Below are 72,089 nucleotides of genomic sequence, written 5' to 3'. Positions count from 1 at the left end.
ATCGTACAATCAAAGGCCCATGCTGAATCCTGGCCCCATGTGATGTCAAGAAACCACTCTCAGACCAGAGTCGGCCAAAGTTATGAAACACGCCAAAGGCGTACTGGCTGTCAGTATAAATATTCACGTGCAAATTCTCAGAGAGTTCACAGGCTCGGGTCAGTGCTATTATTTCTGCGGCTTGTGCCGAATTATAGGGGATTCTTCTGCTTTCTACAACACTCTCTAGGGTAGTAATTACATATGCGGCCGTGGATGTGCCATCAGGTAATTTAAAACCAGAGCCGTCACAAAACAACTCCCCATCTGGCCCTTTCTGTGGGATGTCGCTCAAGTCAATTCTTCCCTTTGTTTCTTCTTCAGTGACCATTAAACAATCATGGGGTGGTGATTCGTTGTCACCAATTTCTGCTATGGGCAGTGGCATTAATTCTGCAGGATTCAATGCGCTACACCTCATAATTTGGATGTGGGGCGCAAACAAGATGAGCTCATATCTTGTTAGTCTAGCAGAGGTGAGGTGTTGAGTCTGTGTTCTGTTTAATAGAACGTCTATGGCATGTGGCACCATCAGAATTAAAGTATTCCCCAATACCATTCCTTCCGTTTGTTTCACTGACGCAGCCGCCGCTGCAACAGATCGCAAACATCGTGGTAGTGCGCACGCTACAGGGTCCAGCGCGGGAGAATAATAGCCGCACAGCCTATTTCTTCCACCTTGTTCCTGTGTCAAAACCGCCAATGTACATCCTTCACTCTCGCTCACAAATAGTCTCAAGATCTTTTTATAGTTAGGAGTGCCTAAAACTGGCGCAGCACACAATGCAGCTTTCAATTGCTCAAACGCTTTCTGACATTCCTCATCCCACTGTAAAGGCATCACTGCTTCCTTTTTAGTTACTTTTATCATCGGCTTCACAATCAACGCAAAATTACTGATCCGCTGCCGACAATAAGAGGCCATGCCTTTTTGGAATAGGCATACTAGAAATACTTTCTATGCGTTCTGGTGTTAATCTTCTCCCTTCTTTCGAAAGTAGGTAACCCAAATAAGACACCTCCTTTTGATTATACTGGAATTTCTTCAAACTCGCCTTGTGACCATGGGTCGCTAGGTGTGTCGATAGTAATATAGTACTTTCTTTGCAGATCTCTTGTGTCAGCAGCTAGTAATAAGTCATCTATGTACTGCAAGAGTATGCAACCTTCGGGTAATTCTAACATGTCTAGCTGCTCTTTTAGCGCTCTGCTGTAAATACTCGGCCTTTCTGTGTATCCTTGTGGAATGCGTGTGAATGTGAATGATCGACCTCCTAGAGTGAACGCGAACAGATATCTACTGCTTTTATCCACTGGAATGCTAAAGAACGCGTTCTTCAAATCAACTACACTAAAGTATTCTGCAGTGGCCGGTATCATTGTCAGTATTGTCGTGACATCTGGGACCAAAGGGAATTGTGGGTCTACCACTTTGTTCAATGCACGCAGATCAATTATGAAATGATATGGTACTTCATTGCCTCCTTTCTTGTAAACTGGAAGAATCGGGCTGTTGCACGTGCTACCTGCAATTTCTTCAACCACCCCCAATCTCACCAGGTCAGTAACAATACTCTTTAATCTCTTCTCACCTTCAACAGAAATTTTATACTGGGGAATTCGTGGTAATGTAACACCTTCTTTCAAAGTTATTTTTGCTGGCTCTATTTTCAAGCATCCTACATCGTTATCATGCATTGCCCACAGACAGGTTGGTACTCTACTTAGTTCTTCTGGTAACGCTTTTGACATAAATTCCGTCACCGGTGCATCGTGAGGCCAAATCGTGAGGGACACCCCATCTGCCGTACAATGTATAACTGCCGCCAATTTCCTCAACAAATTTAATCCTAGCAAGTTCTCCCCACAATTTTATGTCAGAACAAATGGACACTGTTCCGTAAATGGTCCTATTGTAATTGGGACAGCTTCGGACATGGGGTTAATTACTGATGTACCTGCGAACCCTACAGAAACATTCTTTTGCCCCGACAGTGGGATCTCTGGAACCAAGTGGTGGTCTATCGAACACTTCTGTGCACCTGTATCTACAAGGAAACGGTGCTCCTTATTCCCGACTCTCATTTCTACGTAGGGTGCTCTTTGATTCATGGGAATAGACACTGGTTCCGACCCCTGCCGTGGGCTGTACTATTGCGAAAATAACACATCGTCCGACGTGTAGTCACCGCTGCTGCTATAATACGTGTTTGGCTGTGTATCAAAAATATTCCCATTTCCCCCTCGGTGTCCTCCACTCTGATCATTTCTCTGTTGGCCCTGCAGCCCTGATTTTGGTTCGGAACACTTTGGTTGAATGCCTGGTTCTGTTGAGCTTGGTTTTGACCATATGATTGGTTTTGATTACCTCCATCGGTATATCCCTGTTGCTGCTGCATGCTATTTCTGCTTGGGCCATTTGACCCCTGATGTCCTCTATGAGGCCTTCTCTGACCAAACCCACCTCTATTCTGTAGGTGCGGGCATTGCGTTCGCCAGTGTCCTTCCTCTTTACAGTACGCACATTGATTTAATCCCAATGACACCCTGTGCATATTATTAAAATTTCCTCTGCCTTGTGCATTTCCTCTACCTCTATTGTATCCAATTACCTGCTGCAGTAACACTCCTACTATCGTTCGCATCGCTTCTTTTCTCATACCCATTACATATCTCACTTCCTTCCTTCACTGACTTTCTTTTGTTTGACATCCATCGCATTGTTTCCCCCACCAATCTTTGTTTATCACCCATTTGTCCCGGTGCCGGCAAATGCTTTGCACCACTTGGAAAAACTGTCGGCCACGATTTTTGCATATACAACCTCAACGCCTCCTTTCTACCTTTCTTAATACACTCCTGACTATATTCAGGTGTAGCAAACATTTCAGCATATCTATCTTCCATTTCATTTTTTAGTTCAATGAGTTTGTACAAATGTTTTCTTACATCCTCATCTCTTTGCTCACTGCGTGCTAACTTATTCAAATCTAACAATCGTTGTGGCGGTAAATTCCCAAGTATCTTTTTCCATTCTCCCACCAAAAATTTACCCACGCATTCCAACACTACCTGTCTCTCGTTGCTTCTTCAGTACCCATACAATGAGGCCAATGCTGCTGTCCAATCATTTCCTTCTATGTACCTTTCTGCCTCTTGCTGTAATTCAATCTTTCTTTCTTTGCTGATCGCGCTGCGAGTTACCCGTCCAAATCCTGTTCCTTCAGCCCCGCCTCTCGCCTCCCCGGTCTCAATTTCGACTTCGGGAGGGGCGGATGGTGCTGAATCTGTTTCTGGAGCGGGAGGTGCGGATGGGACAAGTGAAGGGCCTTCCTGGGTGCTGGGAAATAGTGCATCTGCGGTCTTCGCTTGTGGGAGGGCTCGAGCTGTGGTTGGGGCGTGGGTTAATGCTTGCGTGAGGGGAAGTGCTTGGGCTTTGGGAGGGGATATGAGAGCTACTGGTTGGGCCTGCGCAGTCACTACTGGCCTGTTTGGTTTCGTTTCCTGGTTTTGGGAATCGACTCGTATTAGTTCGCAAATGTTCCATTAATTCGTCTGCTATGTGTAGTTCCTGCTGCGGGTATATTCCTTCTATGTTCATTTGCTCACGTCTCCCTTCCCGTCTTAGACTTGCCGTCCACTCCTCCTCCTCCTTTTCTTCTGCTACCTCAAGCTTCGAATTGTGCCTACGCGCATGATTCTCTCTACTCCTAAGTCGGATCATTCCTTCCCTCCTCCAATCTTTGATAGTCTCAAAAGCTGCGGGTCGCGCTTTTTTCCTTATCAACACCCTTGCTAGGTTATCTATCCTCGCAATCTGAAAACTACCATTAATCGACCACTGATGGTCCTGTTGCTTTCTAGTTTGCCTATGCCAAATTTCACAAAATATTATCGCACCCACACTATATTTTGCATACATGTCATAAGCCGGCGTTCCCTCAGGCGGTGAACTTTGGCCATATTCCAAGGACTGTCTACCACAGCGGAAAAGCCCCGCTAAAGTGGACAGTACTCCAGGCATGTTTTTTAACCTTCCCCTTTGGTTAACTAAACTTTACCTGGACGTTTGAATTTGCAAAATCAACACTCTACCAAAAATCAGGTTTTCGTTTGAATCGGGGAATGACTCACCTGATAAAACAAGTCGCCTGTCCTGACGCAATCACTCCCAACATTGTGTCTGCGCTTCTCTGGTCTCTGCCTCGTTTCGGGACCCTCGCCTCCTTTGCCCTCTGGCCCGGTACGTCGATCAGGGATCAGATGTGTGCAGATCTGCAAAGGAATCTCTCCTCACTTCTACAGGGCGCCCCGTACACCTCTTGTTCCCGGCTCGATCGTCCCGTCCTCGCCGTTCTTCCGCCTTTACTCCGTTACAACGTATACGATGGGGCAAGTGGGGGAGGGTCCCTATTCGGGCACCATCTTGATATGGAAACAAGGCAATAACCATACACGAAAGGATGCGCCAGACACAAGGTTCAAATTCCCAATGCTAGGGTTTATTGCAAGCAAAAATAGTCCCAAATGGCCAACTGTGGTCTCATGCCCCTTGACGTGAGTTTCCTAGACCTCGAGGGATGCAAGAGAGCGAATTACGTACATCAGTTACATATATACAAAATGCATATCATACAATCAGCTATGTCATGTTTAACACCCCCCTTTATTAAGTTTCTTTGAACTCGGGATGACGATGGACATTTCCGACGGGTATGACAATTATGACACTTTCGATGTCTATTCTAGTAACAATATGCAATTAGAAAGTGCGGAGGCATCTTCTAGCTGTTGAACAGAACACAGTGGTTCTGTTCTTGGAAGCAAGCTGCACACGGGGGAAGAGTCACATTCCAAGCTTTGCTATCTATGAGGTACTATTCGTGTCCTGGGAGCCGACACGCTCTAAAGGGTTTTGCGAAGGGAGGCCGTAAGAAGAGCATAATTCAAGCCTTTTGCTGCTTTATTCTAACATATTCTACCACAGTACGAGACTGGCTGGCAGCTGTGAAATGATTAAATGCCCTTCAGCTCTCCCTCAAGGCTACAGAGAGGGAGCATGGGCATTCCTTTCTGGGCTACTCATGAGGAGTTTCAACAAACTCCTCAGTCCCGCGACCTTGCCCTTTTCATATTCAGACAACAATGTTAACAGTTGAGCAGAGTAGGCAGAATTCGTAAGAATTGCAAGCTCAAAGCAGTTTTAGACAGAAATCAATGAGCAATGGTTAACGAGCAAAATGGCGATTCTTGCTACGTTTAAAATGGCCGCTTGTTCGTCAAGCATAGCAGTCTGTATTTCTATAATTCTGTGGATAAGACGGTTGGCCTTCGGCCATCAAGTTACGTCTGTCATCCAAATGAAAAGGGTATTCACTTTTCCAGATTGACATGGTGGGCAACTGCCGCCTGTTCATGAGGCCAGTGCAACAGTTTCTGGCAGTCCGATGGACGCAGGCTCAAGGCCTCTGGTCAGACAAACTAACCTTCGACAAGCTCCTACTAGCTCTTCAGTGGTGGAAAAGCGTCCAGAATCTATGCAAAGGAGTACCCCTACAGGAGCCGGAGTTTTGGTTAACCATAGTGACAGACGCGTCCCTAACTGGCTGGGGGGCACACATGGGCACTCTGCAAACACAAGGCCGTTGATGTGCAGAAGAGATTCCCTCTGAGACCAACGTTCTGGAACTGAGAGCAGTGCGCTGGGCCCTCAGGGCGTTCCTGCCTCACATCAGAGGGTCCACAGTGAGAGTTTTGACGGACAACACCACGGCGATGTTTTACTTGAGGAAGCAAGGTGGCACACGATCCAGAACCCTTTCCATCGAGGCTCAGAAGGTGTGGCACTGGGCTCTGAAACACGATATATCCATCGTAGCTCATCACCTTCCAGGAGTAAGGAACGAACAGGCTGACTCGCTCAGCAGAAATATGGACCAGATTCACGAGTGGGAAATAGACACCGGTCAATTGTCGAAGGTCTTCGAGAAATGGGGGCGGCCTCCGCTGGATCTCTTCGCCACGAAGAGTAACAAGAAGTGCGAGATGTATGCCAGCAGTTGGCCACAGGAAGGTTCGCTGGGGGAAGCGTTCTCCTTCCCGTGGATGGACAAGTTCCTCTACGCCTTCCCTCCGTTTCCTCTGATACGGAGAACTCTGCAGTGGATACGCAGGTACAGGTGCCGAGTCATCCTGGTGGCACAGTGTAGGCCGAGGCAGCCGTGGTTTTCCGACCTGCTTCACCGGTCAGCGGATCATCTGATAACGTTCCCGAAGGTTCCCAACCTCCTGTCCCGGGACGAGGGAACAGTGTGGCATCACAATCCAGACAGTCTCAATCTCACAGCTTGGCTCCTGACTTTTCAGAATTTAGTGCCTTGAACATTTCCTCGGACTGTCGGAGGATCTTACAAGCTGCGCGAGCCCCTTCCACCAATAAGTCCTACAGGTGTAAGTGGAGAAGATTATGTGCGCGGTGTCAAGGACAGACAGGAGTGCAACCTCTGAGGGTTACTCCGGAAAAGCTTCTTCCGTATCTGCTACACCTAGCAAAAAGCGGATTGTCCTTTTCATCACTAAAGGGTCACCTGGCGGCCATCTCTTGGTTCACAAGAAGAAGGAAGTCATCTCCCTTGTTTAGCAACAGGTTAGTGAAACACTTCAGGAGAGGTTTGTTCCGGACATTCCCTCCGGTTAAACGTTTTCCACCAACGTGGAGCCTGAATATAGTGCTAGCAGGGTTAATGAAACCACCCTTTGAGCCAATGGCCACATCGTCGAAGTTCTTGTCATGGATAGTGGCTTTTCTAATAGCTATAACATCAGCTAGACGGATCTCGGAGTTGCAAGCGTTGGTCATAGACCCTCCGTACCTAAGATTTTTCAAGGACAAAGTGATTCTGTGAAAAGTCCTCGTTTCATCCCAAAAGTTCCTACAACTTATCATAAGCACTCATCCATTGTCCTGCCCACCTTCTTCGCGACCCCCTCATCGGCTGCGGAAAAGGTCCTACATACCTTGGACGTCAAGAGAACTCTAAAATGTTACCTTCATCGAACTCAACATCTTCGATCTACGCAGCAACTCTTTGTTGCATATGGCCCTTTGGCAAAAGGGAAGGCAGTTTCAAAACAGGGACTGGCCCGATGGGTCTCGTCGACGATTGCCTTCTGTCATTCAAAAGCGGGAAAACCGCTACAAGGACGTCCAAGAGCTCATTCAACCAGGGCGACTTTTTCGTCGACGGCGTTGTGGGCAGGGGTACCACTGACAGACATTTGCCAGGCTGCAGCATGGTCAGTGCCTCATACATTTACCCGCCACTACTGCCTCGAGCGACAGCATGCGGACGAAATACAAATGGGAAGAGCAGTCTTGCAACATCTATTTCAATAAGGTAAGCCCTTTTTCAAGAAGGGTCTATGCTGATTTGGACATATATATATATATAAAAATGTATGTTTATGTATACTGTTATAGCTTTATATGGATATTGCTCTGTGCAGTTACTATGGCACACTTTAAATTCGAATCTTATGTAAGCGTGGTTCGCTATACGCAGGATTGGGTAGGTGCCGGATTGCATTCACACCTCCTCCTCTTTTCAGGATCACTGCTGTGCATTCTATTGTAAGCATGTGAATCCATGAAAGGTCCAATGCTGGAGAAGGGAATAGTTTCTTTCCTGTAACTCCATTTCTCCAGCATTGGTATCTTTCATGGATTCACATGCGCCCGCCGGCCTCCCCTAAATGCAATCGTCTTGTAGTTCTTGGTTTCACCCCATTCTGCTTTGGAGGGGTCGAAATCTGAAGAGAGCCGCGGGGGCGGGGCATTTATACCGCTACGTCGTAGTGGGGCATGCGTGCGCGGCCCAAAACGACGTAGATAGGACACGAAAGTGTCAAACGTTTTCCTATGGGAAACGGCTTTATAAGCTTACCGAGGGTTCCCAGTCTGTCGACGGGGAATATTCTAAGCATGTGAATCCATGAAAGATACCAATGCTGGAGAAATAGAGTTACAGGTAAGAAACTATTCCCTTTCTGTTTCCTGTCCAGTTGGGCTACTCAATACGTAGGTTCCTGTTCTTTCTACTATTTCATAAGGTCCTTGCCATTTGGAGACCAGTTTGTTTTCTGAGGTTGGTAAGAGGACTAGTACTTTATGTCTTATAGAGAATATTAAAGTGATTTTCATATAATGAGTGGCCTTTTGTTGGCTTTGAGCCTTTGCCGTGTGAGTGCAAACTAACTCTCGGACCGATTTCATATGTTCAGATGTGTGACATTTGTCAAAAACCAGCACGCAAATCCCACTACCTTCCCCTCTGAATCCCTTACCAATCATAGAAATCCCCTTTTCAAGAATTGTGAACTGAATAACCTCAGCCCTTTAAGATGAGTAGCAATTACCCTGGAGATGGATGGGGATGCAGAAGTTACTCAACATCAATATGACTCAGGTAGTTGGTAAAAAGGATAACTGTTTTATTTCTAATTGTCTAAAACAGGGAACATAACGAACATCAACAAATTTGCTCGATCCTCTTACACGACAAAATTCACAAAAAACTACTTTTATATTCAAAACTTGTTGTCATTGACGTTGACCTGCGTCACTACCAATGTCATCCTACGTGGCAAACTACAGAACCTATTACTAACTATGATAGGCTCTGAGTGAACATCTACATATACGATCTATACTAGTATGGGATAGTAAGTGAAAGTGATAGGTTTCTTAACATCAGGTTTCTTAACATCAGGTGGGACAACTAAGCCCTTCCCTCAAAAATGGCCACTATGAATGTCACTAAATACACCACATCCCATTGGCTACACAAATTATAGGACCCTTAATAACGTGGGCCCCTACAATTGGTTGGCACTCTAACCTTCGTCAGTAATTTTTCAACTACATCTAGCAGCACGCAAATTGGACTTCAGGTGCTGGGGAGCTCATCTTACCCCAGCTTCCCACCAATTAGCATATCCATCTATCAACTACTCAGTGGTCAGCATAGTCAATTAGACTTTGAAGCTCTGCCTTGAGTTTGTTCTGTACTGTGGAGAATCAGGGGACTGAAGGCATGCTCTGCCCTCATGCATAGGTGTGAACATCTTGCTCGTTCAACTTCATCCTTCTACGTGACTGTAGACCATGATTTAGAGCTCTTGCTGTCTTTAAAATACTATTTTTTAAGAGACCTGACGTCTTTTGTGTGCTGCTCATGCCTTCTGAACAGGAGCTGTTCTTTCACACGATTTTGTGTCCACTGCTAGTTAACTTCATCCTGATAAGACCTTGGCTTCTTGGCTTGACTTCATGGTTCATTCAGCCTTGTCTTTCCGAGATTCACTTTTAATTCATGTGTTTTCTTACTGCGCCACACTGAAGATGAGGCCTTCCATATTTAGTCCAACTCTGCTATAATACGTGGTGGACATGTCAACAAAGCATTGTACCTCTGTGTTATACTCGAGGGAAGAGAAAGAATGGTTTACTAAATAGACTCATCCATTTGGGCTATAAATTGGTCATAGTAGCGGGTCTCATCCGTTGGAGATCCTCGAATAAGGGTCTATGGTTACCCCCCACTCCTCCTAATAAAGCAGTATAACAAAAAAATCAAAAGGGAAAAAGAGATAGAAGATATTTTGATTTTACTCAGCATAATATTTGAAAGTTGAACATGAAATACAAATCACAATTAATAGAAATGATCACAGTATCATAAAAACAACATTCACGAGTGTTTTACAAGTGGTTGTAACAGTTTAGGCTAGTCAACACAATTAAAGATGCAGTTCCCTAATATGGAACTGCGTGACTAGGTAGGTAAGAGCTAAAGCATACTCATAAGGCTTGTGAGCAGATCAAAGAAAAAGAAATAACAAACACAATTTTATAATGTTCCATCTTATTTCTGACACTCTTATTGCTGTTAACTTGTGAGTCCTCGGCTTAGAGAAGCCAGTTTAGACCTGGGATTCCTAGGTCTCTATCTAAGTAATTTATCCTGGTGTTTAGTGTAAAGTGAAATAAAGGTGGGTGGTGAAAAAGGAAAATAAAGTAGTTGACATTGTTCCTTTATGTCAATCTATAAACAATTAAGGACATTCATCAACCCTGCGAGGAGGCTGTGTTCTTTATACAGTATACTCCTTGGCCAATGTTGGTGCTAGGATTGTTAGGGTCATGCTTCTACCCTAACTGTGAACTGTATTGAGTTAATGAATATAATGTCAGGGTCTTTCTTTCTTTTTCCTTTCAACACGTAGTGGAAACATCCATTGTTATCCTTAATTATTATTCACTATCAAGCCAGCCTTAAAAATACTTTGTCTGCTTGCGTTTAAATTTGCATCTGTACACATGTAAACTAACTGGATTTCTTCATCCGTTTTAAGGCATAAGCTTCTTCACCTTGATCCCAAGATGCCACTTATCCTTGATACTTTCTTGATGCCTTATAGAATATCTCCATTCTGTAGTCTCTTCATCTGTTCTAGTTATGTCAACTCTGCTCTGTGTGACCTTTTACCATTCAACTTGTCCATTTGCTCTGCGTCTTCTGGGATTTTATTCAAATGGCTGTTAGGGAGAATTGTCATTTATGGCTAATTTCCCTCACCTAGTGAGTCCCCCAGCAGCTTTGCTGGACTTCTGGAGTTTATTTTTTTTTCCACCTGGTAAGAGTGAGAGCATCCCCCCCACTCTTACCTGGGTTTTGCTATGTGTTTCCATCTGTTTTTGTGGACTCTGAAGTACACCACTTCAGTAGCCCCCTTCTTTGTGTGTGTCACACCGCACCTTCAGTGCTGTGGCACAGAGTTGTCTTTCAGACTTTCCTCAACTCCATTTCTGAGGCGACTACTGTCCCCCAGAAAAGGGTAAAGTTACCATTGACTTTACTTAGTCAATCTACCACAGATCCAGTACACCTCATCTTCCATGGAGTACTGGAAAGGGTTAACTCGTATCCCTTTTTATCTGTACCTCCTAGAGCATTGTTTCGCTCTTTTAACATTTAGACTTGGCTGGTGGCAGTGGTATCTACCCTAACATTTCTACCGTGATTATATTAGATAAACGTGGTACTGTTCTTGGCTATTATATTAGCCTCGAACATAAACCTGCTTGACCAAATCGGCTTTCTTTTGGCTCCAGTTGGGTTTATTCGCCATTTCTTTTTGTTAAAGTCCTTCTTGTGTTTTACTTTGCACGGCAAACTAGGTTCGCCTTCTTTGTTCACTGTCTTTTGGCGGGCTTCTGCCCAGAAGCCCTCCGAAAGGTGCCTGGGTGTCTAGGTGAGCTGAATGTGAGGGAGGGGTGTAGTCACCCCCTGCACAGGGTATCCTAGGAAACCCAAGTCGCACTTTGTCATGATTGGCCAGGGTAGTTGTCTGGGCTGGACAACCCCCCGTCTGGGTGATTGACAGCCAGGCTGCGTGAATGGGGGTTTTTCGCATAAAAGGCAAGTCTCTTGGGCTAAAAGTCAGAGAGTCGCCACTGGGACTACAAGGAACCGAAGAGAAGTGGAGGGAACGACGGCTGCTGCAACTACCCTGTCCTGGTGAAGCCCTACTGCAGTCCGGAGCTATCTGCCCTTCAACGACTCAGAGAAGATCCAGTCCGGAGTCTTCTTCCCTTGAGCTTGGTGGGGATAACCAGCTCATCTTCTACAGCCAGAGAATCCTCTTCTGTGGTCGAAATCGCTGCACACTTCTGTAGTGGTCCGGATAGCCACCTGAAGAGCCTCTCCTGTTTTTAAGAAGCACACCTTTTAGTCTGTGTCGCTGCTGCCGGCCTTATCCTTGTGTGGTGCAGACCCCCTTCATACGTCCTCCTTCTCGACGAAGCTCCAGGAATCGTGGGTCTGCGGGAAACCAACAGGAACAACTGCCAGGGCACCAGCTGCACCATTGGAATAAGGTACTGTCTTCTGCTTGAGGAAACGGGGTGAATCCCTTTTCTTCATCTTCAAGGCTTGCCCTGGTCTTCCCTCCTTCTTATAACTTTTGCTTCCGAACATTGACAGTATCAAAGTACTCTTGGTTCCGTTGAATCATGAACTGGTAGACCGTGTAATCTTCAGCAACTGGCCCGGTGTCTTTCGACCCTTGCTCCGGCACTTTGACTTTTGAACTCCTGTCTCTGAGCATTTCTTGATTCTGCCTGCCTAACCCAAATATTGCCTGTGATTTTTGCCTCCAACTCCCTCTGGGTATCTCAGATGCAAAGTGTGTTTTTTGCCCCGGAAGCATTTCATGTCACGGATACGCGTTTATTTAGTAGACCGAACTGTCAACAAGTGATTGCAACCGTATTCGCGGTATCGTGTTTTGTTCATAACACCGGTTCTTTCAAACACAGGGTACTTACCTTGAGACATACTGTACAAAGTGTTACGCTCACCTGATTCCCACGGGGGCGTCGATCTGGACTGGCCCGCTGTTGCTTCCACCAGAGTAACACGTAGAGCCGAGATGACAGACTGGACAGACCCACATAGCTTCGTTTGTTGGACTCGTACGAATATCTTTCTGCAATGGAGAAAGGGAATTAACCTCCCGTAATCTGAGCATTAACCCGCCTTCCCACTCCCTTGTCTGCCCACAGACGACTCCTGAAGTTCCCTCTTAATCTCACCTGAAGATTTGGAAAGATGAGCTCTCCATCCTGCGTCGAGCGCAGGGGCGCGTGGACGACCAGTTACTTCACTGGCGTGGAGGAATTGGTGAGTTCCAGTATTGACTCTAAGTCCAATTGTTCGTAAGAGTTCAAAAGTCTGATCTTCATTCTGCCAGATTCCTTGCAGGTTGAGGATTTAAACCACCAGAAGAGTTCCAAGTGGCAATTGGTAAGATCCTGGTAAGTCTATTGTGGTTCTCCCCTTTGGGGCCGGGGTACAGCGATGATGCAGAATTAACTGCGCCGACCCGAAATGAGGTGAGTACCCCCCTGTGGTAAATCAGGTAAGTCTTTGGGGTTAGGTTGTATTGTCCTTGTTTTTCCCCTTAGGGGCCGGGGTGCGGCGGTTATGCGGAATTGACTGCGCCGACCCGAGATGAGGTGAGTACCCCCCTGTGGTAATCGGGTAAGTCTTTGGGGGTGGTTTGTATTGCCCTTGCTCACCTATCTGTTCTTGTCTCCCCCAGGTGTTGAAAAATGGCCTGGAGATGCTGGATTCGCGATGGAGTTAAGGAATGCAGCCTCGGTTGGTGAGTTCAGCGCGGCTCTGCGAGGTGCGTGGCAAAGCACCTGAGAAGGCTTCTCTCTTCCAGATCGACGATGTGCTGGATCAAGGATTCAGGTAAGGGTTTTGTTCTGACCTCTTCTCCTTTTCCTTTTCTTGTTTCAGGTGTTCCAGGGCTGAAGCGGGCGTGGCTGAAGACTGGAGCTGCTGAAGACACGGTGAGCGTTACGCTGCAGCAAGCAGAATAACCCGAAGCACGTGTGGCTGTCCGGGTGTGGCTTAAATAGCCTTGGAAGAAGTCCCAGGTAAGTATTCTTCCACAGCCCCACCAGAGAGGAAAGGAGTCCCTGAGGTAAAGTAGTCCCTTTAAGCCTCATTTGGCTTGTGGCATCGTGCAGCATGGTCTGGATCAGGTAGGTATGCAGCATGGTCTGCAACAGGTAAGATTTTTGTAATGAGCTTGGCGCCCATGGCGCCAGGACTGACTTTATTCTTATGAGCCTGGCGCCATAGGGACCAGGACTGTAGCCAAAGAGCCCCCAACTGGGGTTTTTGGGCATGCTTCAAGTGGCATGATGCCTGATTCCGGAGTTGCTGGGCCTGGTCTGGCTTTCCGGGGGCAGGCATCGTGACAGCACTCCCCCTCAAGGCCCCTCCTAAAGCTGTTCTCCCTCTCGGCCTTGGTTTGTGTGGAAATTCTTGGTGAAACCTTTTCACTAATTGAGGTGCATGAACATCGTCACTAGGCTCCCAAGATCTTTCTTGTGGACCATACCCTTTCCAATCAATGAGATAGAAGAGTTTTGATCTCACCCTTTTTAGAGTCCAAAATATTCTTGACTTCGAATTCGGGTTCCCGGTCTATGAGGATAGGTTCAGGTGGGGTGGTTAGTCTAGTTCCTGGTTGCACAGGCTTCAAAAGAGACACGTGAAAAACAGGATGAACACGCATATGACCAGGCAGGTCCAACTTGACGGCCACTGGGTTAATAATAGCCTTAATAGAATAAGGTCCCAAGTACCTGGGGTTATAAGTCCGTGTTCCCTTGAGTGGTAAGTACTTGGTGGCTAACCATACTTGGTCCCCTACTTGGTATTGCAGTGCTCACTCCTGTGTTGATCAGCATCCTTCTTGTATTTATCCTTAGCTTTTTGTAAATGTGCAGTCGCTTCTTTAAAGGCTTGTGTGATAACAGCGTGGAGATGGTCCACCGCAGGCATCTCTAAATGCTGGGGAGAATCTAAGTCTGAGGTTCGAGGATGGTGACCATATATGGTAAAAAAAGGGCTTTGTTTAGTTCCTGAGTGTACAGAATTATTGTATGCATACTCGGCGATCCAAAGAATGTCTTTCCGATTCTCCTCAGATTGATGTAGCATACAACGTAGGTATTGCTCAAGAGTCTGGTTGGTTCTCTCAGTTTGACCGTCGGTCTGGGGATGGTGGCTGGTTGAAACCCTAACATCAATTTGTGCCAGCTGGCAGCACTTCCTCCAAAAATGTGAAATAAATTGACTTCCCCGGTCTGAAATTAACACGGAAGGAAAACCATGTAGACGGACAACATTTTCAAGGAACTCCTTGGCCAGGATTGAAGCTGAAGGTATTCCTTTTAAAGGAATGAAATGGGCCATTTTAGTAAAAAGATCTACAATAACTCGAATGGTATTATAACCTTTGCACGGGGGTAAATTCTTGATAAAGTCTAATGACAAGGTATGCCAAGGAGTAGGTGGTATGTCTAACGGTTGTAATAATCCAGCAGGTTTTTTCTTTTCCCCTTTATTTTGAGCACAAATGCCACAAGGCATGACAAACAACTTGACATCTTTTCGCCAGGTGGGCCTCCAAAACTGTTTCTTGATTTTGGCTTCAGTTTTAGCAATGCCAGGATGTCCTTCCATCAAGGTGTCGTGGTAATGAGAAATTACAAGTTTCTGTAGTTCCTCTAGTGGCAAAAATAGCCGGCCTTGGTAATAAGGTAGATTGTTGGTGACAGAATACTCTGGGCCTTTCCTTGCCCAGCCCTGTAAGGCATCGGAATCAAAGAGTTGATGGACCTTTTCTTGAATGTCCTCCAGAGAGTGAATGGATGTCAGACCAAGGATCCTCTGTTCAGGAATTATGGGTACAGGTTCTAAAGCTCTTTCTGTTTCTCCCATTCCTATTCGGGACAGGGCATCAGCTTTTCCATTTTTACAACCTGGTCGATAGGTTATTACAAAATCAAACTCGGCGAAGAACAATGCCCAACGGAGTTGGCGTGAAGATTGGGCCTTGGCTACCTTTTAGGTATTGTAAGTTGCGGTGATCAGTGATGACCGTAATGGTATGCCTGGCGCCCAGCAGATAGTGCCGCCAAGCCTTGAAGGCGGACTTGATGGCCAACAGTTCTTTGTCGGTTATAGCATAATTTAATTCGGGAGCCGAAAACTTTCTTGACCAAAACGCCACTGGGTGCAGCTGGTTAGTTTCGGGATCCCTTTGAGAGAGCACTGCTCCCATAGCTGAACTGGATGCATCTGTTTCCACTAGGTAGGGAAGCTCTGGGCGCAGGTGTCGTAATACAGGAGCGGACGTGAATTTCTTTTTTAACTCTTGGAAGGCGTTCTCGGCTTCTTCTGTCCATGTAAAGCGTTTATTCTTTCGCAATAGTGTTGTAATGGGATGTACAATGTGTGAGAAGTCCGGGATAAACCTACGGTAGAAATTGGCAAAGCTGAGCATGCTTTGCACTCCTTTGACTGAGCTTGGTGAAGGCCAATTAAGAATTGCGTCCACCTTCCGTGTATCCATCCGGATTCCTTTCGGGGTCAGAATAAATCCAAGAAACTCTACTTCCGTAGTGTGAAAGATGCACTTTTCCAGTTTAGCGTATAACTTATACTGGCGTAACTTTTCTAAGACTGCTCGGACGTGCTTTACATGATCGGATTCTGACAGGGAGTATACTAAGATATCATCGATGTAAACGACTACAGAAACATCGATGAGCTCTCGGAAGACATCGTTCATGAAGAACTGGAAGGCTGCTGGTGCGTTACACAGTCCGAAAGGCATCACCTGGTACTCAAATAATCTGTACTTGGTGCGAAAAGCAGTCTTCCATTCGTCACCCTCTTTGACGCGCACCAGATGATATGCCCCCCGAAGGTCTAGTTTTGTGTATATACAAGCGTTCTTTACCTGGTCTAGTAGTTCAGGGATCAAAGGCAATGGGTACCGATTCTTGATAGTTATCTGATTCAGTGCGCGGTAGTCAATGCATGTTCTAGGTTCGCCTTCCTTTTTTGGCACGAAGAACAAAGCGGAAGATGCAGGGGACTTGGACGGGCGGATGAAGCCATTAGCAAGATACTGGTCTAGGTATCAAGTGGAGATTTTCAGGTTCCGCGAGGGCATAGATTTGCTGCAAGGTGGTTGTGCTCCTGGTATGAGATCTATTTGACAATCATACGATCTGTGCGGCGGTAAGGTGTTTGCCTGCTCCTTTTGAAAGACATCCTGAAAGTCTTGGTATTCAGCAGGTAATTGTATGGCAGCTGGGATTATTGGGGCCAGTACTGAATTTAGAGTTCTCTTTGGGTAACAGGTGTTCGCACATTCTGGGAAGGTTAGTCTCTTCTCTCGCCAATCAATACAGGGATTGTGTTTTTCCAACCAAGGGATTCCCAGTATCAGTTGAAACTGTGGAGCCTTGATTAAATCAAACACCATAACCTCTCGGTGTCCATCCTGACCCAGCAAAGTCATCTCTGCAGTGGAATGAGTTACGGGCCCAGAGGCAATTTCAGTTCCATCAACGGTGGTGACGACATCGGTAGTGGTCTTTCGGGTGAGAGGTAGATTCATCCTGGAAGCCAATCCGTAGTCCAAATAGTTTCCTATGGCTCCACTATCTACGTACGCCTTTACCGCGTGCATGCGTGATGGCTGCTCTGGATCTGGGACCATGGGTATGGTGAAATGCGAGGTCAGAGTGTCCTTCTTTAAGCTCGGCAAGCTGACCTCTACTCTTGCCGGGCGTGATCGTTTCCCGAGTCAGATTTCAAGTGGTTTTCGTCTGCTGCTCCTATAGTTTTCTTGGGTGGTTTTACAGGGCAGTTCCGAAGGAAATGACCAGTAGCTCCGCAATATAGACATAATTGCTGTTGCCGTCTTCTTTCCCTTTCCTTCTGGGTTAAGGGTCCTCTAACCCCCCCCCCCGATTTGCATGGGTTCTGAGGCATCTACCCCCTTTGAGGGTACGTAGGTTTTAACCAAGATCTTGTTTTCAAACTTGGTTCGATCAGCCTTTCTGGTTTGAAGTCTGTGATCTAACTGGACCACAAAATCTATATATTCAGCACAGTCTAAAGGCGGGTTCACGACTTGGGCTAAAACATCCTTGAGTTCTCCCCGAAGCCCTCGATGGAATAATGTAATTCGCTTGGCTTCAGGCCATTCGGTTTCCACAACTAATCTATTGAAAGTTGCAATGTAAGATAAAAGATCCCGATTACCTTGCCGTAAGGATAAAAGTTCGTTATCCAAAGCCTGTCCTTGGGAATGTCGGGCGAACAGTCTTTCCATGCTAGTTCGAAAACCTTGGAAATCTCGAAGAATCGGGTCATCCTGATTTACTAGCGGAATGGACCAGTCCGCTGCACTGCCGCTGAGATATGACAGTACAAAAGCTACCTTGGCTTGATCATTTGGGAAAGCTCCAGGTCTACATAAAAAGTGTAAGCGACATTGATTCATGAATATAGCAAACCTTTTAGGGTCTCCGGCAAAGCGTTCAGGCGGAGCCAAGGGAGCGGCTCCAGGAAGGTTTATCTGCACAGGATTACTCGGTGGCACCAGAGCTGGGCTGGCCCCGAGTCCAGGTAGAGGTGTTTGTCCGGCCTAATTTTGTAATAGCTGTCTGGCCAAATCATCAGTTCGTTCTTTTGACACTATCAATTCCTTCCTGAGGGCATTGGTTTCCTGGCGGGCGGTATGCACTTCGGCTCTTAATTCCCCTAATTTTTGGGCCAACTGATCAGTTTCCGAGGTCTCCATGACGCCCAGGTGGGTATTTGTGGGTAGGCTTCGCGTTCTGTTACGCTCACCTGATTCCCACGGGGGCGTCGATCTGGACTGGCCCGCTGTTGCTTCCACCAGAGTAACACGTAGAGCCGAGATGACAGACTGGACAGACCCACTTAGCTTCGTTTGTTGGACTCATACGAATATCTTTCTGCAATGGAGAAAGGGAATTAACCTCCCGTAATCTGAGCGTTAACCCGCCTTCCCACTCCCTTGTCTGCCCACAGAACACTCCTGAAGTTCCCTCTTAATCTCACCTGAAGATTTGGAAAGATAAGCTCTCCATCCTGCGTCGAGCGCAGGGGCGCGTAGACGACCAGTTACTTCACTGGCGTGGAGGAATTGGTGAGTTCCAGTATTGACTCTAAGTCCAATTGTTCGTAAGATTTCAAAAGTCTGATCTTCACTCTGCCAGATTCCTTGCAGGTTGAGGATTTAAACCACCAGAAGTCTATTGTGGTTCTCCCCTTTGGGGCCGGGGTACAGCGATGATGCAGAATTAACTGCGCCGACCCAAAATGAGGTGAGTACCCCCCCTATGGTAAATCAGGTAAGTCTTTGGGGTTAGGTTGTATTGTCCTTGTTTTTTCCCCTTAGGGGGCGGGGTGCGGCGGTTATGCGGAATTGACTGCGCCGACCCGAGATGAGGTGAGTACCCCCCTGTGGTAATCAGGTAAGTCTTTGGGGGTGATTTGTATTGTCCTTGTTTTCCCCTTAGGGGCTGGGGTGCGGCAGTGATACAGAATTAACTACGCCAACCCGAGATGAGGGGAGTACCCCCCTATGGTAAATCAGGTAAGTCTTTGGGGGTGGTTTGTATTGCCCTTGCTCACCTATCTGTTCTTGTCTCCCCCAGGTGTTGAAGAATGGCCTGGAGATGCTGGATTCGCGATGGAGTAAAGGAATGCAGCCTCGGTTGGTGAGTTCAGCGCGGCTCTGCGAGGTGCGTGGCAAAGCACCTGAGAAGGCTTCTCTCTTCCAGATCGACGATGTGCTGGATCAAGGATTCAGGTAAGGGTTTTGTTCTGACCTCTTCTCCTTCTCCTTTTCTTGTTTCAGGTGTTCCAGGGCTGAGGCGGGTGTGGCTGAAGACTGGAGCTGCTGAAGACACGGTGAGCGTTACGCTGCAGCAAGCAGAATAACGCGAAGCACGTGTGGCTGTCCGGGTGTGGCTTAAATAGCCTTGGAAGAAGTCCCAGCTAAGTATTCTTCCACAGCCCCACCAGAGAGGAAAGGAGTCCCTGAGGTAAAGTAGTCCCTTTAAGCCTCATTTGGCTTGTGGCTTCATGCAGCATGGTCTGCATCAGGTAGGTATGCAGCATTATCTGCAACAGGTAAGATTTATGTAATGAGCCTGGCGCCCATGGCGCCAGGACTGACTTTATTCTTATGAGCCTGGCGCCATAGGCGCCAGGACTGTAGCCAAAGAGCCCCTAACTGGGGTTTTGGGCATGCTTCAAGTGGCATGATGCCTGCTTCCGGGGTTGCTGGGCCTGGTCTGGCTTTCCGGGGGCAGGCATCGTGACAAAAGTGAATTGGTTAGTTGTAGTGTATTTAACGTGTGTTTTTTTTTAATTTAAAGTTCAATAGAAGTGTTGTGTTTATAACTGATGGTTTAAAAATAAATGTACTTATATTTTTCTACCTGAAACCTTGAGTCAGTGTTTGCTTGAGTCACAGTAATTGTGGTCCCTTTGTGTAATCTCTGCTACTGCTCATATACTCTTGAGATAGGCCTGGCTGCTCCGCCACTGCTACCACTATGACATAGTAATACAGGCTTGTACTAAAGGTAAAACTTGTATCACCACCTGTAGTCTTAATTGTGTGTAGTGGTCCCTAAGGGCACTGTGCAGGATTCTGCCTAACAATGGCCATCATATTTTCTTGTATGAAGGTAAGGTTTTCTCAATGGGAACCTTGCTTCCAGGATTCCCTTAGGTATCGGTATTTTCACTGGTACCGCACGTCTCACATCTTGGCTCCCAAAATATAGGCAATACAGGTAAGGTGGTGGGGGTACTTGGCTCTTCCTCTACGCTGCCCTCGCTGGGCGATTTATCGACCACTCTCTCATCATCCTTCACATCCAGACATCTTGGTCTGAAGAAAAGTTTCTTTGGTATCCATATCTTTGACTCCCTTCAAGCATCCTGCTGTTTTCACATGCTCATCCTTGTTCCACGTCATGAGACTGCACTGTCCATTTGGACTGCAATAGATCCATCTTCCCACATACTTCTTATGATTCTTTGGATACAGGAACTTTGTTCCTTCAGGTGCATGGATACTGGCCTTCACGAAGTCCCTGATTTCGTTGTCTGTCAAGTCTTTGGCTTTCCATCCTGGTTCAACATTAATCATGATTTTCATCCCTATGACTTTCTTGGCTGTTTTCTTACATTGGGAGATTATTATCTTGATCACACAGAATCCAAGCAATATGATTAGTATCAGGGCTCCAAGGAATTAAAAAATGTCTGCCATCCATTGTGGAACCCAAGAGAAGAGTGATCCAAACCAGCTGTCATCAATAATATCTTCTACTTCATCGATCATCTGGCCATGAAGTTTTGTCAGCATACCTATTGCCTCTGTCAAAGTTCCATTCTCGTCATCATGAGATGGTATACATGTGCAACATGATTCTCTGATTTTTTTGCACAAACACCTCCATCCATAGCTGTGATCAGGTCCAAAACATATCTATTGTGGAGAGTCATCAGTCGTATGGCTCTCAATTCTTCTCTGATAGCATTGAATACCTTTATGGTACTGCTAATTGTAGCAATTCCCATCTGGTAATCTGTAGCCATTTGGTATTTGATCCAACCTGGACACTTGGCATGAAGATCAACGAAAACACTGATGCTGTCTGGCTAAATAGTCTGTGCTCATAAGGAATAGCATCAAAAGCTTCGATAGATTTTGCTGAGAAGTCGTTCTCTTCATTCTTCTTAACAGCTTCACATATCTCTTCGTCTCAGCCTCACATGTCTCTTCTTCCTCGGTAAGCATCTGCTTTCAGATAATTGTCAAGGTTTGTCACTTTCTGGAATCACCAGTGCTGGAACATGAACATTCCCTACTGAGCATAGTCCTCCCCAATCCTTGCGTAGCCTCATGTAGGCTCTGGATCCACAAGCCCAATAATGATCCATGATCACTGCTGTCCCATGTATCATTCCTGGTACATCAAAGATTCGACCACAGTTCTGATTCTCTCCAAGGTTTCTTGTGCCATTTTTTTCTGAAACACAGCTTTGCACTTTCCAAAGGCACTATCTGCAAGGTTCCTCCTCTGTCTTCGACCCAAGTCGATAGCTTACCAAGTCTTGGCCATAGTGGCTTGCATCCATTCTGTACAATGTCAGTGGCAGGTTTATAACAACCAATGACCACCCAGGCTCGTCAGATCACCACTCTTTCTTCCCATCCGTCTGGTGATAGCACTGATCCCCAGATCTACATTTGACCTCTGTTCTTCCATCTATGGATTTCTTTTGCAGATTTTCCTGGACTCTCCAGTTTTTTGTTTACTTCCCATCTGATTCCAGCTCCTTTCACTCCAGACTTCTCATATCTGATCACACATGATTCTTCCTGTGAGCTGTATCTTGTCTTTGTATCTTGGATATAGTGATCTTCATCTGGATCTGTCCATTCAGTTGCCCATTTGAGATAAGCATCTCGACCCACGAACTGCCTCTGCAAATTGCTGTGTGTGAAAGACAATGTGCTGTCTGGACGTCTATTTCAGTAGCTATGAAGATCTTGAACTTCCCCAAACTATAAGGCAGAAGTGCACATACAAAGCATTCCTCCTTAGAGGTTCTTCTTCCCACTTCCCTCATATGTTGTTTCCCAAATGTGTTGTACTATCCAGGTAATCATTTAGCTCAAAGTCATCCACTCCTATATCTCCTTTGTCTTATTCGTCTCTCATGATCTGCCATGATGATCTCATACAACATGTCAGCATAACTCATTCTAACTAGAACAATCTTAGGAACACTCATCAGTGGACTAGGCGCAGTTGCATGCATTAACTGAGTAGGTTCATTTTTCAACATCCATTTCTTTTGACTCCCTTGTAAAGCCTGTCTCTGGCATCCATAAATAACCTCTTAGACAACTTTAGCATGTGACTGTCAGTAACATTTATCTCAGACTTGGGTGATGCCTCATTATTCTTTGGAGCAGAGATAACTATATAGGGTCTTGTTTGCCTAGTAGTTGCCACGTTTATACCTTCCTTCTGCTTAGGAGGATTCTCATGTGTTTTTGCTCCATTTAGGTCTAAGTAATAGGAAGTTCGTACAGTGAGTGAGAGCAATATTATTATGAACAATATGCAAGCATAAATAACAGAAGTATGTCCAGGTGCAGCATTGATTTTAAAAAAAACATATATTTTTTTTTTCTTTTTTTTTTAAACACAATGTGGACGTCTCTCTGGATCTGACATTATAATGTTTGCTGCTAATACTTCCCATTTTATTGCCTGAGGAAGGAAAAAATAAACTTTAATGTGACACCATGACGTACTTCTTCAGAAACTGCTGATCTCACTCGACACCTTTCCTAGGACAACCGACTGCTTACTGGACAATGAATACAAAGTCCCAGTGAACTCCTCGAATTGGCTTTTCACTGGATGACATGATCTTCTTTCAGCATGAAACAAAATTTCTTTTAAGCCAGCAATTCCTCAATCTGTCCCTCGCAGAAAAAGCCTCATTCAGAGTTTAAGAGTAAGCATTGTTTCTCAGATCCCTTAGAAATGTACGCACATCAGTGTGTCTTCTGAGAAGTTGTGGACACTTTTCAACCAAGTAATAGAAGACAAAACTGACCAGTCTATGTGCATTATCAGCTGATAGGGGTATTTGTATTTTCCCCACTGTACTCGGGAAGCTAAAGAATTTGTTCAGTGATAACTATAAGCAATCTTCTCACAACTCGCCTATTTTTAGGATCTTGCAAGAAAACAGGAATACTAGTAGTTCTTCCCACAATCGAAGGGTATGTGTGTAATGCAAACTCAAAATAAGTGAGAATGATCCATGTAATGTTGTCGTCATGCATCACCATAAGTAAATCCAAACAAGAACTCAGTGAGAAATGAATCAGGGTACTGCACCCTCTTCCAATTGTCGAAGACAAACTCAAGATCTGGCATATTTTCTTCTTATCAAGGCTTAAGCATGCCTCAGTCCAATGTCACAAACTCCTGCGGCTCAGGAACAAATATCTTCCCTTAACCCTGAAATGACTGCACAGAGTGTTCGAATCAACTTCCCTTAACTCTTTTATAAGTGACTGAAAAGTGTCCCGAAACAAGCCACAGTCCAATTAACTTTTTGTCTTTACACAGCTTATGCCTCCTCCTTCCTTGTCATAGCCCTTGTCTGCAAATGCTGAGGTTCTTCCCCGATGCTTGCTTCCAATGGGGGTGGGAGTAGAGGGGTTTTTCCAGCATAAATCTTTACGTCACCTAGAAAAGTCCAAGTGCGTCTGCCCTGCACTCTGACTGCAGACGGCGTGACGTCTTCCACAATAAAAGGACCATTAAAGTGGGGCTTGTCCCATTTCCTCCTTGTATGGTTGCGAATTAAGATTGCATCTCCAGGGAACACTTTAGGAACACATAGTTCTTTAGGTTCACTTGTTGAAGCATCTCCTTATGTGTTCTGCGCTGCCCCACAACCTCTTCGCCGTAGCTGACCTGAAATGACGGATACTTGAGGTCATACACGTAAGATAATCACGTAACTCCATTCCTAACAGTTCTGACGTTGGCTGGGCATCACTTCTAACTCTGGATGGAGGCGTGAGGGGTGTCCTCATTTGTCACCCTGTCACTATTTCGGGGGGGCTGAGATGGTGGTCTGAATCTGGTTGGTCCCTAATGCATATAATGGCAGTGCTAGGCAGTGCAACCACTCTTTCTTCAAGGTTAGCGTCAATTTGGCTATTCTTTATTAAAGCAAGCCGTTGAGCCTCTCACAGATCCCATTCTATTGTGGATGATAAGCCAAAGAAAACGTGTGCTTTATACCAAGCAACAAGCCAATCTGTTCAAAAGTCTGATTCACAAAATGAGGACCATTATCTGATCTTAATACTTCACATATTCCCCATCTAGGAAATACTTCTCGCACTAAGAATTTTGCTGCACAGGTAGAGTCTGGATGCGTACATGGATCAGCTTCAATACATCGTAAAATGGACAAACTACTACAATCATGTATCTATACCCATTACATACTTGTATCAAGTCGGCATAATCGACATGCAAATGCTGAAAAGGGCCAGTAGGTCTCGGAATAACTCCCCTAACTGTGCGCAGTGTGTGCCCAGCAGTGAACTTTTAGCAACCGATGCAATTCACTACAAAGAATGCAACATGTTCTAACACATTTTGTACAAACCATTCCTCTGCAATAGTTCCAGTGAGATTTTCTGTAATTGTGTGAGCAGGGTAGTGTAGCTGTTCCAACGCCATCCTTAGTAAGGCTACAGGCATCACTGGTTTACCAGTGCTGTCATGTTGCCACAATTCTTCAGAGGGATTTAAAGAACACCCTCTTTGTGTCCACAGATCCTTCTCATCTTGGGGTGCTTCTCCCTGAACCTCTTTTAATTGTGTCTTCGAAAGATTACTATATGGGTCAGACACACTCATCATCGCCACCATTTTCTTCATTCACATTAGGCATATCAAAAAACATTATATCTTCTAAACATGCAGCTCTCTTGGCTCCATCGTCTGTTGCCTGATTTCCAAGTGAGATAAAATCTACCCTTTTTAGTATGAGCTGCACATTTAACGACTGCGATGGCTACAGGGAGTTGTTGTGCCCTGATAAGCCTCTACAATAAGGCAGCGTGTTGAACTGGAGTGCCATCCGCTCAGAGGTAGCCCCTCCTTTTCCAACGTGCTAATCCTGCGTGCACTGTCAACGTCACATAGGCGGAGTCACTGTATACTGTTAACTTCCTGGTCTGCGTGAATCACGAGCGCGACTATCAGTGCTACTAACTCTGCAGCCTATGCTGAATAGTGAGACGGGAGCCGTGCACTTAATGTCTGAAACTCTCCATTGGCTGTGTATTTTACCAAAGCGGCACCTGTGAATCTCTGCCCATTATCTTGATCAATCCTTGAAGAACCGTCAACAACAATAATTTCTCCCCCTGTCAAGGCATTTTCTTTTATCGTAGGGATCTCATCATAGAACTCTTCATAATTCGCACAGTCATGCGCATGCTCATCCGCTGCCAATGGTTCAGCTACAAACCTGGCAGGATTCACTATTCTGCATCGGACTATTCTGATCGCTGGGTTTGATATGACCACTTCATAGGCTGAAGCCCTTTGGGAAGTCAATGTTCCTTTTGGTTTCTCCAAGATAGCAAATAATGCATGCTCAACAAACAATGTCATAGAGCATCCCATCACTATACTGGCAGCCTTCTCAATGGTGAACGCGGCGGCTGCCAAAGATTGTTCGCGTGGAAAATGACCCCTCATTACTGGGTCTAAAATCCCACTGTAACATGAAAGGGGCTTGTACCTCAATGTAGTTCTCTGTTTGAGGACTTCCGTCATAACGGAACCATCCGTATGCGAAAACAAAAAGAATTCCTAAGCATAATTAGGAATCCCTAAAACTGGAGCTGTACAAATTGCCTTCTTCAATTTCTCAAATCTTTCTTCCATCTCCTCAGTCCAGACAATTTTCTCTTGCGTAAACTGTGCTTTCTTTTCTGAGCTTGTAACAAAGGCCTTGTATATGAACTATAATCAAAGACCCATGCTCTGACATAGTTCCATAGTCCTAGAAATCTTTGCATGTGCTTTATCGTGTGTGGCTTTGTGGTTTTCAAAATGGCCTCCGCTCTCTTAGGAGTAACTTTTTTCCTTCATGCGAAATCAACTGACCTATGTACAATACCTCCTGTTGACAATACTGTAACTTCTCCTTGTCAACCTTATATCCTTTGTTAGCAAGTGTAATCATCAAATGAATAGAATCACGTCTGCATCCTTCTTCTGAAGTGGTGTAAACTAAAAAATCATCTACATATTGCAAGACAACACTTTCCAATCAATATTGCTTAAATACATCTGGAGAACTCTATTAAAAATCAATGGAGACTCAAAATACCGTTGAGGTAATCTTGTGCTTTTTAACTTGGTTTGTCTGAACGTAAATAACATCAGATCCTACGATTTGTGCAAGGGGATTGAGAAAAATACATTTTTCAAATCAATCACAGTAAAATAACGTGCTTCTACAGGTATGTTAAATAAAATTGTAGCCGGATTAGGAACTAGATGGAACTCGGACTCTACAATCTGGTCTATCAGTATTAAATCTTGAATTAGTCTCCATGAGCCCCTTTTAGATTTCTTGATAGGGTACACTGACATATTACACAGTGACTCTGACATCACCAAGATGCCCTGATCCATCATGACGGAATTCGTCTTAAAAATACCTTCATCTGCCTCTCGAGACATAGGCTACTGTCGTGCTCAAGGTAAAATTGCTACTGGTTTCAACTTAATCTTCACTTCTCCAACCCCCTTCAATAGGCCCACGTCATAAGGGCCCGTTGTCCTGAGGATGTCTTCCTCAAAATATTCAGGATGCTTTTGTAATAGCATCATTCTCCGGGGAACCTCACATGTAATGGCTAGTACCCAATAAGTAATGCTCATCTCAAATATTACTTCATCATCTGATGGATGATCTCTAAACATGTCCTCATCAGTGACGTCAGTCAATCTGTAACCTTCCCCAATGGCTATCATTGTGCACCATTGTCTGCCATCATGATCATTCCCATCAAGCAAAGCCATTTCTCGTCGCACTATGGCTGCTTGTAGTTCTAAAGGAAAGATTTGCCCTTCTTCATCCATAGGTATCTTTGGCCTGAATAAAAACTCATCAGGTATTCTCATAGTTTTGCCTACCAAGCCTGGTAGCCATGTCAACAAGATGCGTACCCCATAAGGAAACACTTCAGGTCCTAACGGGATAGCTCTCATGGTAATTTGTCCTACAAATGCCATAATAAATTCACTCACGTTTAAATAGTGCATTCCTGGTGTTGAACACAATATACCTTTATCAGTAAACGAGATTGCCATATTCAACTTAGTCATCAAATCTCGACCTAATATATTGACAGGTGTCTGCCTTGAATACAGCAGTGGCACCGACATGTCACATTCTCCTATAGAGACTGGTAAGTCTTCAGTAAAAGGAACTCTGCTTGTAGCTTGTGTGAAACGTTGAGTATTCATGGCATTGCCAGACATTAATAATTGTCCCTCTATTATACACGTACGTGTTGCACCCGTGTCTACTAAAAACTAAAAACGTTTGCCTCTTATACTGACGTCTACCCTCGGTTCCTCGTGAGGATTTGGGGTCATGGATAGTATTGAACACATCAAGTCTCCCAGTGAGCTGTCCTATTGTGGATACAGCCTCATTCATGTACTTCTAAAAGGATTTCCTCCTCCCACAGTGACCCCTCGTATCTTAGGAGTCATTAACTGTCCCATGCTTGTGTTTTTCAGTATCTGCATAGGTGAATGCTGCGACTGCTCTTGCAGCTGATTTATTGCTGCTTGCTGTGGTTGCAAACTTTGCTGCATTCTCAGCGCTTGTGCCTGTTGCACTCTTTGATTCTGAACAAACACATCTCCACTCTGCTGTGAATACGCAGGCGGGTTCGAAATCCCCCCTCTTGAAAATTGACCATTCTGCGTAAACCCTTGACATCTACACATGCAAGCTAAATGCCGTCATCCCACATAACCAATATACAGGAGGCGGTCTCCCCATCTGTCCTCCCTGCATGCCCTGATTATCATTCTGCATATTCTGAAACCCACCTTGATTATTCTGAAAGTTTCCCTGATTGTTCTGCCAATTCCCTTGATTATACGGAAAACCTCTACCTCGGAATCTTCCTCTTCCTCGTGGAGCAAATCCATTATTGCCCTGATCAAACTGTCTTTGATTATTTCCCTGCGGCAAGGCTGAAACATGTCTGGGGATGCTTGTGGTCTCGTGCAGAAGGGATGTGACCTAGCAGTTCGGGCTGGACTGCCCCTTTTGGGGTAGGACCAAGCCTGATTTGCATATGGTTTTTCCCCTTCTGTAATGGCTTGGCAGGCTGAAAAACGATGGTCTGGAGGGTTGCCCAGAGCTTTGCCCGTGGTTATGATTAATTCAATACCTTCCAGCCATCACCTTTCTGTTTTGCTAAAGTCACCCCGAGTGGGACGGGTATGCCCAGACGTGGGCCCCGAGTCTGCCGGGCCTAGAGACCCAAGCTACTCCTCACTGAAGACGCCCAACAAGGCTGAAACATGTCTGGGGATGCTTGTGGTCTCGTGCAGAAGGGATGTGACCTAGCAGTTCGGGCTGGACTGCCCCTTTTGGGGTAGGACCAAGCCTGATTTGCATATGGTTTTTCCCCTTCTGTAATGGCTTGGCAGGCTGAAAAACGATGGTCTGGAGGGTTGCCCAGAGCTTTGCCCGTGGTTATGATTAATTCAATACCTTCCAGCCATCACCTTTCTGTTTTGCTAAAGTCACCCCGAGTGGGACGGGTATGCCCAGACGTGGGCCCCGAGTCTGCCGGGCCTAGAGACCCAAGCTACTCCTCACTGATGACGCCCAACAAGGCTGAAACATGTCTGGGGATGCTTGTGGTCTCGTGCAGAAGGGATGTGACCTAGCAGTTCGGGCTGGACTGCCCCTTTTGGGGTAGGACCAAGCCTGATTTGCATATGGTTTTTCCCCTTCTGTAATGGCTTGGCAGGCTGAAAAACGATGGTCTGGAGGGTTGCCCAGAGCTTTGCCCGTGGTTATGATTAATTCAATACCTTCCAGCCATCACCTTTCTGTTTTGCTAAAGTCACCCCGAGTGGGACGGGTATGCCCAGACGTGGGCCCCGAGTCTGCCGGGCCTAGAGACCCAAGCTACTCCTCACTGATGACGCCCAACAAGGCTGAAACATGTCTGGGGATGCTTGTGGTCTCGTGCAGAAGGGATGTGACCTAGCAGTTCGGGCTGGACTGCCCCTTTTGGGGTAGGACCAAGCCTGATTTGCATATGGTTTTTCCCCTTCTGTAATGGCTTGGCAGGCTGAAAAACGATGGTCTGGAGGGTTGCCCAGAGCTTTGCCCGTGGTTATGATTAATTCAATACCTTCCAGCCATCACCTTTCTGTTTTGCTAAAGTCACCCCGAGTGGGACGGGTATGCCCAGACGTGGGCCCCGAGTCTGCCGGGCCTAGAGACCCAAGCTACTCCTCACTGATGACGCCCAACAAGGCTGAAACATGTCTGGGGATGCTTGTGGTCTCGTGCAGAAGGGATGTGACCTAGCAGTTCGGGCTGGACTGCCCCTTTTGGGGTAGGACCAAGCCTGATTTGCATATGGTTTTTCCCCTTCTGTAATGGCTTGGCAGGCTGAAAAACGATGGTCTGGAGGGTTGCCCAGAGCTTTGCCCGTGGTTATGATTAATTCAATACCTTCCAGCCATCACCTTTCTGTTTTGCTAAAGTCACCCCGAGTGGGACGGGTATGCCCAGACGTGGGCCCCGAGTCTGCCGGGCCTAGAGACCCAAGCTACTCCTCACTGATGACGCCCAACAAGGCTGAAACATGTCTGGGGATGCTTGTGGTCTCGTGCAGAAGGGATGTGACCTAGCAGTTCGGGCTGGACTGCCCCTTTTGGGGTAGGACCAAGCCTGATTTGCATATGGTTTTTCCCCTTCTGTAATGGCTTGGCAGGCTGAAAAACGATGGTCTGGAGGGTTGCCCAGAGCTTTGCCCGTGGTTATGATTAATTCAATACCTTCCAGCCATCACCTTTCTGTTTTGCTAAAGTCACCCCGAGTGGGACGGGTATGCCCAGACGTGGGCCCCGAGTCTGCCGGGCCTAGAGACCCAAGCTACTCCTCACTGATGACGCCCAACAAGGCTGAAACATGTCTGGGGATGCTTGTGGTCTCGTGCAGAAGGGATGTGACCTAGCAGTTCGGGCTGGACTGCCCCTTTTGGGGTAGGACCAAGCCTGATTTGCATATGGTTTTTCCCCTTCTGTAATGGCTTGGCAGGCTGAAAAACGATGGTCTGGAGGGTTGCCCAGAGCTTTGCCCGTGGTTATGATTAATTCAATACCTTCCAGCCATCACCTTTCTGTTTTGCTAAAGTCACCCCGAGTGGGACGGGTATGCCCAGACGTGGGCCCCGAGTCTGCCGGGCCTAGAGACCCAAGCTACTCCTCACTGATGACGCCCAACAAGGCTGAAACATGTCTGGGGATGCTTGTGGTCTCGTGCAGAAGGGATGTGACCTAGCAGTTCGGGCTGGACTGCCCCTTTTGGGGTAGGACCAAGCCTGATTTGCATATGGTTTTTCCCCTTCTGTAATGGCTTGGCAGGCTGAAAAACGATGGTCTGGAGGGTTGCCCAGAGCTTTGCCCGTGGTTATGATTAATTCAATACCTTCCAGCCATCACCTTTCTGTTTTGCTAAAGTCACCCCGAGTGGGACGGGTATGCCCAGACGTGGGCCCCGAGTCTGCCGGGCCTAGAGACCCAAGCTACTCCTCACTGATGACGCCCAACAAGGCTGAAACATGTCTGGGGATGCTTGTGGTCTCGTGCAGAAGGGATGTGACCTAGCAGTTCGGGCTGGACTGCCCCTTTTGGGGTAGGACCAAGCCTGATTTGCATATGGTTTTTCCCCTTCTGTAATGGCTTGGCAGGCTGAAAAACGATGGTCTGGAGGGTTGCCCAGAGCTTTGCCCGTGGTTATGATTAATTCAATACCTTCCAGCCATCACCTTTCTGTTTTGCTAAAGTCACCCCGAGTGGGACGGGTATGCCCAGACGTGGGCCCCGAGTCTGCCGGGCCTAGAGACCCAAGCTACTCCTCACTGATGACGCCCAACAAGGCTGAAACATGTCTGGGGATGCTTGTGGTCTCGTGCAGAAGGGATGTGACCTAGCAGTTCGGGCTGGACTGCCCCTTTTGGGGTAGGACCAAGCCTGATTTGCATATGGTTTTTCCCCTTCTGTAATGGCTTGGCAGGCTGAAAAACGATGGTCTGGAGGGTTGCCCAGAGCTTTGCCCGTGGTTATGATTAATTCAATACCTTCCAGCCATCACCTTTCTGTTTTGCTAAAGTCACCCCGAGTGGGACGGGTATGCCCAGACGTGGGCCCCGAGTCTGCCGGGCCTAGAGACCCAAGCTACTCCTCACTGATGACGCCCAACAAGGCTGAAACATGTCTGGGGATGCTTGTGGTCTCGTGCAGAAGGGATGTGACCTAGCAGTTCGGGCTGGACTGCCCCTTTTGGGGTAGGACCAAGCCTGATTTGCATATGGTTTTTCCCCTTCTGTAATGGCTTGGCAGGCTGAAAAACGATGGTCTGGAGGGTTGCCCAGAGCTTTGCCCGTGGTTATGATTAATTCAATACCTTCCAGCCATCACCTTTCTGTTTTGCTAAAGTCACCCCGAGTGGGACGGGTATGCCCAGACGTGGGCCCCGAGTCTGCCGGGCCTAGAGACCCAAGCTACTCCTCACTGATGACGCCCAACAAGGCTGAAACATGTCTGGGGATGCTTGTGGTCTCGTGCAGAAGGGATGTGACCTAGCAGTTCGGGCTGGACTGCCCCTTTTGGGGTAGGACCAAGCCTGATTTGCATATGGTTTTTCCCCTTCTGTAATGGCTTGGCAGGCTGAAAAACGATGGTCTGGAGGGTTGCCCAGAGCTTTGCCCGTGGTTATGATTAATTCAATACCTTCCAGCCATCACCTTTCTGTTTTGCTAAAGTCACCCCGAGTGGGACGGGTATGCCCAGACGTGGGCCCCGAGTCTGCCGGGCCTAGAGACCCAAGCTACTCCTCACTGATGACGCCCAACAAGGCTGAAACATGTCTGGGGATGCTTGTGGTCTCGTGCAGAAGGGATGTGACCTAGCAGTTCGGGCTGGACTGCCCCTTTTGGGGTAGGACCAAGCCTGATTTGCATATGGTTTTTCCCCTTCTGTAATGGCTTGGCAGGCTGAAAAACGATGGTCTGGAGGGTTGCCCAGAGCTTTGCCCGTGGTTATGATTAATTCAATACCTTCCAGCCATCACCTTTCTGTTTTGCTAAAGTCACCCCGAGTGGGACGGGTATGCCCAGACGTGGGCCCCGAGTCTGCCGGGCCTAGAGACCCAAGCTACTCCTCACTGATGACGCCCAACAAGGCTGAAACATGTCTGGGGATGCTTGTGGTCTCGTGCAGAAGGGATGTGACCTAGCAGTTCGGGCTGGACTGCCCCTTTTGAGGTAGGACCAAGCCTGATTTGCATATGGTTTTTCCCCTTCTGTAATGGCTTGGCAGGCTGAAAAACGATGGTCTGGAGGGTTGCCCAGAGCTTTGCCCGTGGTTATGATTAATTCAATACCTTCCAGCCATCACCTTTCTGTTTTGCTAAAGTCACCCCGAGTGGGACGGGTATGCCCAGACGTGGGCCCCGAGTCTGCCGGGCCTAGAGACCCAAGCTACTCCTCACTGATGACGCCCAACAAGGCTGAAACATGTCTGGGGATGCTTGTGGTCTCGTGCAGAAGGGATGTGACCTAGCAGTTCGGGCTGGACTGCCCCTTTTGGGGTAGGACCAAGCCTGATTTGCATATGGTTTTTCCCCTTCTGTAATGGCTTGGCAGGCTGAAAAACGATGGTCTGGAGGGTTGCCCAGAGCTTTGCCCGTGGTTATGATTAATTCAATACCTTCCAGCCATCACCTTTCTGTTTTGCTAAAGTCACCCCGAGTGGGACGGGTATGCCCAGACGTGGGCCCCGAGTCTGCCGGGCCTAGAGACCCAAGCTACTCCTCACTGATGACGCCCAACAAGGCTGAAACATGTCTGGGGATGCTTGTGGTCTCGTGCAGAAGGGATGTGACCTAGCAGTTCGGGCTGGACTGCCCCTTTTGGGGTAGGACCAAGCCTGATTTGCATATGGTTTTTCCCCTTCTGTAATGGCTTGGCAGGCTGAAAAACGATGGTCTGGAGGGTTGCCCAGAGCTTTGCCCGTGGTTATGATTAATTCAATACCTTCCAGCCATCACCTTTCTGTTTTGCTAAAGTCACCCCGAGTGGGACGGGTATGCCCAGACGTGGGCCCCGAGTCTGCCGGGCCTAGAGACCCAAGCTACTCCTCACTGATGACGCCCAACAAGGCTGAAACATGTCTGGGGATGCTTGTGGTCTCGTGCAGAAGGGATGTGACCTAGCAGTTCGGGCTGGACTGCCCCTTTTGGGGTAGGACCAAGCCTGATTTGCATATGGTTTTTCCCCTTCTGTAATGGCTTGGCAGGCTGAAAAACGATGGTCTGGAGGGTTGCCCAGAGCTTTGCCCGTGGTTATGATTAATTCAATACCTTCCAGCCATCACCTTTCTGTTTTGCTAAAGTCACCCCGAGTGGGACGGGTATGCCCAGACGTGGGCCCCGAGTCTGCCGGGCCTAGAGACCCAGGCTACTCCTCACTGATGACGCCCAACAAGGCTGAAACATGTCTGGGGATGCTTGTGGTCTTGTGCAGAAGGGATGTGACCTAGCAGTTCGGGCTGGACTGCCCCTTTTGGGGTAGGACCAAGCCTGATTTGCATATGGTTTTTCCCCTTCTGTAATGGCTTGGCAGGCTGAAAAACGATGGTCTGGAGGGTTGCCCAGAGCTTTGCCCGTGGTTATGATTAATTCAATACCTTCCAGCCATCACCTTTCTGTTTTGCTAAAGTCACCCCGAGTGGGACGGGTATGCCCAGACGTGGGCCCCGAGTCTGCCGGGCCTAGAGACCCAAGCTACTCCTCACTGATGACGCCCAACAAGGCTGAAACATGTCTGGGGATGCTTGTGGTCTCGTGCAGAAGGGATGTGACCTAGCAGTTCGGGCTGGACTGCCCCTTTTGGGGTAGGACCAAGCCTGATTTGCATATGGTTTTTCCCCTTCTGTAATGGCTTGGCAGGCTGAAAAACGATGGTCTGGAGGGTTGCCCAGAGCTTTGCCCGTGGTTATGATTAATTCAATACCTTCCAGCCATCACCTTTCTGTTTTGCTAAAGTCACCCCGAGTGGGACGGGTATGCCCAGACGTGGGCCCCGAGTCTGCCGGGCCTAGAGACCCAAGCTACTCCTCACTGATGACGCCCAACAAGGCTGAAACATGTCTGGGGATGCTTGTGGTCTCGTGCAGAAGGGATGTGACCTAGCAGTTCGGGCTGGACTGCCCCTTTTGGGGTAGGACCAAGCCTGATTTGCATATGGTTTTTCCCCTTCTGTAATGGCTTGGCAGGCTGAAAAACGATGGTCTGGAGGGTTGCCCAGAGCTTTGCCCGTGGTTATGATTAATTCAATACCTTCCAGCCATCACCTTTCTGTTTTGCTAAAGTCACCCCGAGTGGGACGGGTATGCCCAGACGTGGGCCCCGAGTCTGCCGGGCCTAGAGACCCAAGCTACTCCTCACTGATGACGCCCAACAAGGCTGAAACATGTCTGGGGATGCTTGTGGTCTCGTGCAGAAGGGATGTGACCTAGCAGTTCGGGCTGGACTGCCCCTTTTGGGGTAGGACCAAGCCTGATTTGCATATGGTTTTTCCCCTTCTGTAATGGCTTGGCAGGCTGAAAAACGATGGTCTGGAGGGTTGCCCAGAGCTTTGCCCGTGGTTATGATTAATTCAATACCTTCCAGCCATCACCTTTCTGTTTTGCTAAAGTCACCCCGAGTGGGACGGGTATGCCCAGACGTGGGCCCCGAGTCTGCCGGGCCTAGAGACCCAAGCTACTCCTCACTGATGACGCCCAACAAGGCTGAAACATGTCTGGGGATGCTTGTGGTCTCGTGCAGAAGGGATGTGACCTAGCAGTTCGGGCTGGACTGCCCCTTTTGGGGTAGGACCAAGCCTGATTTGCATATGGTTTTTCCCCTTCTGTAATGGCTTGGCAGGCTGAAAAACGATGGTCTGGAGGGTTGCCCAGAGCTTTGCCCGTGGTTATGATTAATTCAATACCTTCCAGCCATCACCTTTCTGTTTTGCTAAAGTCACCCCGAGTGGGACGGGTATGCCCAGACGTGGGCCCCGAGTCTGCCGGGCCTAGAGACCCAAGCTACTCCTCACTGATGACGCCCAACAAGGCTGAAACATGTCTGGGGATGCTTGTGGTCTCGTGCAGAAGGGATGTGACCTAGCAGTTCGGGCTGGACTGCCCCTTTTGGGGTAGGACCAAGCCTGATTTGCATATGGTTTTTCCCCTTCTGTAATGGCTTGGCAGGCTGAAAAACGATGGTCTGGAGGGTTGCCCAGAGCTTTGCCCGTGGTTATGATTAATTCAATACCTTCCAGCCATCACCTTTCTGTTTTGCTAAAGTCACCCCGAGTGGGACGGGTATGCCCAGACGTGGGCCCCAAGTCTGCCGGGCCTAGAGACCCAAGCTACTCCTCACTGATGACGCCCAACAAGGCTGAAACATGTCTGGGGATGCTTGTGGTCTCGTGCAGAAGGGATGTGACCTAGCAGTTCGGGCTGGACTGCCCCTTTTGGGGTAGGACCAAGCCTGATTTGCATATGGTTTTTCCCCTTCTGTAATGGCTTGGCAGGCTGAAAAACGATGGTCTGGAGGGTTGCCCAGAGCTTTGCCCGTGGTTATGATTAATTCAATACCTTCCAGCCATCACCTTTCTGTTTTGCTAAAGTCACCCCGAGTGGGACGGGTATGCCCAGACGTGGGCCCCGAGTCTGCCGGGCCTAGAGACCCAAGCTACTCCTCACTGATGACGCCCAACAAGGCTGAAACATGTCTGGGGATGCTTGTGGTCTCGTGCAGAAGGGATGTGACCTAGCAGTTCGGGCTGGACTGCCCCTTTTGGGGTAGGACCAAGCCTGATTTGCATATGGTTTTTCCCCTTCTGTAATGGCTTGGCAGGCTGAAAAACGATGGTCTGGAGGGTTGCCCAGAGCTTTGCCCGTGGTTATGATTAATTCAATACCTTCCAGCCATCACCTTTCTGTTTTGCTATTCTCAGCGCTTGTGCCTGTTGCACTCTTTGATTCTGAACAAACACATCTCCACTCTGCTGTGAATACGCAGGCGGGTTCGAAATCCCCCCTCTTGAAAATTGACCATTCTGCGTAAACCCTTGACATCTACACATGCAAGCTAAATGCCGTCATCCCACATAACCAATATACAGGAGGCGGTCTCCCCATCTGTCCTCCCTGCATGCCCTGATTATCATTCTGCATATTCTGAAACCCACCTTGATTATTCTGAAAGTTTCCCTGATTGTTCTGCCAATTCCCTTGATTATACGGAAAACCTCTACCTCGGAATCTTCCTCTTCCTCGTGGAGCAAATCCATTATTGCCCTGATCAAACTGTCTTTGATTATTTCCCTGCGGCATGTTTGTTACCTGTTGTGAATTCGATCCATCTCCAGTAGTTATCATCGCCCCTTCAATAGCGTACTTAGATAACTTCTTTTGTAGTAATTTCGCCTCTTCTCTTTTCTCGATTCTTTTCCTGCAAGAGTCTGCAATAATGTGCGATGGTCAACTGGATCTCTGACCACAGTTTGGCCTCCATACCCACTAACTTCTTAAGCTGCTTATGTACCTGGTCTGGCAGTCCTTGGCATAGTATGTGATAGAACACAGGTATAGATTTCCCCCACGCTTGTGTGTCTCCAAGCTCCACTGCTCTTGAAAATTCAGAATTTAAGCAAGCGCTCTTCCCCTTCCTTCATCTTTTTTTGTCAAGATAGCTCCCATATCGGACGTGTCTGGATACAGTACTCTAAGCACTTTCCAGACTGCTGCTCTACAATTATTAAACAGTGCTCTGTCATGAGCAGTGTTAACCATAGTAACACTAGCATATCCCGCTCTGAACCAAACGTCATGAGCGCTCTCTCTCCATGAATGGCAATCAGGAGACCTTTAATGTCCCCTATAGCCAATGTAGTCCCTCCTGTCATCTTAACCAATTCATGTATCCATTTCCCAGTGCCAGAAGTTAAACTCAGAAGTTTACACCTCAAATTATCCTTGTCCATCTGGGGGCAAGGTATATACTGTGGTCTAGCTCCCCCTTTCTCTAGCAAGGGAAACTGCGACACTCTCCCATTGTCTGTCTATTCGAGGCAGAGACACTATTTCTGCACCACCTTCTCCCTGGTAGTGACCTTAATCTGCTCACATATGGTGGCGATTCCCCCCTCACTTTAGGTTGATCTGACTGCGTCAATGATTCTGACGTCCTAGGTACAGGTGCGTCTAAATCTGACCATCTCACTTCCTTATCCATTGAAAAGCAACCCTCAGGACCACATACATCATCCCTCTCTTCTCTACGAAAGGTGTCTGTCTTCATCCGACATTTCCTGTGCCCAACTCCTATAACTTCTCTCCTTCTCATCTCTGTGTAGAGTCAGCCTATCTAAAGACAATTCCTTGGGGGGCCTTGTGCTACATGAGACTCCTTCTGTATCGTATAGCTGTGTACTCTCAAGTCAATCATTTTTTCCCTTCCCCTTCAATTCTTTCTGGGCTCTCATATCCTAATAAACTTTATTGTTCTATGTCATCATCAAGCTCTCTGCCCTTTCTTGCTTTCACCCTTACCCTGTCTTCTTCCTTTTTCTTCATATCCCTTCTCTCGTTTGCCCTTTGTGTCTTACATCCAGTCTTTGCATTCTCTTATCCCTTAACTTCTGTTCTTCATCTTCTATTCTTTTCTTTTCTAACTTTTCCCTCTCATCGATTGCCCTTTGTCTATTATCTTGTTTTCTTTGCTCCTCTGCTCTTTCCAGCTTCTTCAACTGTTCATCTTGATATAGCTGTTCAGCGTTATCTCTTTCTCCCTTCCATCACTTTATTTCTCTTCTTATATCTAAAGATGTGCTTGCTCGGTCACTTCTCACCTTGTCTCATCTCTCCTTGTCCCTCGGGACTTAAGAATTACATCTTTCTCAGTATTTTTCTCCGGGTCCTCGTCACTGCTTTTGCGCAGGTGACTCGTATGCTGGGTTACTATACCCCGTTGCTGCCTTAAGCTCCCTCAATGGGTATAACCCATCGTCTTTCTTGCTTTAGCCGCCTATTTCTGACGGGGTAGGGGGAGCAGGGGGCTCCTCACCCCCATCTTTACATATATTAAGGATCCAACCTGTAGGAGGCGGCTCTTCTCTTTCCTCCTGGTACATTTTCCAAAGTTCTAAGCTCCCTAGTCACTTGTCTAGCTTTTTTCCTGTGTACGCTGCATGCAAATATGCCATCATATGCTGCAGGACTGTCAGGAATCTGAGGAAAGCTTCAGGTCGGTGCTTCTTGCTTTGCAAGAGGCGATAAACTACATTTCCCATGAGGCGTTGGGAGTTGTGTAGTTCTTCTATCGCGCGCTACAACAGCTGCTCATTAGCAGCAACTGTTAAAACTCGCCGCCGCCCATGCCTCAGTGCAGGTAATTGATGATTTTCAGCACAGGCGGCGGCAGTTTAGGAGCAGGCATGCAGACATTCTCAGACGCTGAAGGACTCTTGGAGCTTCCCCGGGCCGCGACGGTGATGAACAGCTGAATAACCACAGGCCGCGGCGGTGAAGCGGCTCCCATAAGCTTCGGGCTTCGCTCTTCAGGGTCCGGATGTCCTTGTGAGGCATCCGGACCATCAGTTAAGTGTTTTTGACCCCAGTGTTCATTTGCTGAGTTGCTATATGCTTACTTGTTTATTAATTAACTATTTCAACGCTGTAGTGGGTGTGTGAGGTAACACGCCCTAAGATACATGCCATTCATTAGACACGCCATGTGGAGAAAACATGCTATAAAACTCTGAACGGATATAACAGGGCACTGGGAAAGATATAGAGACTATGTAAAGAACACGCATGGGTCTACACAGTACAAGGGCACGTTCATGTGTGTCTTTTTTCCTAAATCATTGTTTGTGGCTTCATTGTGCCCGACGGGCCATGTGTCTCGTGTCTTCATAAAAAGGGACACCCTTTTGTTTGTGCCATTTAGCTTGTAAGCCAATCTATGTGTGTTCAAGAAATGACTGTCCAAGTCCTACGTGATGTTCAATCCCTATGTTATGTTCAAAGTCCATGTTCTAGGTTATCCGCTTATGTTCTGTGAGGTGCAAAGTGGAGTTTAAAGAAGCTCTTATGATTCGTATGTAACAATGTAATAAGGTCAATTACCAGTATAGGAGGTCAGGTTAGGTGTTCAGGAAATAGAGGTACAGGTTCAGGAATATCGCTGTATTGTATGTATTTGCTTGTGTATGTTCCCCTCCTTTCCTTTGTCACTCCATCCCCTTTTCCCCAACTCCATCTTCCCCCCATTGGCTGCCACGTGGCTTCCTGTGATATCAGTCTTCAGGCGCCCGTGCCAACCACAGGTGGAGGGACAATCTATTTGGCTTCTGTGGTTCAGAAGAGGGGATTGAGACCCCTATTCCCTTATAAGCTTGACAAGGACTACCTTCTATAGTGACCCCCCTTGCGACCACGGCATAAACATTTTATCTGCAGTTTCCTTAACCCAATCTGCACTATACTGTCTAAGCTTAGGTGCATATTTCGGCAACTGCTTGCAGAGATACCTAAGTGAAGTAACAACCTCCATTTTTGATTCGTCACTCTTGACTATCAATACTCGTTTGTTTTTGTCACATATTTGAAAAAACACGTTTCATCAGAAAAATAATATAATATGAGCGTGCACCATCCCTCTAAATAACATTTTTTACTTTAATCTTGCTAAAAAAACACCATCTCAATTTTAAACAATCACTTAAATTCTCCAACCTCATGTTTCTCCTTTTACCAATTTCTTTAAACGGTGACGTCATCACCAATACATAAAACAAACAGACACACTCGACCGGTCACATATATCTCTTACGATCTTCTCTTGAAGACTCATCTTGCCCTCTAATCAATACCCCATGCAGAGTTTAAATCAACTTCTTTAAGTTTGTCTTTAAACAGAACTCATCGTCTATGCTTCCACTATGGGACTTTAGGTTTAAGATTTCTTCTGATCCATTCTTTAAAATGCAGGAACAGGGGGCGTGGCTTGGAGCACCAACGATGTGGTCACTCCTCTGAAGCCGCCCGTGGGTTGCCCGCTACCGCAGCAGACTTCATGCGGTTCCCATAGCTGAAATGAATTGCTAACACTAGCTATAAGGAGCGGAACCGGTGGAGCTTAGGTGGTCCAAAGATGATGAGCCAGTACAGAAGCTCTGCACCCGAAACCACCGTCTAAAGCTCAGCACCCTGCACCCCTCGGAAGAAGCAAGATGGCGGGCGCACCTACGAGTTCGGAGGTGGCCGGGAGCAGGAGGCGGACCCTGCGGCGTCACAGGGGCCGGAGGCGATGAAAGCCCAGACGCAACCTGCAGCTTGCATCCAGAAGTAGGAGGCGACCCAGACACATCGAGGGCATAACGGTGAGGGGGCCGGCGGAGCATCAGCCGGGAGGATCAGCCCGGCTCCTGGGTGTAATACGCGGCGGGGAAGACTGCAGCGAGCCTGCGCCCCCCGGGCGCTTTGGAGCCGGAGTCCCTGGCGGGAGGTGGGGAGGGGGCCAACGAACAGCGCCCGACCCCGGAAGAGGGGAACCAACGAGCACAGCCGGACTGCGGCCCTGGTGGAGATCCCCTTGTGATGGAGGCTGCGGCTGAGACGGGTGGCATGGTGGAAGTCCCCACCACCCACTCCCGCTTCTAGAGGGGACATTGCTTAACATAAGATCCAGCAGGGGGAGCCACATTGAGGCTGTGCTGGTGGCCCTCACATTTGAAACAACAGCCAAGGTGGGCTACACAGGAGATCAGCCTGGTGCCCACTTGCCATAGGAGCCCTAAGGGCTCTCATCGCACAGACCCACCGAACGTTTGGCCCCACCCTTGCGAAGATCTATCATCATCGGGGTAAGGAACATGCGACGCTAACTGTGGTCACCATGGAGCCCTTCGCCCAGAAAATAAGACAAAACACCCAGATCAAAGGCCCGCAGGACGGCCCATCGCAACACAAAATAGCCTTATATGCCGACGATGTCCTACTTACGATCTCGGAAACCCGCTCCTCCCTGGAACATGCCCTAGCAGAAATAAGCAGCTACAGTGAGGTATCCGGCTTTTCAGTCAACTTTGCTAAATCTACAGCCCTGGGCATTTCTCCTCGCCCCGCAGGAACGGGAAACGCTGATCAGGATGAGCCCGATCAAGTGGGAAAAAAGAGCCATCCCCTACTTAGGGGTCCATATTCCTGCGGACCCAAAAGAAACATACCAAACTAACTTTCCCCGGCTATTTAAAGAACTGGAGGGGGACCTAAGGCGCTGGACGACTCAGGAGATCTCATTAATGGGACGAATAACAGCCTGCAAGATGAACTTTCTTCCGAGGTTTCTCTATACCTGCTCCTCCCTCCCAGTGGCAATTCCCACACCAACCCTTCCAGATCTACGGAGGAAAATGGTAAAGTTCATATGGAGAGGTAAGAAAGTGAGAATCCCCTACAAAACACTACTGGGTGGCTCCAAAATGGGAGGGCTAGGAGTCCCGGACCTGCAGGCCTACAGAGTGGCGGCCCAATTGGCACATGTCCACTTATGGCAAACAATCACAAACCGCCCCAGATGGGTAGAACTGGAACAATCACGGCTGCCCCTACCTCTACGATTCCTGCCACACATCCCGGCCCCCCTCAGAACTTATTGGGGAGATCTCCTTCTGGCGACCAAACACACCCTGAACTCTTGGGACTGGGCACTAAAACGAAAGGGCGTCCCGAGGGGCCTGAACCCGCAATCGCCAATCTTCCACAACCCAGCTTTTTCGTATGGGTCACGCCTGTGCGATTTTCAACGCTGGATAAATGGTGGTCTTGAGACCTTAGAGCAGATGTACGAGGGAAATGGCGCCATGCACGTTCGAACAATGCAAGGAAAAGTTCCAACTTCAGGAAAAGGATAGATTTACCTACATACAACTGCGCCATTGGTGCTCGAGGCCCCAAATCCGACAAGCAGCAACGTGTGTTCCGACCTCCCTGGAACTATCGCTCAAGGACCCCCCGATCCGAGGCAGGATACCTACTTTTTATAGGTGCTTTCTGGGCGATTTCCTGGTCGAGAGAACCCGCTGCATGGCCCAGTGGGAGGCTGACCTGGGGCACCGGAGAGAGGACCAGACATGGGTGGACATCTGGACCCGAGCGCACTCCTCATCCATCTGTGTCACCAATAAGGAATGTGCATATAAAATTATGCTGAGGTGGTACTATCCCCCCCTTAGGCTCCATCACATGAACCCCAAGGTGGACCAATCTTGCTGGAGAGAATGTGGCCACCCAGGCTCCTTCTTCCACATGTGGTGGACGTGCCTGAAAATCCAGCGCTTTTGGAAACAATGCCTGGGGACGATTACACAAATCACTGGGACTTCGGTCCTGCTGGACCCGAGGGCTTGTCCTGCAAGGCAAAACTGTTGACCCAATGCCTTGTAACCGGGAAATCAGTGCTGGCCCACTGTTGGAAGTCCCCGGACGGCCCGTGTTTAGCTCAGGGGTGGACAAAACTATGGGACATACTGATAGCGGAGAAGGTGACGGCAGCAAAGGCCGGGGTCCTCCACCGATTCCAGAACATTTGGGGCCCGGTACTAGAATATGACCAGCAATTTCCTGCCCTAACCTATAAGCCTATCAACGCCCGATGGACCCTGGGAAACGGGGAGGATCCCGGAGGGGACGCATAGACTATGGGGTCACAGAACGGAGGGCCCAGAGAGTAAAGGCCCTTGCAGGGGAACGAAGGGAGGGGGGGACAGGTCCAGAGGAGAATATTTGAGGGTCAACACGTCTTTGTTATTGTTCATGATGTATGCTTGTCAACCTGCCTTGATTTAAAATAAATACATTTAAAATGCAGGAACAGGGCATATCCTCTTATCGTGGCACTCTCTCCTCACGATACCTCTATTGCTTGTTCTTACGCAAGTCAATTTCTATTCACTATTTAACACTCTTATTCTCAAGTTAGATTTACCCCACCTCCCTCCGTTACACTTCTTTCCCTTATCACTTCTTGTCACTTATAACCAATCACGTCTCGTCACTTATAACCCATACATCATTTTACCAACTCGCTCAGTTCTTACTCACCATTCACATGTTGGTCTTCCAAATCTCGGGATTGTACGCCTCTTTTACCGCCTCTCCAACTTCCCGTTCGTTCAGCTTCTCGTAGAGCATGGGAGGGTATTCCGTTTGAAACTGGAGGGACCCGTCAAGCCCTACTTGCAAGATTTTACAATTTAAACTAACCACTATCTACGGGGAGCTTCACGTCCTGTTAGCCGAATGGCAGAGGTTGTGCGATATTGCCGGGACTCCAAAGTTTACTTATGTCGATGGATTTTAACCCATCCTCTGCTACCAAGTGAACTGAATAACCTCAGCCTTTTTAGCAATTACCCTGGAGATGGATGGGGATGCAGAAGTTACTCAACATCAATAATCAAAATGACTCAGTTTATTTTCAAAAACAGGGAGCATAACGAACATCAACAAATTTGCTCGATACTCAACGAAATTCATAAAAAAACTGTACTTATTCAATGTTTTTAAGACTTTTAATAAGGAAGTCTATTTGTGTATCCAGTGAGTGTGGTTTAAATGTATGTATATATAGACTTCAGGTGCAAAGGGATGGGAATTGTCTCGAGGCCACTGGAGACAGAGAGAAAAAGTCAAAGCGTGACCTGTCATATGTTGACAGGTAGTCCCAAGATGCACTCCCAGGGGATATATCGATCCCAAGTACTTGTAATTATAAGATCAATTCAATCAACAAATATTTTTCTCTGGCCCGTATGGGCATTACCTCTTTTCAAACGAGTATGTAAAATTGAGCAATAAAGAAGCTACAGTCTTTTCAAATTCAATTAGTAATTATTAACAAAATCTAGTGAAAGGAAGCAAGTATTAAAAAAGAAATTACAATTTTCACAGAAAGAAAACAACAAATGAAAAGTAAAATAGTACAGGTGTTTACAAGCACTCAATATATGTTCTCCATTTGTACAATGTGTCACATCTCAGAGTTCCATCACAGGGTTGTGTTTATAGTCTTACACTGTAAGGTTACATATAGTTCTGTACACAATTGTTCCAGATGTGAAGATTCTTGCACATATGGTAGGCTGTATGAAAAGGTTTTGAAAAGTGCCGACACATTTTGGAAACAATCCTTCTTCAGGGCTAGTACAGAATAACTAGATTCATGTATTTCAATTGTCCATCTCACGATGTGTATCTAGAAGTAACACATAGAGACTACATTTTAGGGGTGGTTTGTCACTGTATGTTCATAGCTGAAGTATGAACGAGTAAATGTAAAAGGACCAACCTTGTATGCTCTTGTAAGGTACTTCACGGCTGTATTCAAACTTCATACAGCTGTGTAGAAGGTGAGGATGAATGCGGCTCAGAGATCTGTAGTATCTGTAGGTGTGTCGGGTCCAGGACGGGCTGTTCGTGATGTATATCAGGGCGGGAGAATCCTCCCGTTGGTAATGTGAAAAACCGGTCCTATGACAAACAACTTTGTCCAGACCTACCCGGAAAATAATGAATTGCTTTAAACTGTAGTCCAGTCAATAAGGTATAGAACATGCTGTTAGTACTGTGTGGAGGTAACCGTAGCGTCTCCCATGGTGAGGGTACCTATGCTCCATACCAAAATCGTGCCGTTAAAAGTGACACTCAATTTGATTCGATGAACGTTCGTGTCAGTATCCATTGTGCAAATTGCACTGAGCTATGGTACATGCCGTGTAAGTATTGGGTACAGTGATACTGCATGCGATTCTTCCAACTGGGACCGCAACAACATACATATTGTCTGAGGGTTTGTCTCGGTGTTCATGATACATGTTGGACTTAACAACAGTTCATGCCATGAAACGAACATACATTGGATCCTGCATAACCCCACTGTTAGGAAAATCTTCTATATTCTGCCGCGGGTCCTAACTGCTTACCTGAAAACAGTGACGCTCCCCGCCGTTCGTCCATCTCCTCGCTAAGCGAAGTGCGACTGGTTCTGTAATAATATGGTTGCCGAGTGACGGGTGCACACACGCATCTCATCACTCGGGAACCAGCTTAGTGTGGGCATTAGTGCATTGTCAAGGCAACGCTTACCAATGTCCTATCTAGATGCTACACTGTCCAGGATTATACAGCAGCCCGTAGCGTGAATGCTCGGGTCTATAAGCAATCACACTTGAGATCCTTTGTAGTAAATTTACAGATGGACAGGCATAGGGGCATACCGCCGAAAATAATCGGCTGGGTGCCCCTCCCACTGTCCAGATACAAAGTACACAATATATTAATGGTGGCTCGTTTGTCTAGAAGGAAAACTACAGATAGTATACTGTGTAGGGTTATATAGATAGCCCAAGCGTCAATGTCAGAGTCTAGAAGCGATTGCACTTAAGATCCTTGGTTGTGCAGTTGGGAGGTGTTAACGTGTGTCGTACGTTGGAGTTGCTGATGGACAGGTAGAGGGGAATACTGCCAGAAAATAGTCGGCTGGGTGCCCCTCCTGCTGTCCCGATTCGAATTGCACCATATATAAATGGTGGCTACGTTATTTAAACGGTAAACTGGCCTAATCTGTGCTAGTGGGCCGTGTTACCATGTACCTTCCTATGCAAATGGCACTTAGGGTGGCAAATGGTTTTAAAACCTTCGAGTCCGGGGGATCCCTCGTCGAAAGTCCAGAAGTTTAAGTGATACAGATGTGTTATGTTTGATAGGTCTGAATCATACCTTGTTAGATATCATAACCATGTACATTGGAATTCTTGGTATTCACGAGAGCAGCAGGTTCTAGAGAGGCTAATCAACACCTGGAAAACAATTAACAATGGAATGTTACAATCTAATACCTCATACCTTAACAACATTTTGACACCCCAATAAACTGGTAATCCACATGCAAATCATTGGTATTGACTAGGGCCGCCCAATCCAAAGAGGATAAGCCACCATGCAAAGCAAAGCAATTACCAACAACTAGTAGCAATATAATACTTCATTCCTACCATCATATTGACACTCAAGTTACTTAGTAAATCTATGAATTCATCAGAGGCATAAAAACATGATACATTCAAACAAAACACATCAAGTCTGTTTCACAGTTCATTCCCCAGGGCTGCATCGAGTCTAATGGGTCGATCCATAGGACCTCTCTTTGTAACAGTTTTCTGCCGATGTCACCACCTCTACTTCCCAAGGTCACTATTTCTAAGACGATAGGCTCCGAGTGAACATCTACATATATGATCTATACTAGTATGGGATAGTAAGTGAAAGTGATAGGTTTCTTAACATCAGGTGGGACAACTAACCCCTTCCCTCAAAAAGGGCCACTATGAACGTGACTAAATACACACTTTCCCATTGGCTACACAAACTATAGGACCCTTAATTACGCGGTCCCCTACAATTGGTTGGCACTCTAACTTTCGTCAGTACTTTTCCACCTATGTCTAGCAGCACGCAGATTAGACTTCCAGGTGCTGGGGAGCTCGTTTTACCCCAGCTTCCCACCAATTATCATATCACTCTATCATCACCTCAGTGGTCAGTGTAGTCAATTAGGCTTTGAAGCTCGGCCTTGAGTTTGTTCTGTACTGTGGATAATCAGGGGAGTGAAGGCACGTTCTGCCCTCATGCGTAGGTGTGAACATCTTGCTCGTCCAACTTCATCCTTTCACATGACTGTAGACCATGGTTTCGATCTCTTACTGTCTTTAAAATACATTTTTTTTAATAAACCTGTGACATCATTCGTGTGTTGTTCATGCCATCTGAACAGGAGCGGTTCTTTCACACGATTTTGTATCCAGTGCTAGTTAACTTCATCCTGATAAGACCTTGGCTTCTTGGCTTGACTTCATGGTTCATTCAGCCTCTTATTTCCGAGATTCACTTTTAATTAATGTGTTTTCTTACTGCACCACACTGAAGATGAGGCCTTGCATTTTTAGTCCAACTCTGCTATCACACATAGTGGAAACATCCATTGTTTATCCTTAATGCATATATGTATATAATGGCGCATGCTGCAATCTATTCACTATAAAGCCAGCCTTAAGAATACTTTGTCTGCTTGTGTTTCTTTTGCATCTGTACATGTGTAAACTAACTGGATTTCTTCATTCGTTTTATGGCATAAGCTTCTTCACCTTGTTCCCAAGATGTCACTTATCCTTGATACTTTCTTGATGCCTTATAGAATATCTGCATTCTCTAGTCTCTGCATCTGTTCTAATTACGACAACTCTGCTCTGTGTGATGTTACCATTCGTCTTGTCCATTCATTTGCTCTGCTTCTTCCCGGATTTCATTCAACTGTCCATCATACTGTCTCGTATGCAGGCATGGTTTTCTCAATGGGAATCTTGCTTCCAGGATTCTCCTTGGTATCAGTATTTACACTGGTACCGCACGTGTCTCACACTCTGGCTCCCAACATATAGGTAATATGGGCGAGGTGGGGATACTTGGTTCTTCCTCTACAATCGGGATGGACATCATTGGACCTTTAGAAACATCCTGATTAGGCGAATATGTCCTGTCCAAGAAGCAGAGCAAATGAATGGCCAAGAAGAATGGTGATGTCACCATCACCAGTCACCATCAACAGCATTGTCACACAGAGCCAAGGTGACGTACATAGAAGAGATGCAGAGACTAGAGAAGGAAGATATTCTATACGGCATCAAGAAAGTATCGAAGATAAGTGACATCTTGGGATCAAGATGAAGAAACTTATGCTACAGAACTGATGAAGATATCAAGTCTTTTTACATGTGTGCATATGCAAAGAAATGCAAGCAGATGACGTATTCTTGAGGCTAGCTTTATAGTGAATAGATTGTGGCATGCACCAACATGTACATATATGAGTGAGTAAAGAATGGATGTTTCCACTACGTACTACAGCAGAGCTGGACTGAAAAAGGAAGGCCTCTTTTCCAGTGTGTCACAGTTAGAAAACAAGTGAATTACAAGAGTCAAACTCAGAAAGGCGAGACTGGATGAGCCAAGAAACCCAGGCCGTATCAGGTTGCGGTGAGCAGACATTCGATACAAATCGTGTGAAAGAACGAAACGCCTGTTCAGGAGGCATGGACAAAAACAAGGAAGACATTGGAGGTCTATTAGAAATTAGTATTTTAACACACCAGTGGCTCGATTTTGTAGTCTTCAGTCACGTGGAAGGATGAAGTTGCACGAACATGAGGACAACACCTACGCATGAAGTTAGAGCGTTCCTTCACTCCCCTGAATTCTCCAGAACAAACAACACTCCCAAGGATAAGTTCAAAGTCCTAATTGACAGCAGACCACTGAGGTGATGATAGATGATTATGCTCACTGGTGGGAAGCTATGGTTAAGACTAGCTCACCAGCACCTGGAAGCTCAGTGTACGTACTGCTAACGTAGGTGGAAAAGAACTGACAGAGGTTAGAGTGCCAACCAATTGTAGGGGGCCGCGAGATTAAAGCTCCTATATTTTGTGTAGCCAATGGGACTTTGTGTATTTAGTGATGTTCATAGTGACCTGTTTAAGCGGAGGGCTTAGTTGCCCCACCTGATACGAAGAAACCAATCACTTTCTCTCACTGTCTCAGACTACTAAGGATCGTATTTTTAGATGTTCCCTTAGATCCAATCACTTCCTTCACTACATTTTACCGTAGGAAGACGTTAGTAATACGTATGTTAATGTCACCTATGATGATATTTTGTTATAAAAGAAAGCTTTTTTTAATGCATTGAGAGATTATGCGCTTAGATGTCCGTTGAACTCCCTGTTTTAGAGAATTGATATTGAAACAGTTATCCTTTTGCCAACTAGTCGTTTCGATTATTGATGTTTGAATAATTTCTGCATCCCCATCCATCTCAGGGGTATTGCTACCTCATCTTAAAGGGCTGGAAGCCTCCAGTTCAACCCTACAAACCTCGGTATACCATCCCCAAACCGATGGCTTGGTGGAAAGATTCAATAAAACACTGAAATTAATACAACAAAAATTGGTAGATAAGGATGGAAAAGACTGGGACCGAATGATCCCTTGGGCATTATTTGCAATAAGGAAAGCCCCTCAGGCCTCTACAGGATTCTCTCCTTTTGAACTACTTTATGGTAGAGAGCCTAGAGATGTTTTGACATGCTCCAGGAAACCTGGGAAGAACGTGAAGAGGCACCCATTCCCATCTCGCAAACCGCTACCAGAATGCGAGAACATATGAGACTTGTTCATGATCTAGTCTGCACTCATATGGAAAAAGCCCAGAGTCAGCAAAAATCCACTTATGACAGGAAGGTGAGCTTAATATCGTTTTCTATAAGACAAAACGTACTGGTCCTCTTACCCACCTCAGAAAACAAGCTTGTCTCTAAGTGGCATGGGCTCTACGAAATATTAAAACAAATGCGAGCCTGTACTTATAAAGTAGCCCAACCGGCCAGGAAACAGTCCATTTGTATCACGGAAATCTCTTAAGAGAGTGGAAAGAGAACCCGTCAGCCACCCATGCCAAAGTGTTATACTGTTTGGTTCCCGAAGAAATAGACTGCTTCGAATGAATTCCTTTAGAGCTATCTATTCAACAACAAGAAGATCTAAAAGATGTAATTACCTAATTTCCTGATGTATTTTCAGAAAACCCAGGAAGAGTAAAAGGCACCTAGCACTATATTAGAATACCTATGGGAAAAGTGGTTCATTTAAAACCCTATCGACTCCCAGAATCTCGCAAACAGATAGTGGTTGAGGGGGTAAATAAAATGTTGAAAGCCAATATTATCGAGCCTTCTTCAAGCCCACGGTCCTCCCCTATTGTGTTGGTCACTAGACCTGACCAGTCCTGGAGGTTTTGCATAGACTTCGATCAAGTTAACGCTATTTCTGACTTCAACGCCTACCCCATGCCACGCATCGATGACCTAATTGATAAACTTGGAGCAGCCACCTTTCTATCCACCTAAGACTTAACAAAAGGGTACTTACTGGCAAGTCCCAGTATACGGGCCATGTAAAGAAAAAACAGCTTTGCAATGCCCCTAGGACTGTTTCATTTCAAATTACTCCCTTTTGGCTTAAACCGCGCACCAGCCACTTTCCAGCGCCTCATGGATAAGATCTTGCGACCCTTTTCCGATTTCTGTAGCGCTTATATTGCCAATATGGTCATTTATAGTAAAACCTTGGAAGACCATCTCTTCCATCTTTATACTATTATGAAAGTCTGCAGAGAGGCCGGCCTAACTGCTAATCCATCTAAATTCAGACTGGCCCAATCAGCCTGAAATACCTTAGCTTCTTTGTAGGGAATGGGAACGTACATCCTCAACATGGGAAAGTGAAAGCTTCTTAGATACACCAAAACCCCAAACTAAGAGAGATCTTAGAGCCTTTCTAGGGTTAATAGGATATTACCGTAGGTTTATACCAAACATTTTGGGCAAAACAGCTAGGCTGATTGATAAACTCAAGAACGCAGAACCCCAGAAACTGCATTGGATGGAAGAGGATGATATATGTTATATCACCTTAAAACAAACCCTCTGCCAGAACCTGATCCTAAAGGTAGTAGACTTCTCTAAGGAACTTGTACTGCAAACAGAGGCCTCCCTTACAGGATTAGGAGCAGTCTTGTCTCAAGTTTGCGACGGATTCGACCAATCCATCTTGTTTACAAGTGGCAAGCTTTTCCCACGTGAAATAAATTACTCTGTGTTGGAACTAGAGGCCTTGGCTATGAAGTGGGCCATTATCCATCTCAGATACTACCTTTTAAGAAGTAAGTTCACACTCGTTACAGACCATTCTCCCCTAGTGTAGATTAGCCAATGCAATTGCCAACAACTATACACACCTAACTTCCCTTTCCCTTCCACAAAGAGATAAAAGGCCGAACGCACGAGGAAGCAATCCAGGACGGCAGTTCAAATCGAGGAGAAAGGCGGCAAGACCTGAAAGGTCCCTTTTAAACCCAGACCCGCAAAACCTCTGATGAAAGAAACATAAGACCGGGAATTGCAGCTGGCAGGTGGTATGACAGATGTCAGCGGTACATGGCACCCTTCCGCATTAATAGCCAGGGCGGGGAGACGTGGTTGCCATTGTCATACCGCCCTTGACTCCAGCAGCAAAGAAATCATCTACTAGTTCAGCACAGCCAGTGAGTCGAAGGAACCTGATAGTCGAATGGACTGTGTTAGGCACAAGGTTGCAGTGGCAACATTAAGAAGATAAATAGACAAGAGGTCTTTTGATAACAAACTTGGTACCAGTGATGGAGTGGTCTGGTGCCATGTGGGCACTCAAGTCTATGGTCTTTTGCTATTACCACTCTCCTGAACAAAGACTGTGTTTAACATTTGTGAGTAAAGAAACTACAAGTACCAAGAGCTCACAGGGAATGCTGGTATAAGGTGTTAAGGTGGTCATATAAAGGTCGGGCCATATCCCTTGTAGAATCAAAAGTTCTGAACACATTTAAATATGATGCCATTTTATGGTGTTTTCTTGCAAATGCAGTGCCATTTTTTTGTTGTTGTCAGCAGCAATATGGCACACACATATATATAGTTATTTTTATGTTCCCAGCATAACATGTGAATATGTTGTTGGTGGCATGCAAGGTACAGAATTCATAACACAGCAAAAGCCCAATGTGAAACTGCAGAGTAAAGTGCACCATTTTTTTTCCTTTTGATACCTCATACATAGAAGACTACATTATTTATATAACTGACTAACTTAATTAACATTTACTAAACACTAATTCTAACTTCCTTAACATTTTAATGTAGTCTCATGTGCAAAATGAGGTGAAAATACACATTTTGGTAGCACGGCTATAATTCGTTTTTAAATGTACACTGGCATTATTTTTCCTCTCTCTTTCTGTGTTGGGTTGCAGAAAGCAGAAAGTATCCGCGGCAGGAAATAAAATTGAAACAGTTGCTCAGTGAGCAAGGATCTCATTGTATAAAAGTGAAGGGTGCTACTGAAAACATGCTTTTAACCTGATTGGAGGAAAGTGTCTGTAGACATACTACGTAGATAAAGTAGGAAGGTTCCGAGTTCTGCTAATGGCAAAACTTACAGAGAGAGGTTAGTTTGTGCTGACTGGGCTGTGAAGATAGAAGTTCAAGGTGTCACAGAGCGCTGGCTTCAGTTTCTCGCTGTGCTTCCCAGACACACAAGATTACAGGAGCAGTTTGTGCTGACTGGGCCTGTCTTTGTGAGGCGAGTGGAACCATATTTTAAAAGGCTTGTTTGTTCTGTATTCTCTTTCTTTTGTTTTTCAGATGATGTTGCAATGGTTTCAGTAAGAACTAATAATTGTGAATTGTATTTGTATATAATATATCAAACCAAATGGTTTAGCGTCATCTTTCATCTGTGAATTTATTCATACACCTATAAAGTATACAGTACAGGGGAGGTCAATTTCTCTTCAGTAGTGTCAATTTGCCCTTGCAGGTAAAATAACAACCCAGAATAAGCTGATAATATTTAGTGATAAAGCACGCGTGTGTGTGTGTGTATATATATATATATATATATATATTTATATATATACACACCTTCCTTGCATGTTGTTTGGAAGGAATCTGATATAATATATAGATTGCTGGATGTAGATAAGCCAGTGGTATCCAGGGGCGTATAGATCGCTGGATGTAGATAAGCCAGTGATACCGGCCACAACCTATAGGTGGCGCTCTATATATAAATTGTTGGGTTTCTATCATGTGCGTAGGTCCATGGCTCTCTATAAAACACTGGGAAGTACTCTAATAGAAAGGAAGGTTTTGTTTTATGATGGGAAGTACTCTAATAGAAAGGAAGGTTTTGTTTTATGATGGGGTTATAATATAGGGAAGAAAACTATGCTCACCACTAAATACCGCAAACAATATATTACTAGATTCCCCAATATAATGTAACAAGGTATGGTCACTAAACTAATATGAGGCTAAACCTAATCTAAATGCAAGGCTAATTTACCATCAAACTACCGCTCATACTCTGGCGGTAAGAAAATACCACCAAACCCCAAATGTACCCCAATAAGACAAGATATCCTACAGAGCCCAACTGAGGGAGGCTGACAACGGAGAGAATGATCGGAGCCTGGCTGAGAGGGATCCAAGGGGGAAGGGAATCACTCAACGTAAAGGTTAACAGAAGGAACTTTTATTTTGTTGTTTTGGCGTATCAGGCCCTCTGAAGCAAGAGACTTTGCATGGGAAGAGACTTGGACACTGAAGGCCCTGATACTGAGAAAAGGAACTGTAAGCTTGTGCCGGAGAAGCCCAGGAGTGTGCTGTGCTGTGCTGTGTGCTGTGCTCGAGAGTCACGCCTTGTCCCGTGCTAAAAATGTGGGGAAGGGAGACCCCGGCCATAACATCCTGACTTATTATTTTGTGAACATTTCTTTTCTTGTGAACATTATTCCCCACTTTTTGTAGCATAGCGGTAAGGATTGGCAATAGGTTTTTTAGTATAGGCCCTTTTTATTTGACTAGATTTCACTCGGACTGTATTATTATTATTTGATGGCCGTAGCTTGCTCCCATCTTAGATTTCGGTTTAGATTAGGCGTTTATCTCATCCACTTTACAGTTTAATAAAAACCCTTGTCTTTCTTACTTTGATGCAGTGAGGGGATTTGCAAGTGTTTCCTAAAAAAATAACGCATAGAGCAGGAGCTCCTTTCTTGACAGTCACAAGAATTACAATAACATTGATTTTCCTGTTAAACAGAGTGTATCTGTCTATTGGTAAAGCAGAAGCAGGGCACCTCTGAGGGGTCAGAAATGTGAGGCTTACAACATTTGGATGGATGACTTTTTAAAATACATCGACCTTCATTACGAGTCCAGTGGTAGCTGTGCTGGTAAAACCGGCAGGCTGCCGCCGGACCCATAGGGATTTACCGTCTCCAGACTTGCCAGAATTACTGGGGCCTTACAGCCCCAGTGATCCGGTAATTCCAGAGCCTGCATTCTGTAAATCCCCATTTACGTAGAGTCCCATTGGACTTCAAGGGAATGGAGAAGTGGAAACACGTCTGTGGCCGGTGGCGTTACGCCCGCCAGTTCAGACCTGGCAGGTGTAACACCACACGGCCATAGAACAGAAGTTAGCCGGTCCGGAAAACGGTGCCGGTACGGTTTCACCGGCACCATTATATCTGGAGCGGCTAACTTGTAAGGAGGCCCATCATTTCATTAAATCATAAATGTTATCAAACACCTCCCTATCCCTACTCTGACAAGAATTTCCCTGCCTATCAAAACTAAAGGAAAACACTATACCATAGGATATCTGGCCCTCACACTAAACAACAAATACACAAAGAAATAGATGGAATTTAACAGCAACCTCAACAATGAGATTCATAGTCTCTCCTGGTAACCTGGGTGAACTCCTGATCCCCAGGTTTTAAAGTAAATTCAGCTCCAATGTTCAACAAAAAGAAATATGAAAATCCGGGTCTGTAATACAGTCTCAATTTAGTTCTAGGCTCCTTCAATATCAAAGTAAAGTTCTGTTAACCAAAGTTTAAACAACAGAAAAGTTTCTCTTCTTGAAGAAATACAGACTTTCCATTTCCTAATAAAATAGCATCAATGTTATTTATTCCAAGACACAATGCTTTGCCACACCTTCCACATGTTCAAAAATAAATACACAGTTCTTTGTTAGGTTAAAATAAATACAACCACTGCAAATGTTAGTGCCCAGTTCTTGGTTAACACTTAGTACCTCTTTCTTTATAAGATTAGGAGTCACGCTTTGTATCTTTGTCAGGATGACTTCACAGCACTTCTACTTCCACTTTAGCAACTCTCAACTTTGAGCAACTTCTACAAGAGTTCACCATGAAGGTCTACTCCTCTGCCTCATAGTAGTCCAACTTCAATTGTGCTACTGAAGTATCAAATCTACTGACAACCACATATACCACCACAGCTTCAGTATTTTGTGACTCTAAACAGTTTTCAGTTATGGCAAGATTCACTTTTTGGTACTTCCAATGCCTTCAGTTATGCAAGGCACTCTTCCTCTGAATATTCTTTTTCCAGAGGGGGCGCCTCTTTGCATCTCCTGTCTGTCTGCAACAGTGCCAACCCAGAATTGTCATTAGAACACACTTATCTCTTCTTCCTATTGGCTTTGGAAATGTAGGTTGTATCAACTTCAAAGACCATTTACAAGTAGCAAGCTTCCCTTCCCCAACCTTGCCTTTATCCCTCTGTCTACTGTTAGCCATAATAATTACCCATACGCTTTGTTGCCACTCTCCTGAGTTCAGGTAATGCTTGTACACACTTGTTTTAGGCAATGCTGATGTTATATTTGGTTCACAGTAATGCTTACACCATTCGTTGGCTATGGGACTTGCTGATGTCAATCTTAATTGGGAAAATAACCTGTTCACTCTTGGCTTGGGCAATGCTTGCTCTTTCAAACTATGTTCAAACACTTCACTTCCGTTGTTGTAATTGTTTAACTGCTTCAGAGGTCACTCTTCCTCCCGTAATCTTTATTAGGCACACGCAATCACTTCTTTATTTGTTTTTACAAGTTTTAAGTTCAACAATAGTGTTTCACTGCATTTCTTCCTTATGCAATTGAAAGAGATAGAGAATGGGCCTCATTCCAAGTCAGGCAGTTCGGTAAAAAAGTGTCACTATCCGTGGATACCAGCACTTTACTGGACCGCCCGACTATGGTTTTGCCGGTGACGCACCTTGCTCACCTCCAGCTAAATGCTGGAGGTAAGCCAGGTGCCCTACCGGCCAAAAAAGCCTTCACTATGACGGAAAATCCCCTCATGGATTCCTATGGGGCTCCCCGAATGGGGATTTACACCATCCCGCCGACACTCGTAATGCGGTAGCGATGCTGCCGAACTGAGTGCCGGTAAAGGTAAGTACCAAATGCTGGTATGCCGGCATAATTGAAATGAGGACCAATGTCTGCTCAGACACGAGTGCCACAAGTGTTCCATTGTTAGATAATCAACGATCAGCCTAGCATGACTTTCAATCATACAGGAGTGATTATATTTCTGGATACTGTTACCGGCAGTGTTCGAGCAAGGAATCGGAAGGCTCGGTCAGACTCACCGGCTTCTGTATTATTTTCTTCGCAGGCTGCACAACTTCTACGACTTCTGGCTTCACTTTGGACCCACACCCTTCCTCGCTGAAGGCGTCTGAAGTCTGGCTACACAATTAAAGAGCCCCTCTCGCTTCTGAGACCCACGGCTACACAGCAACGTCTAGCCACAGTCTCTGACACGCTTCCTGCTGTGCAATCTCTGCAATTAGATTCACATGGGAAGTCTTTCTTTATGCCTTCTGTTGTGCAACCTCTACACCTCAGAGTCTGGGGAAACAGGACCGTCACATGACAAGCAGTGGAATCTGCTGTATCAGAGTCCCGGCGTCCCTTCGGTTCTCCCACTGCTGCCTCGATTGACAACACTGGGCTTTCTTCCTTCTGCTTCTACTACTTCTGCATGCACTCCAGCCACAGTTCCAGCTCCTTCTCATGGCCTGCACCTGTAGGGGGCTTTTAAGCCTCTCAGCGTCCCTCAGGTGTGGGCTATAAGGCTTAATTGCCTGACTGCTACTGCAGCAGGACTCTTCAGCCCTCTTCCTCGACCCAGTTCTTGTAGGATTATGGGACTTGTAGTCATTAGCAACAAAATGACACTTTCTGACTTCTTCTGTTTGGCAAACAGCCATTAAACGTGTGGGGTTACAGAGAAAGTTAAACAAGAGGGTTTCCCAGTCTTCCTGGTCTGTCCCCCGCCCACATGATCCTCCCGCAGAACACCGCCGCCAGGGTCAGGATCAGGAAGCATCTGCCCTTGCCATGCCACGCGAGACGGACCCCAGGCCAGGTTTCTGGGGGGACGATTACTAATTCATTGCGTACCCAACCTGAAAAATACATTTACATTATTCAAATTCCAGTTGTGTTGGAAATTGCTTTATATTTAGGAAGGAGTTCTATGTTTGATTAGCACTTCTCACAGCATGCAGCCTTCACTTGATCAGCGTCTTCCTCTTGTGCTCAAAGTCAAATCCCTCATTTTACAATCTGGGTCTTGAAAATGTGCTGCTAGTGGACTAGCAGCTTCTCTTCACCTCCGGGCCAGTGTGCCTCTGCCTTCAGCCTCCAAATGCTAACACATGTGCCCCTCTCTATTTTCCATTTGAAATGCCTGTGGCTGCACAGACACAGTCATGTCATGACCAATATAGACGACAGACTGTGCACTTTGCTGTTGCTCCCAAGGAAGGGATGATTAGTCACAAACGAGTGTGTCCTTGAGGACCAAACTTTAGATCCACCTATTTATGCATGCCTATGTAAATAGGAGGAACATACTCACCCTGGGCACTTAATGGGTTAAATTATCTGGATCTGTTGTTTTGCTTTTGATATAGAAATATAATTTATTAAATTACTTCACTTATTGGGGATTTCTTAGGCCCTGATAGTTCAGAGAATATTATTTGACATTTATGATGAAATCCTGCCTTAGATTTACCTAGTGTAAGGAACTCATGGTGGCAACAGTAAAGACAGACACAAGTGATCACAGTTCAAGGGTGTTTATTAAACTGTATAGGTAGGTTGGAAAAACGCCTAATCTAAACCTAAATCTAAGATGGGAGCAAGCTATGACCATCAAATAATAATAAGGCAGTCCCAATGGGGTCTTGTCAACTAAAAGGGCCTATACTAAGAAAAGCCTATTGCCAATCCGTGCAACTAAATACAAAAAGAGTGTGGGATAAGGTTCACAAGAAAGAAAGAAGTGTTCACAAATGATAAGTCAGGATGTGTTAGACGGGGGTCTCACTTCCCCACGTTTTAAGGACGGGACAAGGCGGGACTCCTAAGCACAGCACACGCTCAAGCTTTCCCAGCACGAGACTACAGTTCTGTTATCCGGTATCAGGACCTTCGGTGTGTACGTCTCTTTTCTACAAAGAAGTCTCTTGCCTTCGAGGACCTGATGTGTTCAAAATAACAAAACAAAAAGTTCCTTTCCGTATGTAGGTAGCGTGATTACTTTTCACCTCTGGATCCCCCTCTTCCGGGCTCAGATCCAGAAAAGTTACTAGTGATATCAGGACCTTCGGTGGTTAGATCTCTTGCTTCCGAGGGCCTGGTATGTTCAAAATCATAAACAAAAGTACCTTTCTGATTGCACTTGTGTGATGATTCTTCACCCCTGGGTCCCACTCTTCCGGGCTCAGACCCTTCTCAGATATTTGCCTCCCCCTGTCGAGTTCACTACGGCTTTTCCAAAATCAATTCCACCTGTGGCATTCATAAATCTTAACGTCTTTTTAAACTGTCCACTATGGACATCCCTCCGTTGGGTTCACTCTTGTCAACACAATGTTCATTTCGGCATCAGGCTTCTCCCTGTTCTATCGGCATCCCTCTGTTGGGTTCACTCTTGCCAACCACACAGTTCTTTATCCTTTCTCCCTATGAAGGATTTGTCTCCCTTAGCTTTCCAATTACGTATATGCCAACAACTTTTAACTGTACAGGGGGGTTTTGCTACACCCCTGTATGACCACTTTGACTTTTTTCTTGCTGCTCTCCTAAGGCCTGCTGGTGTAGGTAGTTTCGACAAATGGGGGATCAACCAGAGTCTCTTGAATGGGCACCCACGTGGTGCCGGACCCCTCTGCAGCTGGTTTTCCCCTAAAACGTTAACACTTCTTTGAACTTTCCTTAATTTGCTATCTGCAACTTTCATTCAACACAGTTCGGTTTCTTATCAGTTCTCATCTCGACTCACCGGCTGTGATGAACCGCTTGGCTTTTTTTTATATCTGGAGTCAAGGACTGTATTACGATAGCAAGCGTCTCTCCCTGTCCTGCTTATCTGTGTAGGAGGGCTTTGTGTATCATTGACATCTGCTACAACACATGCTGGTTGTTGTTCACGGACTTATGTTTCCTTCTGAGTCTTCACGGGTCTGGGTCGGGAAGGGCAAGTTCGCTTCTCTCCTTGTCGCTCCTTCGGTTCTCGCTGCCCTTCTCCTCCTCTTGAACTGCCGTACTGGGATAACAGTCTCATTGTGCGGTCTGCCTTGCTCGTAGTGTGCTCTCGTACTCCACCTTTTATCCCTGTGGGGAAGGGAAAGTGCCGTCAGGTGTGTGTGATTCTGGTCAATTGCCTGACTTCGCCTGACCCTTGTATCGAGACATGTCAGGTAAATGGCTCTGGTGTTAGTCCGTTGTCTTTCCTGGTGTGCGAAAGTGTTCATGTCGGAAAAGGGGGTGGGGGGGAGTTTCTGAGTATCCTACGTGGTAGGATGGAAAAAAGATGTTGGAAGAAGGGGGATACTGCGTCTCTCCCCTCGGTGTCCCACCTCCAGTCCCCGAAGATCCCTCACCCAGGAGATCCTCCCGCACTGGTCCACCCCCAGGAACTGGATCCAATAGCGATGGCCGTGCCCTGGCCACCTGGATGACAGATCCCCATGGGACTAGTAAGTGAGACACCTACAGGTTTCTCACACTAGTCAAGATGGAGCTTTTGGTTTTTCCTTGCCTCAGTCCATTGTACTTTAGCATATGCATTCACCAGCACAGCGCAAGTACACAAGCAGGCCTGTTTTCATTGTCTGGACCAGCATTACTCTGGTGGGCATATGTTTGCTGCATCAGAGATAACATTGCTTTGCCAGAGAAGGCATTGCAGTATTTGTATATATGTTGAGGATAGCGACTGATTCTCCATAAGAAAATGGATAGGCAATACATTGGCATTGTAAGTAGAGAGCATGAATGCGGTCCTAATACTGACTACACGTGATCTTAGGTAAATCGTTAGTTCCCAGTGTCGATTTTTCCTCAGTCGACCAAAAAAAGTGGTCTAAATGCTGATTTTAAATGCTATATTAAATATAAAAAAGGAGACTGGCAAGGACAGCTTATGTTATGAATGCCTTTGAAGCACTTCACTTGTGTATGAGTGCTTTACAAATAAAACATTACAATTAGAATTAAGCGAAGGGGTTGTCCGACGAATGTATTCTGTATAGTATTTATTTACCCAACAGATTTTTGCAGTTGTACTCCGCAAAGAGAACTTTATAGGCCCCTTCAAGAAAGCAATTTCTAGATACCTAGATTACCTACAAGCGTTACAGGTCTTGGCATTTCAATCTTCAAAGCAGATCAGCATGCATTATGAACATTCAGAACAGACATGGTGATCACTGCAGACAAAGGAGGAAACAAAGGTAATTTTAGTCTGGTGACTGAAAGAGACACTTGGGGAGTAGACTCTGAAATGTATGTCTGCCTTTTATTGGTCTGATTGGAATGTTTGATCATTGTAATTACAGAACTTGCTACAGTATGTCACTTTACACCATGTCTAGCTATGCCCTGTACTTGGATGTACAGTGTAGATAGCTTGTTCTAAAACATTTTATGATGGACCAAGTGTCAATCATAAAACTTATAGAGAAACAAGCATGTGTTTCATTCCTCACTACAGATACCTATTATTGTGACCGTAGCAATAAATGAGTTGAACTTGGTTGTGTATTTGGTATCTGTCTAATGCGCGCCAGCTATGCCGTGTGTCATAAAAGCCATGTTTCAATGAATGTATTAAAAGTTCAGAAATGTAAATAAGAGTATGATTCAACTGTTGTATATGAAATATTATTTGTTTTCAAATACTCGCCTGAAGATGTAATAATATGGTGATCTCACATAGATTAAATTGCACAGCAAAGGACTCAGCACTAACCTAGTTTTATGCAGTCTCGGATGCAATGAGAATCCGCCTGGTTGCCCTGTGCCATCCCGCTATGTAAAGCCAGGACGGAACAGGGTTTCCAGGGAAACCCTCTGGGGAATAAAACCCTGTGATGTCTTCTGTATAGGTAGCTTGGTTTTCTGCCTGTCCTAGTCCAGGTCGTAGGTGAAACTGGAATCAGTCTTTGCCAAAGGAACGTAAACTGCTTGGGTGCACGTTACTGTGAAATAAAGCACTTTAGCCAGGATACAGAAAGGAAAACAGAGTCTGGTAAATATGCAAATATCGAGTGGTTACCTAGGATACAGGGAAGCTAACTCCTTACCCAGAAATGCGGCTTCCGAAAGGACGCTTGACAATGAAGGCCGTAGGGATGGCGGAGTAAAAGCAATCTGGAAGGTAAAGTCAGATTACACTGAGGAAAGTCGAAAAGGCGTAAGCATGAGAGGAAATTCAGAACAGCGAACGTACAAAGCGCTTGCTTGCCAGAGAAGCTACGCGACCATCTGCAGGCTGCGGCTCTGCTTGAGTCCCGGCCGACATAGGGGGTGGAGCCCGACACACACCGTGCCAGGAAGAAACTAGAGCGGGGTTTGCGCATACAGCCACCATCTTGGGAGAACATCGGACCAATACTGACACATGCCTCCAACGCTTCCATGTGGACCAGCGTTTGCGTTGATTCATGACAGAAGATCCATATATAACACATGGTGAAACATGTGTTGAGAGAGAAAATAAAAAAAAGATTACTTTCATAAAGGAAAATGTGAAGCAGTCTAATTTCAAAATGTGATACACGGCATCATAGCTCTCAACCATTTGTGTCGAAAAGGCGGGTGAAATCACCCGATTTTGTTTTTGGCGGGTGAGACGCCCATTGAAATGAATGGGCGTGCAGGAGGCTTGGCGGGTGAGTCAGCTGTTTACAAGGCGGGTGACACCCGCCAAAAGCGTGTGAGTTGAGAGCTATGCGGCATAGCTGGCGCACATTAGACAGATACCGAATACACAACAAACGCGTGCTGAGTACTGTCCATATGGTTGTTAACCTGTTGACTGTGTATTTGCATTGTCACTGGGTCCAGTAGTGTGGGAACACGAGGAGTGTGTACAGTTGTTAAGTAGTGCTGCTGGACTGCACTCGGTGGATGATTGAGGACTAGTGAAATAGCTGGATAAAAAACCTGTACACTTCATATTTAATGTCCTGTTGGCTTTCAGTTGCAATGTGGTCAATCTTGTTCAAGGTGTGCATGAAATGCTCTGCGTTTCTGTTCGCTTGGAGCCAGCAAAAGGTGATCTTCCGATGATGGACCTTTAAGCCAACCCCTGCAGCCACTAAAAGTGAGTTCAACAAAATTTTAATTGACTATAAACGAGCCATCATCAAAGCCAAAGCCTCATCATTTAATACTAGGATAAACTCAGCTTACGCCAACACTAAGGAGATCTCCATTTTCAGGGAGCTAGAAACACCTACTCCCCTTCCCCCCAACCCATCATAAAAGATACAGCCTGGTGCAACAGCATCCAAGATGCCATGCTCAGCAAACTTGACTCGCTACACAGCAAGATTCAAGCTAGCCTAAAGTCACTCAACCACTAAGTGTCTCACACCCTAAGGGATACCTCTGAAAACTCGCCCCTTTTCTCATTCTAAGAAGTCACTGAACAAGAAGTTCTAGTACTCATGAACTCCATCAAACATCATTAAAGAATGCACCTCCGCCCTTCCTCACTGCCTTTATCAATGCCTCCTTTTCAACAGGGCATCTCCCAGCCTCCATTAAAGAATCCTGGGTCCGCCCTCTCTTAAGGAAACCCACACTAGACCTATCCGCACCAGGTAACTACAGGCCCATCACCACTGTTCCCTTTCTCCTAAAGATTCTAGACAAAGCAGCCTACCTACAAGTCCACCAGTTCCTTGAAACAAGCAACCTACTTGGTCTCCGCCAATCTGGCTTTCGCCCAGGTCATGGCACCGAAACAGCCCTACTATGTTATTTGGCATTTAAATAGTGCTCCGTATGACCTCAAAGCAATGGTAGGTTGAGCACCCTCGGGGACCGCAGTCCAGGTCAGTACAGTGATTAGAGAGAGTTAGTGTCGTAGGGTGTGTGGGTGCACCAGTTATGTGTGCAGCTGGTAGCTGCATCCTAGCATTAGGTGTGGTGGTGGAGATATCAGTTGAATGTGTGCAGTCTGGTGGGTGGACACCCAGACCGGTTTCTGGCTGCGATAGGCCTGTAGGACGCTTGTGAGCAGCTAGGCTGGTTTGTCATGAGATATAGCTGCGTTTTATTAGAGTGATGAGGTGTTTGTGGGGTAGTGTTCGTATGTGAGCAGCTAGGCCGAATTTATCGAGGGGTATAGCTGTACACTAATTGAGTGATGGTGCAGAGTAGAGAGTAAGCGTAGTGATATGATATGATGGTCCATGCATAAAGCGCCTAAGCATAATGCGCTTTGAAGAAAGTGGTTGGCTTCGGACAGTGGGGACATGCCAGGAACGGTACATGAGGACCGGGAGGGCAGGGTACACATCACGGGGAGCCGTGGTAGGGACAAACAGCAAGCATGCAGGGGTCCGGGGTACAGAGAGACATTACGGAACCGGAAGGGTTGGGTACACATCGCAGGGAGCTGTGCTAGGGACAAACAGCAAGCGTGCAGTGGCCCGGGGTCCAGAGAGACATTACGGGACCAAAGAGGCTCGGTATACAGAGACATAAGGGGACTGGAAGGGCTGGGCAGGCAGTCACAACGTGGGACACGAAGGGGGCATGGGTGTACATAGATATCATAGGTGGCCAGGATGGTGGCCGTATTGCATCACCGCAGGGAGGCAAGGGCTGTGCACATACTTGTGCCATATTGTATAGGTGGATTGATGCAGCGACGGGATGGTCTGGGCAGCAGTGGAACATGGGGACCTAGGGGTAGTGGGTACACAGTCACATTGAGGGAATGTGAGGGGCTGGGTATGCATCGATAGCACGGGCACAATAGTGACGTTGTACGGCTTGGCATACAGTCACAGAGGCCAAAGGGATACAGTGAGGGGCCTGAGGGGCATTACCGGGACTAGAGGGCATGGCTGGGTTTACAGTGACAGGACAAGGGGCTAGAGGAATACATAGCGACTGGAAGGATGGGTTTACAGCAACAGGACGGGGGGCCAAGAAGGCAGGGTACAAGCAACACACACGGGTGCTTTGGGGCATACAGCAACATCACAGGGACTTGAGGCAGTGGGATACTACAGAGGGAATATAGCGATATCACGGGAGCTTCTTGACTACACCAGGCAGGTGAGTGGCATGCCCCAGAGGGGAACACGGTGACACATGGGGCACGCAGCGGCGGAGGGCTGGGCTTACAGTGAAAAGACGGTGGGCAGAGGGATATATAGCGACATCATGGGGAACAGGAAGGCAGGGTACACATTGACATACGGGCACAATGGGGCACACAGCGGGATCATGGGGACTAGAGGGGCGGGCGACTCAGAGGGATAAATAGCGGTGTTACGGGAACAGGAGGGCAGTGGTACACAGCGGCAAATCGCACGCACAGAGACATAGGGTTGGGCTTACAGTGACATGACAGAGGGGCTAGAGGGATACATAATGATGTGGGGAAGGGGGGCAGGGAACACAGCGACACACGGGTGCCGTGGGGCATAAAGCGACATCACGGGGACGAGAGGGGAGGGCAATACCGAGGGATACATAGCGACATCACGGGAGCAGGAAGTAGGGGAATACAGCGATGCACAGGGCACAAAGCGACATCACAGGGACTAGATGTGTTGTCGAAGGGACTAGAGGGGCATAGAGGGGTTGGGTATACAATGATAGCACAGGGCCAGTGGGTTACAATGAATATACAGGTAGTAAGTGGGCAGGGGACACAGGGATAGTATGGGGACAAAGAGGATGGGGCTATATCGAGACATCACGGGGGCTAGAGGGTTAGACAGACAGCGATAACCAGGGGAATGGAGAGGTACATGGCGACTGCACTTATGACAATGAGATGTTGTTAGGTGGCATGAGGTTGCTAGGGTACATAGCGATATCACCGTAGCCAGGGTGGGGTGCGCAGTGACAACACGGGCTAAAAGGGGGGGACAGTGAGGTACGGGAACCAAGGGGTATAGGGGCACGTAGTGATACACAGTGGGCTGGAGCGGATGGGGTATATAGCCGTGGTACTGGGTGAAAGGGTACACATCGTTCCTGGGCGAGATTACGGGGATCCTGGCACGGCACGGACCGGACCAATGGGCTGGGGGCCACAACTTTGGACGAGTGATGATCCAAGGAGATCCATTATTCTATATTCAGGGATGGGGTTGTCTATGGCTGAATCAAATGGACAATATTAGACACTGTGGCAAGCCAGCCCTACTACTCCTTCTCGACCTCGGCGGCCATTGATCTTGCTGACCATAAAACCCTGTGCCAACACCTCTCAACGGCCGAATACTTCTCGCCCAATGCAACAGCATGGATCACCTCATTCCTCCAAGGCAGAGCTATACGAGTCTAGCCAGTGCACACCCTAGCACCTTCCAATGTGGTGTCTCCCAGGGCTCCTGCATCTCACCGACCCTGTACAACATCTTTACTAGGCCACTGTTCAGCATCCTCGACTCTCTAGGCATCACATATACAAATTATGCCGATGATACACAGGTCCTCCTCAAACTCTCAGGTGACTATGAAACTGACTCCAAAAACCTAAACACTGTTTACTCCACGATCCAAACGTGGATGGCCCAGAACAGCTATGTCTAAATGGTGACAAGACTGAACTTCCTACTAATCGGACCGCCAGAAACACTCAAAAAACTTGATAACCAACAATTCCAGTTTCCCAAGCTGTAAAAACTCTGGGAGTCTACCTAGACTACAACCTCTCTATTACAAGACATGTAAACGCCATTGCCTCGTCAGCAGCCCACCACTCCAAACTTCTTACTGCAGCTAGACCCTTCCTTACTAAGGAAAACTGCCTTCCTATAGCTAGAGCTATCATAGGGGCCTGACTCGACTATTGTAAATCCCTTCACAAAGAACATTGAAAAACTACAAACTGTCAAAAATAATGCGCTCCGGGCAGCCAGTGTAATACCAAGAAGGGAACATATGATGCCAGGAGACAAGCCCATTGGCTACCCGTCAAAGAATGAGTCATATTCAAAACACTGTCCCTCACCCACAAATGCATCCACCACACAGCACCTCAATACCTATCTCAGATAGTCTCCAAACCACTCACAGAAAGATCAATCAGAACCCCCCTACACCAACCTTCTCTCAGTATCTAAGGTCAATAAAGCATGTGCGGGAGGCTCCAGCTTCCCTTTCATCGCCGCCACCCAGTGGAACTCCCTTCCACCCAACCTAAGAGGGATCTCCTCCCACCTAATCTTCCGCAAAAAAATCAAAATCCGTCTGTTCAACTGAAATCTCCTATTAGTGAATTATAGTACTCGAAATGTTTTGTATTGTCGTAATGTTTTACTGCTTCATTCTCAACATAATTTTGTCCTGTACATACTATGCCAAACATGGAACCTGCTCTAATGTGCTATGCCTCCTGTAACCAGTAGCTTTGATGTGACCTGTAACTAAATCACTTTCCTGTAAACAGCATCTCGATGCCCGTGGGCTGCCAGTGAACTTTATGAATGCAAATAAATAAATAAAATAAAATAAGCATTTGAGTGAATGCTTCAGCTTGTACCCTGGAAGTAGGAAGTCCATTGATGGTTTTCAATTTATCTGGAATCTCTTGTGCTGCCAGGATCTTCTCCAATTTAGGAATCACTGGACTTGTGGCCCTCAAATGGACTACATCCATTTCGAGGTAGTGTGAGTGGTCATCTTCAGAGATGAACAGATATCTGCCATTCAAGAGGGTATATTAGTCCGCACTTAATTTGCCCCAAGGTTGCATGTCCTCCCCTTGGGTTTGGATTGGTGGAGGATTATTTCCTCTCTTGGAGTCTTTACACATTATGCAGATTGATATCGATGTCTGAACTCGCTTGCCCATCTCAGGAATCCATACTCATTCCCTCATTCTAGCTTTGGTCTTGAAAATTCTATGGTGGCCTTCACTGGCTAGCTGTATGACACAATCCATAATAGTTTTGAGTACCTCTATTCTAGTGTCCTGCAGAGAAAGTTCTGATGATTTGAAGAGCTCTCAGTGGACTCTTAGTATAGTGGCCAGCCAGCTTTCAATGTAGGGGTCCTCTGGGCATGAGCTTGAAAAGGTTTCTTTGGTGCCTCAATGTTTTTTGTCCGTTGTCTCATTGGTCGATATTGCCTTGGGGGCTACCACTGTAATGAGCATTTCCACATATTCTTCTGTGTATTCAGCTTCTCTTGTTTCACATGTGGTGGTTTTGCAATGGGGATGGGACAGAAAGTCCACTGGACTGTTGATGCAAGGTCTAAATTCAAGGTAGAAGTCACAGCTCTGTAGCCGTAGCAGCCACATCTGAATTTCCAGAGTTGGCCTTGGAGTGGACGTTTGCAGGATGACTAGCGGTTTGTGGTCGGTGACCACCTTGCATGGGTAGCCATTCATGTATTTTTATTTTATTTATTTATTGCATTTGTTGTACGCCCAAACCCAAGGGTATCACGGCGTAATTACAGAGAAAGCTTGTCTTAAAGGTTACATGTAAAGGACTAGGAATACTTAATCTTGGTTGTTGCATAAGCAGTGGTTACATAAGTTATATACAGTGGTACAGTGGTTACAGTGGTAGAGGTGGAAATGCCAGCTACCCCAGATGGCAGCAATGGCCTTCCTCTCAATCTGGGAGTTTGATTATTCTGTGAGTGTGAGGATGCAGTTGGCATAGGCTACCACTACCTGGAGGACTCAGGTGTCCAGCTGGATTAGGATAGCTGCTAGTCTGCATGTTCTGGCAGGGTCCATAAGTTCTGTCTTCCTCTTGGTATTGAGGTATGCCATGGTGGTCTTGTGACAAAGGGCATCCTTGATGTCTTGGAATGGTGCTTGGTATATTCTCAATCCACTCAAAGGGAGTATCCAGCTTGGTAAGATTTCTGTAGAGGTTCTGTATCCGCTGCGGGATAACACACCTGCTGTAGTTCGCCAAGCCGAGGAATGTACCTTCTTTGTGCAAATACTGTACTAGACGATTGACAAATGTACTAGCACAGTACTGACTCCCCTAGGTCTACTCATCTCAGTGACGGCACCTACTCTTGCATATGCTAAATTAGTCTCCCTACCTGTTTATTAGGCATAGACATCGGCCACCGCCCCCTCCATACCACCTATTTTGGGATTGTACTAGACTAGACCTGCCCAGCCTATTGACCCCACCTGCCCAACTTACCTAACAACTCAGATCTCATTATCAGCATGTTACCACGCTCCATTACTTTAGCGCGTTCGGCACACTACTCATTTTGAACATCATACTTTACAATGCCAGGCTTTCTCCCCTCAACTGTCATGACACCCCTAGCTTAACTAACCACACCATGACCAACACATTCATGCCCTCACATACAACGTGTGACACTACTCATGCACGTACTCACACACCCAATTGCTACACCAGACTCTCCAGACATAGAACATGCACTCTACCTAGGCTTAACACTGCCCTTCCCACACCCCCAACGTGCAGAAACCTAAGACTCTGAACTCGCATCTCTGGTAGACACACCACTCACCACTCCGGCCTGCATATCCCTACGTCCAGCGCTACACTGCCACTTAACACTTAACACAAGGCCCACACAAGACCTCTTACAAAACAATATTCAAGACCATTATAAAGCCTTACTGAACCAGAACCAACCTAGGGAAACACAATATTATGAGCTGTTCTGGCCCTCGGGAAGAACACCCTAGCGTGGGTGCCTGTACCTAGACAGCGGATGGTGCAACGCCTATCTAAGAGGAATAGGTCAAGAAGCTGTCCCTGACTCTATACAAAATATACAGTGGATTGCAAATAAAGCACACTTTAGAAACAACAGCCTTAAAGAAATGGGGGGGGGGTGGCAACCACGGAAAGTAAAGGTGTCTACAAGAGTGTAATTAGATCTTGTAGGCTAAACTGGGCTGTATCAACTAGCATGTGGTAGCTGGGGTCATCAGGATTTTTTCTTCATGTTTAATCACCCTGATGGCTCTATGTGCATGCTGGTGGTTGTCAGAACAAGTAAGGAAAACAAAAAAATAATAAACAATTACATATGATAAGAGGATCGAGTCTTCTTAAAAACACAAAGCTATAGAGCTTGCTATAGAGAAAGCTCACTCTGTGTGACACAGGAGCATTATGGCAACCAGAGTGCAGGCCACTGCGAGGAAGGGTTGAATGCCACCACCTAGTGAATAGACTCAGTCCATTTTAGTGTGCCCACCTGGATTCATGAATGTAGTCCAGGAACAGGCGTCTTGGAAAAAGTCAGTACTGCAGTTGCGAGCTGACAAGTCAGAGCCTGTCAAACTATGCAACAAACGTTGTACAGGGGCACGTACCTGAGATGAATCCTGGTGAAAGACCTCTGCAAGCCGGCTCGCGGATGGAAGACACAAGTTGTGAGGCGAGCGGCTGCAGAAACAGATACTCAGTAGGGTGAGCAGGGCCTGCAGGCAATGGAAGGCGTATGCCTGGCCAATGGGCAAGCGCATGGTGGAGGTCTGTGGCGCTGAAATGCAGGAGGCGGACCCGGGGCGTGGCCAAGGCAGATGGCCGCAGAGTTGGAGAGGGGGCAGCCAAGGGTGGTGCTGCTGATCCAGAATGGATCGGTATAGAAAAAGAGGGAGGGGGGGCAAACGGTAGTATGGGACTATGCAAAGGATGGTGATGCTGCAGAAACCGGTTCTTGGTGGCCGGGAAACAAAGTGTGTCTGAGAAACTGATAAAGGGAAAAATGGAAAAAGTGCAAAGCCAGAACGTGTGTCTCTGGCCAGAGGGAAGGATGCTACTGCCAGAGTTGCCCAGAGGGCATGGCCAATATAGTGGGTACATGAAGTCAGGTAAGCAAATGTGACCATTCAAAGGAGAAGAAACAACTAATCCAGCCCAGCTATCCATCCAGAATCGTGAATAACACATGCAAAAGGGCTAGGCACATCCCACGCACATGCACGCTTGAAGCTTGAACAACATGCCAAGAACAATGATGACCCATTGATCACAGCAGTATTAAGCTACTCTCCGCTTCTCAACAAAATAAAAAAAGAGATAAAATCTCTGTGGCCAATCCTCAACACAGGTACACAGACTATACCACCACCTCGGTTCGCTCTCAAAACGAGACGTAACCTGAGAGATGCCCGGGTCAACACTGTACGAGCAGATGCAGTCATTTTGCCCAACACCCAAGGCACACTGTGGAATCTCAATCGACCGATGGGCCATAGCCCATGTGGGCTATGCTCTATGTGCACCTAGACAACACAAAGCACAACGCTAGACATTGGTTGGAAGACCCCATGGGTCCAAAAACAGTTCACTAATTGCAACACTAAAGGTGTGCTTTACATGATTACATGTCCCTGAAATTTCAGGTACATAGTCATAACTGCACGTGAGGTCAATAAACGCATGATCGAACATTGATCATGCATCAGAACGAAGGAATTGACAGCTCCCATGGTCTCGCATTTTGTGTCGTAGGGACACATGGCTGACTCCTTTAGATGGACCATCTTGGAAAAAATTAAGCAGCCCAAACGTGGAGCGAACTACAATAACTTACTCTTCACACAGGGACAAAAATGGATCTTCTGCCTAGACACCTGCAAAAAAGGCCTCAATGAGGCAATACAATGGCAGGAGCTGACAGTACTCCTATGCTAAGAAGTTTCTTTCATCATCTTTTTTTGCATTTTTTGCATCTTTTTTGCTCATGTTCACTCATCCCTGCTTATCGGTTTGCCCATGCTTTGAGGCTTGCCGGCCTCCGGCACCGCCGGAATCACAACCACCATCTGCCATTCACCAATCCACCATATGGCATCAGTAGGGCTAGCGGCCATGTGGTAGCCCACTTACCCACTTAAAATAGTCCCCCCCCTCACTGGATTCACCTATATCCATGAAGGTTTTTTGAGGCACGGCTGTGCCCTGCATTGCGAGAATTCTCCTTCGAATGGTCACATTTGCTTACCTGACTCCATGTACCCACGATATTGGCCATGCCCTCTGGGCAACTCTAATAGTAGCATCCATCCCTCTGGCCAGAGACACATGTTCCGGCTTTGCACTTTTTCACTTTATCAGTTTGTCAGACACACTTTGTTTCCTGGCCACCAATAGCCAGTTTCTCCAGCATCACCATCCTTTGCATGGGCCCATACCACTGTTTGCCCCCCCTCCCTCTTTTTCTATACCGATCCATTCTGGATCAGCAGCACCACCCTTGGCTGCCCTCTCTCGATCTCTGCGGCCATCCACCCTGGCCACGCGCCCGGGTCTGCCTCCTGCACTTCAGCAAATGTACACACCCTCTCGGATGCGCCCGCCATTGGCGGGACGCCACACACCTCCACCACACACTTGCCCATTGGCCAGGCATACGCCATCCATTGCCTGCAGGCCCCGCCCACCCCAGTGACGTACGCTGAAGCAGAGTATCTGTTTCTGCAGCTGCTCACCTCACAGCTCGTGTCTTCAATCCGCGAGCCGGCTTACAGTGGTCTTTCACC

The 72,089-nt window shown here is 46.5% G+C and overlaps 1 long non-coding RNA gene across 1 annotated transcript; it reads right to left on the bottom strand.

Moving 5' to 3' along the window:
* Positions 1 to 45,133: 45,133 nt before the first annotated feature.
* On the bottom strand, positions 45,134 to 61,910 carry LOC138513724 (uncharacterized). Its single transcript, XR_011281851.1, has 3 exons — positions 61,830 to 61,910; positions 61,684 to 61,750; positions 45,134 to 46,344 (listed from the first exon to the last, which is right to left on the bottom strand). It is a non-coding gene; the product is annotated as an uncharacterized lncRNA (long non-coding RNA).
* Between the last annotated feature and the right edge of the window lie 10,179 nt (positions 61,911 to 72,089).

Source organism: Ambystoma mexicanum, chromosome 1p (assembly GCF_040938575.1).
Source record: "Ambystoma mexicanum isolate Mex_15411 chromosome 1p, UKY_AmexF1_1, whole genome shotgun sequence".
NCBI classification, from domain to species: Eukaryota; Metazoa; Chordata; class Amphibia; order Caudata; family Ambystomatidae; genus Ambystoma; species Ambystoma mexicanum.
The sequence above is the reverse complement of the archived record's forward strand: the minus strand, read 5'-3'. Positions and strand labels throughout refer to the sequence as shown.